Source organism: Amblyomma maculatum, chromosome 2, assembly GCF_055883805.1.
Source record: "Amblyomma maculatum isolate TAMU_Amacu chromosome 2, ASM5588380v1, whole genome shotgun sequence".
Taxonomy (NCBI): Eukaryota; Metazoa; Arthropoda; class Arachnida; order Ixodida; family Ixodidae; genus Amblyomma; species Amblyomma maculatum.
In genome coordinates, this window is record NC_139345.1 from 194,279,667 (window position 1) to 194,351,755 (window position 72,089).

The 72,089-nt window shown below is 44.9% G+C and overlaps 1 long non-coding RNA gene and 1 pseudogene across 1 annotated transcript; one reads left to right on the forward strand and one right to left on the reverse strand.

Moving 5' to 3' along the window:
* Nucleotides 1-7,392: 7,392 nt before the first annotated feature.
* Nucleotides 7,393-9,465, reverse strand: LOC146200811 (uncharacterized). Its single transcript, XR_014704851.1, has 3 exons — nt 9,427-9,465; nt 7,949-8,121; nt 7,393-7,474 (listed from the first exon to the last, which is right to left on the reverse strand). It is a non-coding gene; the product is annotated as an uncharacterized LOC146200811 (long non-coding RNA).
* Nucleotides 9,466-25,510: 16,045 nt separating this feature from the next.
* Nucleotides 25,511-47,226, forward strand: LOC146200812 (uncharacterized; annotated as a pseudogene).
* The last annotated feature ends 24,863 nt before the right edge of the window (nt 47,227-72,089 follow it).

Sequence of the window (72,089 nt, forward strand, 5' to 3'; positions counted from 1 at the left end):
CTTGCTCTTATGGCATATGTAGGCATTGCTCAGCTTTCAATCTTATACCGGAGTGAGTCTCCCGTGCGCTATGAGATCTGCAAAGCTTTGTAGGGTGAATTCTTCATCTGAAATTTATGTATTATGTGCGTGACGAAGTGCCGACAGCAGCAGAGCTATGGAACGACGTATTAAATGACCCGACATGGATATGCATGCCTCTCCCTGCATTCGCCTTTGTCTTCGTGTTCGTAGCGCTTTTGTTTTCTCGGGATGAATGTACACAAACTTGCTCAATGGCGTGCCTTGATGCATGTGCCGAAGGTTGCAGATTTAGTTATTTATTTATGGTACCCTCAGGGCCAAAGGCATTACAGAGGGGAGTGGGTTAATTATTATACAGAACAATGAATATAATACAGTGAATACAAGTAGTACAAAATAAAATTTCTCCAGAATAAAACAACCAACATTCACAAAGCGTAAATAACAAAAAATCAATGTACACAACACAGTGGAAACAGACATAACAGATGATCCTAAAGGCTATCGGTTTCGTGATTAGGAAGGACAAACAGAACTCTTTACTTGTGGAAAGAGACGATATAGGCCACCTGTGGCGACCACCTTACCTCCGGTCAATTCGGGAAATGCGTAAGCAGCAGAAGCAACCACCCTCTTTAATAACGTATCCTGGAGGATGTCAGTGCAATCATAATATGAGAACGCAAGGATGGGACAGAAATGTTTTATTTTTTAACTTCGGTATTGTAAAACACATAATAAAAAAGCGCAGTGCAGTGTCGGGAGCGGTTGGAATGAATCTGGAGAGGCAGGCGCGTAATAGACGAGATGATGCGATCATACGCTTATGTGGAGTGTCTTGTGCTGGTGGCTTCGTCATGCCATGGGATCACGATCAAAACCTTCCTGATACTTCATCGCACGTACGCTGCGATCACTTTAGATTTAGAGCAAAGGGGTTGCTTCGACACCTGGTACGTCTCCTTGCTTGGGCGTCTGGATGGGAGCTGGATGTGTTGGTCTATGCTACCTACGCTCCTATTTTTAACCAATGTCCGCCGTAAATCGAAGAACCCGCATCAGAACCACTTTGAATTCATTCTTTTTGTTTCTTTATTTTAGCTCCCCGTCAGTAACGACTAATTAGAAGTCTGCGCGAGCCCTAGTCAAAAAAAAAAAAAAAGAAGATAGATTCCCAAAAGTAAGCTGTCAAATGCGCATTTCTATTGCCGCGGAACTGAAACTGCATTCAAAAGTATACTTCGTCTCAGAAGATGTTTGCAGCACTGCGAAAGGCAGAGGTACCCTGTGCAATCAAGATCACGCACACTACAATAGGCAATTGTGCTCCTACGCGCTTCACCCCAAAATCGGCGAGGGTGACAGTAGGAGCACATTTCTCTATTATAGTGCGCAGGGGCGAGATAATATTTTGAGTACAATTGCAAGTGCTCCTCTGCCTTTCCCAGAGCTACAAATATCTTGTAAGACGAAGTATAAACACCATGGAGGCCGGCCAACTGAACTGCGTGGTGGAGAGAGTAAGTTACAAATGCTTCGTCTACGTAGCTCTGCTCTCACTCAAGCAAAGTGTCGGGGAGTTCAGCTGCAGGCAGAGGACATTGTATAGTCAATACTTTCTAGCTATTGACGATGAAGACGCCGCCAAGGTAATTGCTTTCGATGGATACTGCCGTCCGTGCACGCTAACGCCCTGGCTTTTCCAGCGCTGCACATGCCCTGGCCGAAATGAAGAAGCGCGACTTGAGAGATCCTTCATAACATTCGCCTATAACTCTTCACGGCATGATGTCGCCGGATACTCTTTCTTTTATCTACTCTTCGGCCGCGACCCTCTAATTCAATTCGACACCTTCCTGCCTCTTGACGATTCATCCTGCAGTTACGTTTCTGATTGCATCACCCGCGCTGATGCCGCCCGTCATATTGCTCGAGACCGGCTTGATGCGTACCAGCGTTTTGAAAAGCACCGTTACGATCGGCAGCACCGTGACGCCTACTACCCTGCTGGCTCCCTCGTACTCCTCTGGCTCCCATCCCGACGTGTAGGCATGTGCGAGAAACGTCTGCCCCGCTACGTGGGCCCTTACCACGTCTTGCGGCAACTTACCGACGTTACGTACGAGATTATTCCTGTGAACCGCAGGTGTTCTACAAACCATCATCCAGAAATCGTGCTTGTCGCCCGTCTCAAACCTTATATTTCGCGCTCTCCTGTGCAGTCTACGCACCGGGACTATGCATCTCCCGCGGGGGCGCCGGGGAGGGGGGGGGGGGGGGATTGTTAAGGTACGCAGTCACTGACGACGACGAAGTGCTGGACTCGGTGAAGAACGAAGACGCTGAAGCTATGCTCTGGACAGTCATGCGAGTGTGTCCCTGACGGCGAACTGTTGTGGCTACGACCTTGTAACCTCATGTTGTGCCTCGTAACAATATTTATAACAGGCGATAGACTCAAGGCTACTATTGGTAAGATGGTATGAGGGTAATAAGGTCTTACGACGAGAAACACGCATATACTTGGATTTGTTAATGTTTAGCTCCATGTTCCACTTGTTAGTCCATTCGAGGGCATGATTGATAACCGATTGAAGGTGAGCTACATCAGAATCACTGTTAATTTCACAGTATATAATGCAATCATCTGCGTACAATTTATTATTGAACATAAGTTATCAGGTAAGTGATTGCTCGCCATATGCCACCACGCAACAATATATATATAAAAAAAAGCAGAGGCCCTAACACACAGCCTTGTGGGTACGCCAGATCCAACTGTAGAAGGGAAGGATGAAGTGTTATTAGCAGTGACAAACTGTGATTGATGTGTAAGAAAATACTGCAGCCACCTAAGAACGTTACTCAAGGTTAAGTTTACTTTGTTTCAGAAAAAGCAGATGATGAGATGTCAAACGCCTTCGAAACATCGAGGAATATGCAGTCAACAACGGAACCCCTGTCAAGAAATGAATTTAGATCATAAGTGAAGGTTAAAGCTGCGTTTCACAAGAAAACAACTTTCGAAACCCATGATGACTCAGTAAAAAAAAAGCATTTGATTCAAGGAATGATGCCAGATGAGAGTAAATAACATGCTCCATGATATTACACGGAATACTTGTTAGTGAAATTGGTCGATAATTATGTGGCGAATGTTTATCTCCGTACTTATGCAACGGAGTCACCTTTCCGACGTTCCAGTCATCCGGTATGAATGTGTGGTCGATGGTTTGCTGTCAGTGTTCGCGCGCGCAAGGTTTCCATCAGAGGTGCAGAATGATGAAGGTTCTGTATTCACCAGCGCATTAACAACCACATTTTTTAAACGATGCCGAACGGAGCGCATTCATAGCTTGGTGGGCAACGCAACAATCTAACAGTGTCGAGAGGAGCCACTCCACTATGAAACGTGTACTTCATGCTCTTTGCTATGAACACAACAAAGATTGGGGCGCTTGTATTCCAGCTAAATTGTTTGCACATCGAACAGTGTCTCACGAATCTACAGGGTTTGCTCCGGCCGCGATTGTTTATGGCAGGATTGTTAGCTAGCCGATGGTCATGCTGAGAGAGATATGGGAAGGCCGAGGCGAAGACTCAACAGTGGTGGAATACGCCTGACACCGTTGTAAAGGATTGACAACGCTAAGAATCTCGCGGAGAAAAAAATTGCGTCTATAGCAGACACAATTCTAAAGTATATTATGGCTGAAATGTGAGAGAGCGGTCGTTAAGTTCAAGTGACAAGGTCATGTTCCTCAGGCCCTCGAAAGGAAAATAGTAATCAAGTGGGAGGCCTGGGTAGTCTTTTTGTAAAGACTATCGGCCACATGTTATGCAGTCAAAACTCCAAGAAAGCGAGATATGTGCAAATTCTGTCACGCAGACCTTTTGAAACCCTACAGGGAACGTGAGGCAATCGTAAATATGACTGCGAACTTGTTCGAAGAGATTACAGAGGACATACCAGAGCTGGAGACCGCCACTCGGCATTTTTTCAGTTGACAATATCGAGAGGATGACTGCACATTCGGATCATCTGGATTCACATCAGTTGCATGACCTTCGAGAGGTGATCCAATAGTTCAAAAGTCTATTTTCAGAGCGACCAGGGAAAACAATCTTAGTGACGCATGACATGGAGCTAAATTTCTCAACCTTCAAAGCCTTACCAAATGTCGCCTGAGCAAGGGGGCCATTTTCGACAGCGCGGTAAGAAATATATATGTTGGAGATGGGGGTCATAAAGGAAGCTTAAAGTGATTATACACTGTAAAAACAAAAACACCTTATTAGGTATTTTCGCATGTCTATAACTAACACCCATGCACCCTTGAAAAAAAGTGGCTTCAGAGTGCCAGTACACCCTCAAAGATGGTGCTTCGGTTGGTCATAACACCCTTCTATGGGGCCAATGCACTGGGGTGTTTTCATCACCTTTACATCCTATTGCAGGGTGGAAGCAGTGGCATTGCACCCTTACACCCCTTGATAAAAATCAGTGCGGATAACGTCCATATATTGCCTTCCCTAATTAGGAATTACTTATGCCACTACACGTTCCTTAATGCTTTTCCTATGTGCACACTTGCAATCAAGCTTAATGGTATTCTTTTTAACCACCTGTAATGCCAAATGAGCATGTAAAAGAGATGATGCATGCCATTGTTTTGAAATCTCGAATGGCCCATGCCAGTATGATTGTTTTTTCAAATTCACAGAGCATGTTACAAAAAAATGTCACACAGAAGGAAACTGAAAGTCTTTTATTCGGCATAGAAGTGTCAGGGTTCGGGCTAGTGGGTGCTCGGGTGCTGGTGGAGGGGGGGGGGGCAGGGGGGCACTTGTGTTTTGTTTCTTCATTGATGCGCGCTATGGAACCTCATATATTTAACAATACTGCCAATCTCCACCGAGAGCCTAGCAGACGGGCAAAAACATACATGGCATGTACGTAAATACCTAAAAAAATGAAAGAAACAAAACAGTTCCAACAAATGCAGACAACAAAGTATACATTTTTTTTTTTCAAAAACAGAACCGAACAATGAACACAACAGCATGGTGACATTTCTTAAAAAACAACAACAAAACTTTTAGTCGTATGCCACAATAATCGCAGTACACAATATTAATCCTATGCTTTGTCAGTGTCAACGCGTGCGCTTGCATAAAATTCGGCCTTAAGCGATGAAATAAAGCGTCGTGCAGCGCATCTTGGCTTCGACACGCAGACGCCCAAAAAGAGGTGCTCTATAAAGCAGCACAAATTGTCGGACCCCTTGTCATATGTCAGATTGAACAGCCAAAATTGACCCATTATTGGAACAATACCCTAAGTAGAATCGATGACTCGAAAAAGCTTCCGCTGCTGAATGAAGAGGAAATGCTCTTCAGCTTCTTTGATGCTGCTCTCAGTATATTCGACGCACGGCGTGGCAGGCTTTTCTTCCTGTTCCTTGATAAAATTGTGAAAGAAGTATGTAACAGAGCAGCTGTATAAATATGCACTGCACCTGGCAAAGAGCAAATTCAACATAGTTTCTACTCTATATTTAGATTACGCCAATGCCCCTTTAGTGCACAGCAGTGTGCTGGAAAAGGGCCCTATCGGAAACCACTGGTGGTTATCTCACAGTTAACAATGCAGAGTATACTGTTATGGTTGGTTCAGGAGGCACAAAGCCAGCAGTCTGATCAAGTCATAAATGAGAACACATAAGGTCACCCCATTTTTATTCATGCAGCATGCTGCTGCATGGTAATTTTAGATCATGTAAGCTATTTTATCAAACAAAAATGGCTACACTCATCAAAAGCACCTGGGTTAGAGAACTTCTATGCTGCCCCACGAACTTTTCATTTCACATGAACTGGAATGCTTATTATGATAGTTAAAAATGTAAATAAACAATAAACAGCACTGGAGCACGGTGTTTACTACTGAAATAATAACAGCTGGCTCAATTGAAGGCTTCACACAAGGCCTACAGCATACCCTGCACTGGCCAAGTAGATACTGCAGAACCAAACGAAAAAAAAAACGTGGAAAGAGCATACTTAGTGATGGGGCACTACAAAAAAAAAAGTGCATGTAATACATAACACATAATGCATTTCTGAACTTTTGCACGTCTTCTTGTGCTAAGTATGAACCAGCCAAGCCCTAGGTCATCGCAATGCTTCCTGAAGTGTTTACATTTAAGGTTTAGTAACAAGGAAAAAGTGTTCTCGCTGCTCTATGTGGCAGTTCTGAAACTTCATCACACATTATTCATTGCAAGCGTACACTGGAGCTTTGAGTTGAGCGACAATTACATGTGCAACAGCAGAGCATTACCAAACAACCAAACAGCAGAAGCTCTAAAAAATGTCAACACTGAAGCATGGCATGTTAAACCATTTTCCACACATAGCACATTGTATGCATTGCATGCATGCATCAGTGGCGAGCCTCAAGAGGCGGCAGGAACCTCAAGTGTTCAAGAAATTGTAATCGTTATAGCGGCAGGCAGTCTGAGCACTTTGAAATAAAGGTTCGAATATTAAAAATATGTTGACTAACTTGAAATGCAAAAATAACAATTTGGATTTATTGAGAATGTTTACTATAAATGAGAATGTCTATGACAGTGCCACATGGTTAATGCATGAAATGTTAACATTTGTATTTGAAGGCATTATATTTATACAGCATGAACCTTGAAACACAGCAGTATCTTCTCCCAACCAATGTGGTAAATCTAATCTCAGAAGGATTAAAATTATTACATCATTTCAAACTTGGCTAGCAAATTGCAACATTTTTTTTTTAAAACAACTATTAAACTGCATTACCCACCTTCAGCAGCCTGTAGGATAAGACATTGGGGCAAATATTTCTTTTGAAGCAGTCTCAGATTATATATTCCAGACATTAGGAACATGTTAGGTACTAGCATGCATGAGCAGGTTGAGAGACCCCTTTCCAGCAAATGCTAAACCCCACCAAGCTGCCTGCAAGAGCCATCTGATAAAGCATTGCTGGTCCACTGCAGCACAGTGCTTAGTCAAATGGCACACTGCACCAATCTTGACATTACCAGTGTTTCATCAGGTGACTCTTGTATGCAATATGACGTGGTAAGCATGTGATGGCAGGAGTCTCTTCAAAGTGCTCTTGATTGTACTTACAGTGCAAATAATCCTTTCACAGCAAAGAATTCACAGTTGCGATGAAAACTTGTGTAGTATTTCTATTTGAATTAAAATCACTAATACATATTACAAGTTAGACTGTAAACCATTTTAGAAACAAAGAAAATCCGCAATGATGTCGGTTTCAAGTAGGCTTCCTGAATATTCAAATAACAAAGAGAAAACTTACAAATGATACAAACAACATCCAGAGCTCCCGGCTGGTTCCCAATGTTTGCCAAGAGTTGCAGAATGCATACTGTCTGTATATCTACAATAGAAATAAGCAACACAACAATAGCGTACCTCCTTGCAGGTAAAAAGAGACAGCCGAGTTTTGAGGTGATAATTTATTGTCTAATTTAGGAAGGCAAATAAACAAAATTGAAAACATGTAGAGGCACGCAAGCTGAAAGGCGAACTTCTGACAGCAAAAATTAGCAAAGCTTGTGAAGATTTGAATCAAGTATCACCTAATTCTCTGCTACTAGTTGAACAGATTGGAAAAGGCTGCACCATTACAATGGAGAAGAACAATAGGTAATTTAAATTTAGCTAATGCGAAAATTGTTACATATGAAGAAGTGCACAGGCTAGTTATGGTTTTATTATTCTTTCTGATGCTCAGCCATGTTTTTAGTATATCTATAAGGCAATGCAAAATGGCAAAAATGTAGGCATTTAGCGAATAACTGCCAATTAGATAACACATGCAGCAAACAGAAGGAAACAGCTTAATACTTACGCTTCTTTCTCCTTTCACGCATTCCCTCAGAACATACTTCGAGCAACCGGGCAATGTCCTTTTTTTCTTGCACGAATGGTGTCCTTCAAAACCAAGACAAGTGTCTTGTTAAGGCCAATTTCAACTGCCTCTTTGCCGTCCTTCTTGATCAGCATGTTGACGTCATGTAAGAACTACAAGTTTGTGTGAATGGTAGCCATAAAGAATTCATTTTACTCAATGTTTCAAGTAACTGAATATTAAAAATCATTGTACAAAAGCTAAGGCAATTGATGCCTTTGTACATATCTGAAAAAAAAAAAAAAAAGACTGGCATTACAACAAATACAAATATTTACTAAGGTTAGAAAACTGCAAAAACCATCAGTATTTTGCCACTAATCGCCAAACTGCAAGCAATATTAAGGAAAGTCTAATATAAAAAATAAGAAAACAAAAATTATGATCCTCCTTCCCTCAACTTGGCACACGGCTGAATGACAATAAAATATGTAATATATCTCTAAGCTAAGGGTCCCCGCGCAGCTTTAAAAAGTAGGCTTCAATTCTTAGAGACAATCTACAGACATGCATCGTTAGCATATGGAAGTCAAATTGTTTTCTGGGCCCTTTAAATCAGTAAACTGCTTTCAACACATCCATTACAAATTTTTTAAAACAGTAAGTCACAAGTTTGCCTACAATATGCGCACTGTGATGAGCAAAGAAGGTAAACATATGCGACTAAGGCTATGATAACCGCTTCATATGTACATTTAAGCAAAAGACAAAAAAAAAGTAAACATCTGGTCAGAATCAAACTCTGTAATAGCAACATCCGGTACAATCCGCGCTTAACGGCCGCCGAGAACGAACGTAGCCTCCTCGAACAAAAAGTTTAAACAGAAGTGCTGCGGGAGGACGCTCCCCGAGCAGCAAGACGGTGCGCGCCTATGCTCCGAGTAAATAAAAAAAAAAGGGGGGGGGGGGGGGTCGCACCGCTCCGAGTGAAAGAAGATGACGAAGCATGAAAGAGGTTTCAGGAGAGCGAGCGCGAAGTTTAAGAGATAAGGGAGGAGGGGGGAGAGGGGAGTCGAGAGTGCTAGGAGAATTAAGGTAGTACGCCAACATGACCTTGCCGCACGAACGGAAACAGTAGAACAAAACGGAGTCGTTGCGAACTGAGCGCAAGTATCAAACTGTCAAGAAACGAAAATCGTTTCGTGAACCTCCTGCGCGTACAAAATGCAAGGAAACGTAGCACATACATTATTTCTGTTCAAGAAAGTTGAGACTGATGTTGTTGCGCGAAATCTGCGTAACTCGCCGCGACATCTACCACATGTGCGATGTCATTTTGGCAGCCAGGTGAAAACAAGCGCGTCTCACGTTTTCATTTCAGCACATTCTGGAGCGTTCCGGCACAAAAAGACACAGAATGCAGCAATCCGGTAGGACACTGTTCCCACAAAGCGCAATATGCGTGAGAATAGGCTTACCTTTACAGACGATTGCGTCAGCCGCAAAGTACGCTGTCCACCTTCGTATCACCGGCACCGCACCAACCAGTGCGATTTCAGCGCGAGTGCAATGTAGTCGGCGCATATACCTCTTAATCACACAGAAAAAAATATCGTCCATGCCTTCTTCTTTCGAACATCTCAAACATAAAGCGGTGCAGCAGTCCTTCGGCCTGAGCAAAGCAAAAAGAAGCCCGGACACTTGCCGACACGATAAATGCCCGTTTGCGTTGAACACCACATGTAGAAGGCACTACACAAGCGTACACACTTCTGTAACACATATGCATGGGAAATGCAACACATTTCACGAGGGTACACAATCGAAGAAGCACATTCAGCATTCGCCGAAACGTGGTCGAAACGCACCCCACAATGCTAACGGCCATATTGTGAAATTTGAAAAGAGCGTTCGTAGCTACCGGCGGCCTCCTGGCGGTGAAATTTTGTTTCAGTTTCTGTTTCATTTTTAGAAAGCACTGGTGTGTAATTTTAATTTTAGCGTTACTTTTGGTGCTTTATTTAGGTGTTGGGTTATATTAGCAGCGCCGCTTGTGTATAAAAGGCTACGAAGTTACGCAGTCATATACCCCCAGCATGTTAGGTGATATTGCTTGCCCGTAACACCCTAAGGCATATTCTCCAACCAAAGCACCCCTTTGGCATGCAAGAGGTGATTTCCAATGGCTCGAACACCCTAGACTCAGGGTGTAAGGGTGTTCTGAATCAGACAAATGCCCAAAAAGGTGTTTTTGTTTTTACAGTGCTATAGCTCAGGAATGAATATTGTTCATGCCTCAGGAAGGGATCCTTGACTATGTATTCACTACATAAAGTTAAATGCCATCACAATACACCAAATCAAATATTTCTCCAGAAAGCTGGTAGCAATCACGAAAGATCAAATGTTTCCCATTCCCACCATTGAAGAAATGATTTGGAAGGTCAGTGCATCAAAATTCATCTCGACATTGGATCTAATTGTGCGAGGATAGTTGCAGATACCACTTTCGGAGAGAGCCCAGGGATACGCAACATTCGTTAGTCTTTTCGGAATGTTTTGCGGCGGTGCTGAGTTTCGGCTTCAGGCATGCGCCGGCGTTCTGTTTTTCCAGCCTAATGAGTAAGGTGTTTAAAAGTCGGGAAGCCTTTTGTGTGCCTTACCCAGACGATCTAGGATAGAACAAGAGAAAGAAGATGGTACACAGTATGAAAGAGCACTGAACGACGGTAGAGGGGGAGGTTCGAAAACCAAGACGTTTCAACAAGTGGACATGTCCTCGCCTGGGTAACGTGGTCATCACTGGCAGCCTGTGGCAGGGGTTTAAATACGCTTTTGCTTCCGAAGCAGAAGAGCCAGGAAGGGGGAGTAGAAAGAGTTAGGGTAGGAGGTAGCCATATTTTACGACAGCTGGGACGAGCACTTACATGTCACTTGAGTCAGGTGCTCATTAGAATACAAACCGCCGACGTGACAGTCATCATCATCATCACCATCATCATCATCAGCCTGACTATACCCACTGCAGGGCGAAGGCCTCTTCCATATTTCTCCACTTAACCCGGTTCTGTGCTAGCTGCATCTACTTGACCCCCGCGAACTTCTTTATCTCATCCGCCCACCTAACTTTCTGCCGCCCCCTGCTACGCTTTCCTTTCCTTGGAATCCAATTTGTTACCCCAAGCGACCATCGGTTATCCTCTCTTCGCACTACATGCCCTGCCCATGCCCATTTCTTCTTCTTAATTGCCACTAGAATGTCAGTAATTTGAGTTATTTCTCTGACCCACTTTGCGCGCTTCCTATCTCTTAATGTTAGCCCTACCATATTCCGTTCCATAGCCCTCTGGGTTGTCCTCAGCTTAAGTAGAAGGCGTGACAGTAAAACCCCGAAATGTTAAATTGGACGCACAGAACTTTGCTACCTATGCCCTGTCGATGAAAATGACATTGGTGAGACCGCGGTGGTAAAGCATCTCGCGATTTCAACAAAACAAAGGCGTGACGACTTTTCTCGGTCTTTCATATGGGTACTATCGACAACACATACCGCGTTACTTGGAAATTGCTAGCGCTCTTACCGACGCTCTGCGCAAAAGCGAACCTGAGCAGATCGAATATGAAACAACACGAATGAAAGATCCTTTCCAACACGGAACGAAACCCCAACGAATGATCCCGTGTTACAGTCGCAGGATTATAGCTCGCTTTTCACAATCCAATTCTATGCGAGCAACAGGGGAATAGGAGCTAGCTGTGCTGTGCCGGAGAGATGATCAAGGAAATGAATATCCAATACTATACGCAACCAGGAAGCTAATAGCGAGGGAGTATGCATACAGCCGTTTTGAAAAAGAGTGTCCGCACCTGGTGTGGGCGGTACAAAAACTAGCCTGTTACGTATGTGTGACCAAGTTCTTCATGAAAACAGGCCGCTATCCTCAGGGCCGCGCTCTGAGTGATACGTACCAAATTGAGTGCAATTTGTAAATAAATTCATAATAATCAGGAAATGCCAAGTGTGGTCGAGCTTCGTAGGAGAATGCCAGATGGGCGGAGGAAGGGACCTGCCTGATCTGACCTGGCTGGAGTGCACGTCAGGCAAAAATCGACACGTCCTGTGCTGGAGCCGTGCTCTGCAACAATTCTGTTTCAAGCTAATGTACAAAAAAAAGGAAGAGCACACACCAAGTTACCAGATAACGTAAGTCACTGCTTCTGAGCTGAAATAGGAACAAGCGGGAAATCTAGGGTGAAGACCACAAAATTCTTCTTTTCCCGAAAACCTTTCATGATGTTCGTGTGTGTGTGTGTATGTTTGTATAATGAACAATACTCTGTCGTGCGATAGGCGCTCGCGGTTGACCCACCAGCAGCTGCCAGTTCTCTTAGATATTTTTTTTTTTTTTTTTTTTTTTTTACACCAAGACCTGGAGACGTGGAACGCCACTGGCTGGTTGTGTCGTTTAGTCCAGATTGGCTATGTCCTGCCAGAAGCGTCGAGTTCCTGTGGGACCGCCACCAACTTACGAGCCAAGATGTTCGGCACCGCGAGAAGCGACTGCAGACCATTTTCATTTGTGCTCGGCTTTCCAAGCAGGGAGGAGTTGGCACGATCCTGCGCTCATCTCGTGTGCATTTTCGGCCAGGGCCTAAGCTTAGCAGACATCTAAGAGGGAACAGGGATTGCCGCCCACGAGGCAATCTTTCCACGACGGAGACCTCGATCCGTGAAATTCTATACCACAAACATAGACAGTGAGACGAGCGAGTGTCGGTGTTCGCAGCGTCTCCTTTATTATTGTCATGTATATATATATATATATACTTTCGCGGGATCTGCGGTGCAATCGAACCTCGGCGAACAGCGCGTGCTCCAGGCGGACAGCGAAACGACAGGGAAGCCCAGCGGGGAGAGGCCAGCCTTCGGGAGTCGGATAACACCTGGCACCTGTGTACACGCGTGATGCCGGCGGATGCGCGAGCGAACTCTGCACTGCAGCTCACCTCTGGCTTTCGGGATAAACAATAGAGTAGTTGGTTGGTTGGTTGGTTTGGTGGGGGTTAATGTCCCAAAGCAACTCAGGCTATAAGAGACGCCGTAGAGGAGGACTCCGGAAATATAGACCACCTGGGGGTTCTTTAACGTGCACTGATATCGCACAGCACACAGGCGCCTTGCTTTTCGCCTCCATCAAAAAGCTGCCGCCGATGCCGGGATAATAAATAGAGTAGTAAGAAAGGGAAGGCAAAGCCCCATCAACAAGGATTTCGTACTGAGAAGACAGCCAGCCAGGAAGTGCTCTGCTGATTGGAGAAAAAAAGGCGGTGCCCTGAGGAGAAAACCCTATTCAAGTGCGCAGGACTGCGTTGTTGTTGGTCTTAACACATTTGTTGCCGTCTATATATTACTGCACTCTGTAACCGTGTGAATAAAAATATTGTTGATTTTCCCTGAATGATCCTGTCTCCTTTTCTCCTGTGAAGAAACCACCACGAGACTGGGTCGGAACGGCGTTAAATACGAGAGTGAAAGAATTAAACACGGCGCTCTGTTAGATGTGGGACCCTCGGTTCGGCTTTCACTCTGGTCGATTTCCTCAGGTCCAGTCCCAAAGTGATGGTAAGCAGTAGGAGGTTTGGAGGAATGGGCATATGATTACGCCAGACAAGACATTTTACGATATTTATCTACATATTTACAGGATCACAAAAAAGTCAAATGAGAGACATATTGGGAGCGTAAAATAGTGCATATTGAAAACTGATTGTGGGCTGCTTAAGTACAGTCCGTCGCCCACAGATCTTGAGGACTTAATTCAGCTGCTTCCTGATAGCCCAATAGCCGGGTCCCAGCCACTTTTTTGGCTCCGCCGACCTCATGATTCATCACACACATTCTCGCAATCCGTTGGTCTAGAGTGCAGGCCTGTCCAGGAGTCTCATGTTCGACTCGGTCGATGACCTCGGAGAGAATGTTGTGGCTAGAGCACCTGCACGAGCCCTAATTATTTACCCGGGGCCGGCCCGGGTCCGGTAAAAGTTTTTGTTGCCCGCCCAAGCCCGCTCCGAGTTTTTTATATCTAGGCCCGCACCCGGCCCGGGCCCGAAGAAGCTCTGATCTGCCCGGCCAAGCCCGCAAGGTGGACAGGCCCTACTCAGGCCCAAACCCGAGTGCTAGGTCCACATTCGTAAAGTCAAAATCATTTGTTACTGCGAATCTCAATAAAAAACTTTATAACTTAAAAGAAAAATGGAAAAACACTACGCTAATTTAATTACTTTTTCTGGTAACTGGTGATGTAATAAATTTTCAGGTATATTTAGTAATGTAATGAATTACTTTAATTTAGTAATTTCGTAGCAAAAGTATCTAGTTCTTTTCGAAACTGCTTACACAAGTGCAGCTTTACTATTTATAAACAAAACAAGGTATGCCCGGCTGGGGCCTCGAAAGTACAAACGAAGCGCGGCAGTCTTGGGCCAGTGTAAAGGATCAGCTAGAAAGGGCGGAAATGAGGACTGACCTCCTCCAAAGGGTCACCGATGAGGCAGGTATAGCACACGACGGAGTTCTTCAGAGTTAGCACTGAGCAGCACTTTGTGGCACCCCTTAGGTTGAAACGGCTAGGGCAGCGTGGTGCCTGCCAATGTGACGCACAGTTGGAGGGAAGGCGAAAGAATGTGTGTGTCGGGGCATCTGGAGTCTATCTGCAGTTTTGTTCAAGCCGTTTCTTACTTTTTGTTTATGCATCAAGTCTAAAAAGTAATTCCAGAGTAAATGTATTAGTTTTCTCAAATACGTCTAATGCAATATCAATTTTTGGGATCAATAATTTCAACTGTAATTTAATTACTTTTGTGCTATTTCCTGGATTGTAATTGGTAATGTAGGTGAATTTATTTTCACCCCTCCGTGGTGGTGCAGTACGCAGTGATTCTATCACTACTGCGCCTACGGATGCGGGGACCGAATCCCGGCTGCGGCGGTCGCTTTTCGATGGCGGCGAAAAGGAAAGCACCTGTGTGCTGCGCGATATCAGTGCACATGAAAAAACCCTAGGTGGTGGAAATATCTGGTGCTCTTCACTACAGTGTCTCAAAGCCTTCGTCGCTTTTGATGTTAAACACCATAAACCAAACCGAAATCGTTTTCAAAAGTAATTATTCCATGTATTACACTGTCAACGTTTTTCCTGACTTCTTTTTGTCAAGAAGCACAAAATTCTGGCCTACTTTCCCGAACGTATTGCCCTAAAACCCAATGCAGCCTCGCAAAGTTGCTTTTAACTCATGGGAACGTGCAGCAAGGATGCTTGCGACTGGCAGTCGCCTCGCTGCAGGAAAGCAAGAGGCCATGATGGCCCGTAATTAAAGCACCGGCGAGACGAATGCTCTTTCCTTTCTTCCAGAATCAGTAGCCTGCTTCTCAAAGCTCCGTGTAATGTCTATCCATTCCAGCAACAACAAGGCGCAGCCACACGACTTGAACTAGGACAGTACCTAGCATTTCAAATTATTGATTTCAAATACGTCTTTTTGATATCTTACGAGATATTTCAGTGCGTCTGTGCAGGCGAGTTATACACTAAAAACATTATGTACAGCAATGAATATTTAGATTACCTATTCAAATTTGTGATTAGTGACTTTAAGGCGTAATATCATGCTGAAAAAGTATAAACATTAAATGTGAGCCATTTGTTGTCACTTTCCTAGTTAGAATATCGAACGTCCAAAATACGCTTCTGCAATCTGGCTGAGTTGGTTTCCACGCTTTATAGACATCTATTAAATGTCATAGGTTTCATTTTTTGTGAATCAAATAAAGACGCCATTTGCATATTGCTGTTGTAGAAGAAATTAACACGATTTTGGTGGAAATGACATCCTCGCATACGCCGTTATAAACGTGGAATCAGTGAAAACGAAATCAGCGAGCTATGAGATGCGCATTTGTGACACTAGACATTTTGAGCCTCACTGCTGATCAAGAAAATTTAATTGCCGTCAGTGTTGACGGCCTGCAATTTTGCAACATAATGCTAACCCCCCAAAAAATGAAAAAGCTGAATTCTCGATTTCAGTTATTGATATCTTTAATCGTTGAGCTATAAAACTAAATGATGTTCCCTTTGGCGTAACATCCACCTAAAAGAGCGCACCGTCGTATGATTTACAAGTTTGGAAAGATAGATTTCCAATAAATAGTTTGAAATACCAATGATGCTCACCAAGGATAGCAAATTTATTCAGGATCAATGCTTTGGTAAAACTGTTCAGTTTTGTTTCTAGAGTAAGAATTAAAATCCTTTTCGCTGCCCCTTTTGTTAACACCGATGAAATAGGGCATTCGAGGACACGGAACCCAGCGACCATTCTGTGCCCAGTCATGCCTGCCAGATACCACCTGGGGTAGGTATGCTCGTGATTTTTCTTTCAAAACACTGACGACTCCGGGTTTTCAAGAAAACGGGGCTTTTTAACGCAATCACGTTAAAATAACTGTCAGTCAGGAGGCCAGGTTTCTCCAGCGATAACACTGCGAATAAGTCGATGTACTTAGAAGATTGGGCTGGGAAGGAATGGGGGAAAATGCTAAAGACAAAGCCTCTGTAATATCCGATTCGCTCGTGACATTACATTTCTAAGACCTATGTATCTCGGGAGGCGGTCTGCCGCGTAGTTGTGATCAACTGAACACTGAAAGAATGATGGTGTGACAAAGAAATAATATCAAAGGTCCGTTCGTTTCACCTGCACTACGTGAACTGGTTCACGTGGTGTTGCACTTCACCATTCGTTTCAACGATGCAAGATGGCGCCCTCTGCACCACGCCGTTCGTTTCAAAAAGTGCAGACGTCGTGCAGGTCGAGTTCACGAAAAGTTCAGCAAAACTGTGCACCTCCTCAGCGGTCAGTGCCGAAATGGTGCAGCTGCAGCCGCCGCATGAAAGCAGACAACAGCTTGCGCGACGATGGATTGCGTGTTGTGATAAATAGTGAAGCGACCCTTATTCCACTCGTCAACGAGAACGGTACCCGTATTTGCCAAAGAAACGACGACGCGTACTTCAAACCATGTCTACCAAATAAGCACGTGATGCGTTATGGTTCATGCTCACTTCAATCATGATCGAAGTTTGTTATTTACGCTTCGTGCCAGCTGCCGCATGGTGCGCATACACATAGATCGATCGAGGCTGGTTCGCTTCATTGCGATGTGCTGTTTGAAAATTGATCTCATTTAGCATTTTGGCGCCGGTTGATGTGAGTGGCAATATAATTCACAGATAGCCGACCACATATGCGGTCGGCTTTTGTACATATATGCATCGCATATTCATGAATGAGTAAAGAAACATGAAGATTTTCAAGTATACCACATCGCATTAAGTACGTCTTGTGCAAATGCATATATATGCGCCTTTTGCGGCAGCCGGCGATCGAAACGCATATGGTCGTGATTGAATATATATCAGCATACATCACACCACATACGTGTGTCTACTTCTTGAGTATGCGTAACCGATACCCTGGCTAACTCGATCGTGTTCTCGTTGACAAGTGCCGTTTATTACAAAGTACAGGCCGAAAGCATCACGGCTGAATAATGTCAAAACTTCGTTGTCATGTGATATTTGAAAATTCATTAAGTTAACCGGAACGTTGGCATCCGCTGACGCGATATTGCACACAGCCGGCCGCAGCTTGCTGGCGACGCCAAGGCTAGCAGATGACCCGGCCTGCACTCTACCATTCGTTTGTAAGTAGATGGTGCCGATGCTGCACCTGAACTTCTAGAACAGGTGCTGAACGCTTGCGGCACAGCTGTAGAACTTTACGGAACTGGTGCAAAGAGTGCAGCTGAATCTATCAGACCTAAAAAGTAATGTCCCGAAACCTGTGGGATTTGGGCTTGCCACGGCTGCCCTTCTCGCGGCCGTCGCCCGCTCCCCTGTTGTTCTCCTCTTTCCTTTGAGATGTCCGGAAGTCGTTCGGCCACAGCTCCGCCCCTGCGTCCCGATGGCTTATCTCATTGGCGCCTTTCGGCGGGAACACGCCACTCCTTCAAAGGCTGCGCTCGCGCGACCGTCCGAGCGGGACCACAGGATAGACCCCTCCGATACATCGCAATATGCGTACGCTACGGTTCTTGTCTGCCGGCCTTTGTCGGCGCAGACCAGCGTGTACTCGAGTTCGCCTGCTCCGGGTCGTACCTGAGAGCGTAGCTCGAGCCTGTCGATCGTGACCCAACGATCCGCGACAAGTGTACCTTGCGGTGGTTTCCCACTCTCTATCAAAGGAACCCTTTGGTCACCGCAGCACGCCCTTACGTGCTTGCGGCGCGCAGGGGAGCCTTGCTCCTGTCGCGCTCCCGGGTCAGGGTGACTGAGTATATATATATACTAGTATATATATACGTGACGCTGGCGGTAACAAAGGACGTCCCACGTCCGCCGCTATGGCTGAGGGTGGCGCTGGTGAACACTCTCAAGGTTCGTATACAGACAACATAAATACCCAAGAAAGTAGCAGGGGGGACAGCGGCCGATGTAGCTCAGTTGGAAGAGCACCGGACGCGTTATTCGGAGGGCGTGGGTTCGGATCCCACCATCGGCACGTTGTTTTTTCTTCTACTTTCTGTCTAATTATCTTTCCCATAAACATAATACATTACTAATTTCTGCGATTATACAAGTAAACATTAAAAAAAAAAAAAGACAAAGTACCATCCCCAACGCTTTCCTTGGCCTCGCCGACTGTTGGCTTCTTTCCGTCATGTAATTTAACGAGCCCCCTCATTTCCCCTTGATTGATTTGCTTGTAGCTTACGGGGGTCTCGGTTCTGGCAGTCTTGAAGCCATAGGTAGCGTAAGAGGGTTCTAGCACAGCTTTCGCCCTCGCTCTTGATCACGTTCTACGTGACGCTGGCGGTAACAAAGGACGTCCCACGTCCGCCGCTATGGCTGAGGGTGGCGCTGGTGAACACTCTCAAGGTTCGTATACAGACAACATAAATACCCAAGAAAGTAGCAGGGGGGACAGCGGCCGATGTAGCTCAGTTGGAAGAGCACCGGACGCGTTATTCGGAGGGCGTGGGTTCGGATCCCACCATCGGCACGTTGTTTTTTCTTCTACTTTCTGTCTAATTATCTTTCCCATAAACATAATACATTACTAATTTCTGCGATTATACAAGTAAACATTAAAAAAAAAAAAAAAGACAAAGTACCATCCCCAACGCTTTCCTTGGCCTCGCCGACTGTTGGCTTCTTTCCGTCATATATATATATATATATATATATATATATATATATATATATATATATATATATATATATATATATATATATATATTGTAAAGAAGACAAAGAAGAGAAAAACGCTGCGGCATCGCCATCACCATCGCTGGTCTCCGGCGCCCATCTCGCTCGCGCTGAAGCTGTGCCCTGCGGCTGGTAATTCGACCCTGCTGTGCCCGAAGTACTGCCAGTGCTAGACGTTCCAGCCAACCATTAAATCCACATTTCACTTGGTGGAGGTCAATCTGAGGTTCCCTGTACCAATCTCGCCCTGGAACTTCGCAGCAGAACATTGACTACCCCAATGACGGAGCCGACTTCATTGCACCTACCTCCGCCAGTCACCTGCACAGGTGCCGTTCGTCAACGGGACCCGGCTACCTTCAGTGGAAGCAGCGATGACGACGTCGACGATTGGCTGACCACTTACGAACGGGTCAGCCGTCACAATAACTGGGACGACAACCGTAAGCTCAACAATGTCATCTTTTACTTGAGCGACGTCGCTAATCTGTGGTTTCGAAACCACGAGTCGGACTTTGGCACCTGGGCGAATTTCAAGACGAAATTTTCTGATGTCTTTGGCCGCCCCGCCGTCCGAAAACTCCGCGCGGAACAGCGTCTTCGGTCGCGACTGCAGCTGCCCGGTGAAACGTTCACCAGTTACATTGAGGACATTGTTGATATGTGTCGTCGCGTTGACCCGACCATGACCGAGGCCGCTAAAATACGTCATGTCCTCACAGGAATTGATGACGGCGCTTTTCACATGCTCATCGCGAAAGGCCCCACTACGGTCAAGGAAATCTATGACCTCTGTCAAAGCTACAACGAGCTCCGGAGGGAGCGTGCTTTGATTCGCCAGCCTCATACATCACTTGCTGGACTAGCCGCGGAGAGGGAGTCATCTAGCCTCTCTGAAGACATCAAGGCTTTTGTACGCCAGGAAGTCGCGCGACAACTGTCCCTGCAGCCCTATGTTAAGGAGTCGTCAACAACTGGCCTTGTTCCGGAGCTTCGCCATGCAATCCAACAGCATGTATCTGAAGTCCTCCCTAATCCTGTTCCTCAACCAGCTCCGGTCGCACCTTCAATGCCGTTACTCACGCCCACAGTTTCATCGTCCGGCGTTGCGCCTCTGAGCTACGCTCCAGCATTCGCGCCGGCTCCTCCTGAAGTATTGCGCCGCACGTATGCCGAAGTCACTTCAAGTCCAGCGCCTGAGCCAGCATATGCCTATGCTTCGCCCCCTATGCGGTCGGCACCAACAGCTTTTGCTCACCCCTTGCTTCCGACACGATCTCCATGGCGCACATCAGACAACAGGCCTATTTGCTACCACTGCGGCATCTCTGGGCACACTACACGCTACTGCAGGCGCCGAATAAATATGGCCTTTGCTGCAGAGCCTGCGCCACCTTATTTGGCCCCCCAGTTCCCAGTCCCATCTGCTCCTCCAACAGCACCCCCTGAACCTCCGGACTTCCGCCCTCGTCGTTCGCCATCACCACGCCGCCGCTCCATTTCGTCAATGCGCCGACGACCCGCTACCCAGCCGGAAAACTAACCGCCGCAGTTCGCGAGGCACGAACTGCGTATCCGACCGAATTTCAAAGTCCTCGTCTTAATCCCGCGAATGTTATTCCTGTCATCGTTGAAGGTGTTCATACTCTTGCGCTCGTCGACACCGGTGCCGCTGTATCAGTTATCAGCCAAAAACTCTGCCGCTCCATCCGAAAGGTGACTATGCCTCTCGAGGGACTATCGCTCCGTACCGCATCCGCTCACAGTATACAGCCGACAGCTATCTGCACTGCTCGCGTCGTCATTGCTGCAGCCTTGTACATCATCGAATTCGTCGTTCTCCACACATGTTCTCATGACGTCATTCTCGGCTGGGATTTCCTGTCCCAGCATCATGCTATCATTGACTGCGCCAGTCCTCAAGTAGAGCTCATTGAATCGAGTGATGCACCGTCTGATGCCCTGCTCCACGAGCCGTGTCCTTGTTTTGCGACCAAACTCCTCGTAGCACATGACGCAACCATCCCACCCGTTAGCGCTGTACTGGTTCCCCTCACTGCCTCTTTTACCACCGCCGCGACAGTCCTCTTTGTGCCCTCTAACGTTGTCTGCCGCCGCCGCCACGTACCGCTGCCGTTTGCCGTCCTTGACATTAAAAACGGCGCTAGCACACTTCTGGTAGCCAATCCTCTTCCGTCTCCCGCTATGTTGATCGAAGGGGAGTGCCTCGGCCGCATCGAGCCCGTGGACCTTCTGTTCACCTTTGATGATGTGTCATTCCCTGTTTGCCAAGTTGACGCCCTGACTCCAACTCGTGTGGCTTCAGATCCGCTACAGCGGGACCTTTTTGACCATTCCGTGGACAGCGCTCTAGAACCGCGCCACCACGAGCAACTTCTTGACCTTCTACACCGATTCCGCGCCTCCTTCGACATTCCGCAATCTTCCTTGGGCCGCACGACGACCGTTTCCCACCTCATTGACACTGGCGTTCACCCACCTCTCCATCAGCGGCCGTATCGGGTGTCCCCGACTGAGCGCCGTGTTATTGCCCAACAAGTCGATGACATGCTGCAACGCGGAGTAATTAGAGAATCCTGTAGCCCACGGTCGTCTCCTGTGGTCCTAGTTAAAAAGAAGGATGGCTCCATACGATTTTGTGTTGATTATCGCCGCCTCAACAAAATCACTCGTCGTGATGTGTACCCCCTCCCACGAATCGACGATGCCCTAGACTGTTTGCAAGGCGCAGAATTCTTTTCCTCACTCGATTTACGCTCCGGGTATTGGCAGGTGCCCATGGCAGAGGCGGATCGTCCTAAGACCGCCTTTATTACTCCAGACGGACTATACGAATTTAATGTTATGCCATTCGGACTCTGTAACGCCCCAGCCACATTTGAAAGAATGATGGACACTGTACTGCGCGGCCTGAAATGGAACATCTGTTTATGCTACCTCGATGATATCGTCGTCTTTTCAACCGACTTCCCGACCCACCTGACTCGACTTCGCCAGGTCTTCACCTGCCTAACCCGCGCCGGTCTTCAACTGAACCTCAAAAAGTGCCGCTTTGGTGCCCGCCAGCTCACAATACTCGGACATGTTGTGTGTAAAGATGGCGTTCTGCCTGATCCTGAGAAGCTGCGCGCCGTCGCTGACTTTCCGAAACCGACCACTTTGAAACAACTGCGAAGCTTCGTGGGCCTCTGCTCGTACTTTCGTCGTTTTGTTCGGAATTTCGCAACCATCATAGCCCCCCTTACACAGCTCTTGAAAGGCACCCCTAACCTCTCCTCTTGGTCGCCAGCCTGCGATGATGCATTCGCGACACTGCGCAATGTTCTGACGTCACCACCAATCCTTCGCCATTACGACCCTACTGCACCTACAGAACTTCACACCGATGCCAGTGGTGTCGGCCTCGGCGCCGTCCTCGCCCAGCGCAAGCCTGGCTTCTCCGAATACGTTGTCGCCTACGCAAGCCGTGCTCTCACCAAAGCCGAGTCCAACTACTCCGTTACCGAAAAGGAGTGCTAAGCAATCGTGTGGGCTGTAACGAAGTTCCGCCCTTACTTATACGGCCACTCCTTCGAGGTAGTTACAGATCATCACGCTCTCTGCTGGCTCGCGTCTCTCAAGGATCCGTCTGGCCGTCTCGGGCGCTGGGCTCTCAGGCTTCAGGAATACGACATCCGTGTAGTGTACCGCTCTGGCCGCAAGCACTCTGACGCCGACGCTCTTTCCCGGTCACCGGTGCGCTCGCCTAACTCATCGTCCCCTCCTCAAGCATTCTTGTCAGCACTCACCATTGAGGATATGCCTTTCGAGCAACGACAAGGTCCTTGGGTTTCTAACCTGCTGGATATCCTTGGCACTACTTCCGCGGCTACGCATCCTCGGGCACTCCGCCGACAGGCCTCCCATTTCGCCATTCGGGACGGCCTTCTCTACCGCAGGAACTACAACTCAGACGGCAGAACGTGGCTTCTTGTCATTCCGCGCCACCTCCGCTCCGAGGTTTGTGCCCACCATCACATTGACCCTCAAAGCGCTCATGCCGGCGTCCTCAAAACCTATGATCGAATTCGTCAGAGGTACTACTGGCGGGGAATGTACAATTTCGTACGGCGCTACATTCGCTCTTGTACCGCCTGTCAACAACGCAAGATTCCTCGCCACCCCGCTGGCCCTCTCCAGCCTTTACCTTGTCCAGCTCGCCCGTTTCATCGCGTGGGAATCGACCTTTATGGTCCGCTACCATGCACTGCCGCTGGTAATCGATGGGTCATCGTCGCAGTCGATCACCTGACCCGTTACGCCGAGACTGCTGCACTTTCCGCGGCGACAGCCCGAGAGGTAGTCCATTTTCCTCTACACCACTTCATTCTTCGACACGGCGCCCCTCGCGAGCTATTGAGTGACAGAGGTCGTGTCTTTCTTTCCGAAGTAGTTCAAGAGCTCCTGTCGTCTTGCAAATCGAGACATCGGGCTACAACCGCCTATCACCCGCAAACAAACGGCCTCACGGAGCGCTTCAACCGTACGCTTGGGGACATGCTCGCAATGTATGTTACATCTGAATCGGGAAGCTCCAACTGGGACCAGGTACTGCCATTCGTAACGTTCGCGTACAACACTGCCACCCAAGCAACAACTGGGTTTTCGCCCTTCTTTCTCTTATATGGCCGTGGACCATCTTGTACTCTGGACACAATTTTGCCATACCATCCAGATGCCTCTGAGTACAGTGCTTTGTCAGATATTGCACAGAAGGCCGAGGAATGCCGTCAGCTTGCTCGCACGTTTACCTCCAACACTCAAGGCTATCGCAAAGATCAGCATGATACCGATACCCCTGCTCCCACGTTCCTGGCCGACAGCTTCGTTTGGCTATGCGTTCCTGCCACCAACAAACTAGACACCAAATACCACGGACCTTATCGCGTCTTGGAACGCACATCCCCTGTGAACTACGTCATCGAGCCAGTCACCCCTTCTTCCGACCACCGCCGTCGCGGCCGCGAGGTTGTCCACGTTAGCCGCCTCAAGCCATATTACAACCACCTGGTCGTCTCTTCTCCCTGAGTAGCCAGGATGGCGACTTCTTCACGCGGGGCAAATGTAAAGAAGACAAAGAACAGAAAAACGCTGCGGCATCGCCATCACCATCGCTGGTCTCCGGCGCCCATCTCACTCGCGCTGAAGCTGTGCCCTGCGGCTGGTAATTCGACCCTGCTGTGCCAGAAGTACTGCCAGTGCTAGACGTTACAGCCAACCATTAAATCCACATTTCAATATATATATATATATATATAAATATATATATATATATATATATATATATATATATATATATATATATATATATATATATATATATATATATATATATATATATATAAGAAGGAAAGAAGCCAACAGTCGGCGATGCCAAGGAAAGCGTTGGGGATGGTACTTTGTCTTTTTTTTTTAATGTTTACTTGGATAATCACAGAAATTAGTAATGTAATCTTTTTAGTGGAAAGATAATTAGACACAAAGTAGAAGAAAAAACAACGTGCCGATGGTGGGATCCGAACACACGATCTCCGAATAACGCGTCCGGTGCTCTTCCAACTGAGCTGTTACATCGGCCGCTGTCCCCCCTGCTACTTTCTTGGCTATTTATGTTGTCTGTATACGAGCCTTGAGAGTGTTCACCAGCGCCACCCTCAGCCATAGCGGCGGACGTGGGACGTCCTTTGTTACCGCCAGCGTCACGTAGAACGTGATCAAGAGCGAGGGCGAAAGCTGTGCTAGAACCCTCTTACGCTACCTATGGCTTCAAGACTGCCAGAACCGAGACCCCCGTAAGCTACAAGCAGATCAATCAAGGGGAAATGAGGGTGCCCGTTATAATACAAGAAGGAAAGAAGCCAACAGTCGGCATATATATATATATATATAGGGGAAATGAGGGTGCTCGTTATATTAAATGAAGGAAAGAAGCCAACAGTCGGCGAGGCCAAGGTAAGCGTTGGGGATGGTACTTCATGTCTTTTTTTTTTTAATGTTTACTTGGATAATCGCAGAATTGTGCGTCGGAATGGCCTTCGACGGAAGGTAGGTCCACAGATATGCAATGTCCTTGCACGGAGACAGTGACTCTTCAGTGACGTTTTGAAATCGTGTATCCCACTGTTTGGCGAAGGAGTAGTAACCCGAGTGTGCCCAGCAAGCGGTGCCGTCGATGCCGCCGCAGCGAGGCGACGTCGTGGACTCGTGGCGCCATCGGCCTGCACCTGTGGCCGCGAAGGCCACACCCTTCGTCGGGGTTTCGTTCTCCGTCCGCACAACCACAACGCCATCCGAGACGGATATCCAAGGTCGGCCGATGCGTGCTGCTGCGGTGGAAGCGGTAGACCGCATCCCCCCCGCCCCCTCCCCTTCCCGCCGTTTATTCGCCACATGCTTTCTGCTTTTCTTTTTTTTCCTTAACAGTGCGAAAAGAATAGTGCCAGGCAAGGTGGCCTGCGTAGAATGCGTGGTTTCGAACTGCACACTTGCTTCCTTTAGTGAGGTATGGCCTACACTTTCCGCGGCGGCAGCGGAGGGAGCGCTAAAGACATGACTGCTTCTCTGCGCAGCGCGTTAGGGCGGCCGCTTTTGCACCTTAAGATGCGCCTTTATGACACAACTACAGTGACGGAAAATTGTCTGTCCATAACCTAAGCAACATCTTGTATAAGTTATTTGCTTAAATCCAAACGTCAACGTTTACGCGCCCTTTGCTTACACTGCAAAACTACAAGTGTGTGGGCACGCGTGGTGCGTATGCGTGCTCGTGTGTATTGAATATATTTGCAGCCTTGCATGCGGTTAGTACACTTACACGTTTTCTTTACAATGAGGAAAGCAAAGGTACGATTCCTGCAGCGCGCTGCGAAGACACAGACTAATAACTCATGATTCCGAGTCCCTGCGTCCTTTCGCATACCACCTGTCCTTACAAACCACTCGAAGAGAAAGAACGAAATCAAATAATTCCGGGCGCATAGAATCAGTGCTCATTCTAAATTCCTGCGCATTGTAGATTTTAACTTAGCAAGCGCGCCCATTTCTAAAGGAAAACAAAAAAAATCCACGAGACGCGTGTATGGCCTATAGGCTGTGTCACCCGTGTCACGTGATTGCGTACCCTCTAGCCCTAGACCTGCATAAATGTTCTCCCTTCATCAGCAGAGCAATGTTAGAAGCAAGCGCGCTTAACATGTCACTTACGGCGTCCCACATTGTGGCCCATGGGCTTAAGAAAACGGGTTTTCGATCAGATTCTGTAGCGGCGTCTCACAGTGGGCAACATTAAAAAAAAAAGAAAACTCCAGCATTTTTAAAATAGGTTGTCGTAGATTTCTTATTTATTTATTTATTTATTTATTTATTTATTTATTTATTTATTTATTTATTTATTTATTTATTTATTAGTTTATTTATCTATTTATTTATTGAGCCTTACAGGCCCTGATGGGCATTGTGTAAGGGGGGTTACAATAAGAAAATTATGGGCGAAACAACAAGCAATACATGATGGAAAATCATAACACACATCCAAGAAATTGCGGTATAAAAGCATTCTTACACAGAACAAAATACATGAAATGCATACAGTATATAACAACAAAGCTACAGATATTCCGATGGGGTTATCTAACAATACAAGTCGAGCACGTGTTTACGGAATGCAACAAGATCAGTTAATGAAACAACTGATTCGGGGAGATCATTCCAGAGTGATATGGCGCGAGGTAATGCTGATGAATTGAAGGATTTTGTGTGTCCAAAGATGCGCGAGAAACTGACATGGTTGTATAAGTGCCTAGATGTACGCAGTGGAGTGTTAAGTGGAAGCGGCGAAGGCCTATCGCTGTAAACATAACCTGTGCAATAGGCACAGAAGTGCAACTGCGCGCCGGTTGACTAAGGGTGGAAGAAGATGTTCTTTTTTCATTTCAGATACACTGGATTGGCGACTGTAATTGTTTGAAATAAACCTGGCAGCTCTGTTTTGTATTGACTCCAGCTTAATCTGCAGGTAATTCTGGTATGGTGACCATATTGCAGATGCAAATTCCAGTTGAGGTCGTACATATGTTATGTACGCAAGTTTACGGACATGAGCAGGTGTTTTGTTGAGGTTTCGGCGGAGGTACCCAAGTGAACGGGATGCTTTAGCACAGACGGACGTAATGTGTTCGGACCAGGAAAGGCTTGATGTTAATTGAATACCTAGGTACTTGTAGGACGAAATATTAGTGACGGGTACTTTATTTATGAGGTAGGAGAAATTTGAGTTAGTTCGCTTACGGCTGAGAGTCATTACTTTACATTTGGTGGGATTAGGCATCATTAGCCAGTTTTCACACCACCTGTGAACTCAATTGACGTCCTGCTGAAGAGCGAGGTGATCATCGGTAGATTGTATTTTACAGCAAATTATGCAGTCATCAGCAAACAAGCGCACACAGGAAGAAGTATTGGTTGGTAGATCATATATATATATAAGAAACAACGATGGTCCGAGAACACTGCCCTGTGGAACACCTGAGGTGACATAAGCTGTTGGTGAGGAGTAATCATTAACTAACGTAAACTGCTAACGAAGAGTAAGGAAATTTCGAATCCATGATAAGGTTAGAGAATCAAGGCGAATGGCTGAGAGTTTGGATATTAGGCGGCAATGGGCTACACGATCGAAGGGCTTTTGAAAAGTCAAGGAAGATGCAGGCAGTCTGTTCGTTATCATCCATATTGTAATTCAGATCAGTTGTTAGTTCGAGTAGTTGTGTATCGCAGGAGTAACCTTCCCTGAAGCCATGCTGGTTAGGAAGGAAAAAGCGGTTAAATTCAAGATGACGACGGACATTAGATGAGATAACATGCTGGAGCAATTTACAACATATGCATGTGAGCGAGATTGGCCTGTAGCTATCAGGAGAGCTTTTATCACCGCTTTTAAAAACAGGAATTACTTTAGCCATTTTCTAATCTGCAGGCAATTGACTAGTCTCTAGCGATTGTTGAAAGATACGTGAAAGAATTTCACTCGATATAGGATTTGTATTTTTCAGTATTTTGGAGTTGATGTTATCGACTCCACAAGAGATAGAAGGGTTTAGGTTATCTATCAAAAGTGATATCCCCTCAGTAGTTATAGTAATCAGTTCCATGAAAGTCCAGTCATGTTCGGGAACAAACGGTACACTGGAATAGTCTTGCTTTGTGAAGACAGACGAAAAGAATTCGTTGAATTTTGATGGGCAGTCTTCATCGGGAACAGGTAAATGTGTTTCGTCTTGTAATGAAATGTGATAGTGACCTTTCTGCGGTGCAATCACCTGCCAAAACTTCTTGGGCGTTGATTTTAGTAAAGCGGGAAGGTCGTGGCAAAAGTACTTATTTTTAGAATCGCTTATGGCAGCACAGTATGTTTTCACACACTCTTTATACTTGTTCCAATCGGACTGATCACCAGTAAACAAAGCTTTCTTTTACAGACGTTTCTTTCTGTTCCTTAATTTTCTGAGGGATTTATTAAACTAAGGATTAGACCTCTCGTTGCTCACTCGAACTGATGGGACATAAAAGTTGACCAACTGACAGATCGTACCTCTAAAAAGTACCCAGTTTTGATCTACTGATCTGGAATTAAATGGTGGTAAGAATGGGTGGTGATAAAATGCATCAAATTCTGCATTCATTTGTGAATAGTCGGCCTTATTGTAGTCTCTTATGATCTTGATTTCGCGACCGGAGTGCTTATGAGGGAATAGGATTGGCAACTGCATTAGTTTGTGATCACTGAATTAATCGAAATACGTAATGTCGCCTACGGTGTCAGGAGCGCTACTGAAAATAAGATCCAGTGTATTGGAGCCACGTGTGGGACTGTTTATGTTTTGAGACAGATTGAAATCCAAAGTCATGTTTAGGAAGTCACGGGATGTAGTGCTAGCGGCGGATAAAGAAGACCAGTCGATATCTGGAAAATTAAAATCACCGAACAGGTAGATGTGCTCGCAAGGATATTGCAAAACAGCAACTTTGATGCTGTTGCGGAGATTGCCGACAAAGCAGTAACTGTAGTCGGGTGGTCGATAAGAGGCACCTATCAGCATCTTTGTTTGGAACAACGTACAGGCTGTCCAGACAATTTCAAGTGGTGAAGATGTGTCAATAGCAAACGATTTGAGTGTTTGTTTGATGGCTACCAAAACACCTCCACCCTTTCTTTCTGAACGGTCATGTCGATAAAGAGAATAAGTATTTCTTCCAGGCAGTACTTCACTGTTGACTATATCGGGGTACAGCCAGGTTTCAGTTAATATAAGAATATCAGTATTATTGTCATCAATGAAAGAGCATAATTCGTTACGTTTCGGAAGCAAGCTGCGAATATTGGCATAAGTTACTGATAAATGTAGTGTGAAAGCGCTCAAAGCAGTAATCGCGCGTGTAGCGGGGCCTGATTTCCTTGCTAGCTAGCTGTAAAGAACGACAGAGCCTTTTTCTTTGTCGTAAATGTATGTCTTGCCGCCCATGCGCATTTTATCCACAGATAACCTGAACTTCTTATCCTAAGCCTTAGCATATTCTATTAGTATTTTACGTGCGAGTCGTGTGGCAGGCGAAATGTCCTCGCTGATAGAATAGCCTGAATCTTTTAGTTTGTGAGCAGCAGATAAGATTGTCTGTTTATCCTTAAAATGAGCCATCTTAGCAATTATTGGTCGATGCTTGTCAGCAGAAAACTTTCCTATACGATGCGAGCGTTCGATTTGAGATCCGGTAATTGTTATATTGAGGAGCTCAGTGCAAAAGTCTAACTTTCGCTCTGAGGATAGCCAGTCCTCCTTGGCGTCATCTGAAATGCCGAAAAAAAGCAAATTTGACCGTCTAGATCTATACTCAGCGTCATCGCATCTGGAATGAATAGACTGCAGTTGTTTTGAAATATCGGACGTTGCATCATTGCCAGAAGCAACAGCTGAACTAACGCTGAGGGAAGCAATAGCGGTTTCAAGGGCGGATACCCTCTCCATTAGATGCTGAATTTGATTATAAGTAGCTATTTGTTTTTCTTTGAGGCCTCTCAATTCGCCTAATATTTCCGCTTGCCCCAACTCTACCCTTTTTATTGCATCAAGGGCAGATGTGGGGGCACTGTCATCATGACAAGGGTTCTTTTCAATGTCACCACAAAGAAGAAGTAGCAGATCTACCAATGATGCGCGGACGACAGCAATTTTTGACCACACCCCACAGTTTCACTGGGCACGACACCGCTACCAAACAATTGTTACTGCTTTTTATACAAGTGCAATGGTTCACGTAACTAACCTGAAAAAGCAGGATGCGTGAGCGCCCCATTCCAGCAGTCGAGGCCGGTGAAAGCGGGCGTTTGTATGCCACGCCGATAGTGCTGATAGCGGGTGCAGTTGTAGAATGCCGATGTTGCCAGATAAAGTTTCCGTTGTAATCCAGGCTTGACCGTGAGATGTTGATCATCCAGGCTTGAGCGTGAAATGGCTTGTTTGAGCACAAGCCATGCTCTTCGAAGAAAGTGGGTCTGGTATGATGATCTTCCGAGAGCCAGGCTGACGCGCTACACAGTAGCGGGACCTGGAAAAGCAGGATGCGTGAGTGCCCCGCTTACGATCGGAGCCTCGTCTTCCCATAAAGTATATTGTGACTATTGAGAAAATAGTGTGAAAGTCATGAAGACGGAATGAAAGCAACTTGAAGAAAGGTACATTGCGTGAAAAATGGAAGTGCGATGCGTAATAACTCAAAACTTGACAAAATGCAAGAACAGGATACCAATTGCTGCTGAATTTAGGCTAGCTAATAATAATAACTTATGACCTGTGTGACTCCTGTACATATGTATATGACGTATGCACAGAGTGACGATGCCGTTTAACAAAATGGTAGTTTCTATTACACACTCCCTGCTTCAGAAGCTAAAACGTTTCCTAGAAGCAGCAATAAAAGTATGGAAAAGGCTAGAGTATATAAGATGTGTGCTTTCTAGTAGGGGTGTGCGAATAGTACTTTTTCCAAACCGAATCGAATACGAATAGTGCACTCTTGCTATCGAATCGAATACAAATAATGTAGCTAAAAAGCCAATCGAATACGAATCGAATAGGGAAAGCAGCGAATCGAATACGAATCGAATACTCTGCAAGTTATGTTCATATCATTTGTACGTTGATTACAAAACATTAAAAAGTGTCTCAAATTCAATTTTATTCAGAATGCTGTTTGATATATAGTTCACAACAATGTACAGCTGCATCAACCTTGACTACAGGCGAGTAAAGTCTAAATATTTAAAAGCAAAATGATTGCACAGAGCCGTAAGCAAAAGAAAATAGCACTCAGTAAAGTCAAGTGGAGTTGGTAGGAGTTAATAAAATTACTAGATGCAATTTGGCTAGAAGTACAGCCTGGCACTACTAGAATGCACAACTAGAAATTGAGTACTGTCAACATGGCATCAGTCAAACAACATCACATGAACTAAGACAAGACTTTCTCAAACTAGTCATCAAAAATTTTAAAAATGCTTGACTAGATTAAGGCTCTAACACTGCGGGGAAATCACACAGAAAATGCATACATGTCTAGATTAGTCTGCAGTTTTTATTTGAGCTTTTGAGCATGAGCTGACAACATTCATGCAACTCTCATGTCATGCGCCACTCGCATAATAAACTTAACCTCAACTATTGATGATGAAAGTGAATGACATTTTCAGGGAATAAATATGTAGCGTTACTTCTCGGCAGATTAGAGACGTGTGAACTATGACACGACTACGAGAAGTTGCGTCCGCGATTCGTGATATGTCCAATCTTTACGAATGTTTCCATGCGAATGGACCGTGTCGCGGCCATTCATGTAGCATGTAGGCTCCCTAAAACGGTGATCTCTGCTTCTCGCGTAGGTTTATTGCGACAGCAAGCTATGCCTGCTCGGAGCTGACGCTGCCTTCGCGAGAATGGTCGGAAGTAACCGAGACGTTAGTTCGTGCCAGTTATTCGAAAAGTATTCGAAAATTATTCGAAAATTTGCGAATATATTCGAACAGTTTCGAATAATTTTCAATTTCCACTATTTGATTCGTTTAACGAATCGAATATTATCATATTCGATTCGATATTCGAAAATTTCGAATATTCGCACACCCCTAATTTCTAGTCTTTTTTTTTTTTTTTTTTTGCTTATAACGCTTTTCCAATCCCAACAATTAACGTAGCATTACTGTACCTAACGAAGATCACAGTCTGGAAATTGTTCAAAATTGGCACCGTCCCCTCAGCTGCCACTTCTTAATTACGGGCCCAAGCCCGGCCCAGGCCCGTAGACACAAAGACCCGAGCCCGGCCCAGGCCCCCCTTAGTTTTGCTTTACCCGACCTGGCCCGGACGTTTGGGTAAGCCCGAGCCCGTGCAGTGCTCTGGCTTCTTGCAGGAACGGACCGCTTCAGAATTGGCGCCGGCTGGGCGCATCGCATACACAGTCCCAGGTCTCGACCGTGAAAACGCGAGTCCGGACAAACACTACCTTGGTTTGCAACACAACACGAGTGGATTTCTTCGACCGGACGTCGAGTCGGCATTTTCACCGCACAACCATGCAGCTCCCTCACGCAACCTTCGCTGAGCCGATCACGCCATACGTGTTCATCATCAGCCTCCGGCTTTGATGCAAGCAGTGAGAACCAGGGCACCGACCGGCAGTCGCGTAGAAGTGATTGTCTGGCGCGCGGCGAATAACCGATGTGTTGTCTTACAGAGCCGCGTTTTACCCACAGGGGTTTTACCGACAAAGGATCTAGCCGTGCACGCAGCCACCACCGCCGCCTCCGCTCCAGCCGCGCCGTCACCTTTCGAGTTGAACATCCGGCCGCGTGGAAGGGAGCCGATCCATCGATCTTAACCGCTCCGAGCGCATGCTTCATGCATTCAATGCCCTTTAAGCGGTGCTTGTTTAGAGTCACATCTCTAAATATTTTGTCCTTTTACCTAGGCGATTAAGCTCTACTTACGACGGTCGTAAGCGTTCGCTTTAACGCGTTTCATCCATTTCCGATTTTATACGCTATGAAACGTATCATCAACGCGATCTAGTCCATCGTTACGCCTAAGTCCGTGGGGTATGCTTTAAACATTGGGGCGCTTATTTAAGCATCGCCAATTAGGATAAGAATGCGATTGCGTTGTCGGACCCCGGTCGCATCGCGATTTGAGCACGTTTACCTTTATACGACTTAAGCCAGCGAGCCTTCGCTGCCTATGATCATGCATGTGTCTCGCAACAAGGAAGTGCAGGGTTTGACTTCGACCCCCTCTGGAAGTTGACTCCGTTTCGATTTCCAATCAATTACCTTGCTTTAGTTACGGATCTTCGTTGAGAAATTTAGTGTCAATCAGAACATTTCAAAGCAGCTCCTGAATTTTCTATCAAGATTTTTTGTTCACGGTTAACAGCGACGCTGAATTTCTCCTCGGCTGAGGAAACGATATGCCTACAAGAGAGCGGTGCTGACACGACGTAATGGTGTGTTTGCGCAGAATTTTCCATTCAATCGAGTCGTGCCACCGTGAGCATGTATTACAAGAGCTTCCAAAGCAAAGGCAGGGTGAATGAAAAAAAAAAACAACAATTATTATTTTGAAGTAATTGACCTGTCGATGCAGCGTACCCACAGTAAATCAAAAAATGCAGCTGATTATTTCGCGCTAGGCTGTAGCAGGCATCAGGCACGTGTACACATTAGTTTGTCCCAGATGGCTGCAGCTTCGTAATTTTTTTTTTTTTTTGCTTCTACACAAAGGTGAATCTTAATTTTATGTCCAGGCCACCGTAGCAAAACTCGGCACGCACTGAAAAAAAAAAAAAATTATCGGCGCGAACATCCGCGATCCTTGCCGCAACGCATGAGCAGTTGCAACTCGTACTATCCCGGAATGACATTTTTTTTTTTAAAGACCGTTCGCGGCTCTCAGTGACGTAGAGCCCGCCATTTCACCGACGCACCGTAGGTGAAAATTTGTACCGCGTCTCAGTGCTTAGGCTACAGTGTCTCAAGCTCTGCTTTGAGCCGCTTTTATACGCCTAAACACAGAGATAACGCTGCGATCGGAGTTTGCGCTACGCCGGCCACTCTCCGACGCAGAAAGGTACCGACGCTGAAGCATCTGCGCAAAATTCTACGCCGTTTTTCTTTTTTATTTTGTTTTGCGAATTGGCCGTCCCAGTCCCAATATAGCTCAAGCGTGAAAGGAGCCGTATGGTACGGCTTTTCTTGGCCGCGCGGAGAAAGCTACGGGGCCGTAACGCCTTATCTTCCAACATAGCTGAATTATTTCCCAGGCTAACATTATCGGCTGCGCCTTAAAACAAACGGAAATAATAAAGCTTCCTATTGTGACCACGTTTCTATCATGACTGCAATTATTACAGCTTCAGAACGTGAACGTGAACGGTTTTCCTTTCCCGGGTTTTTCGGGTTCCCGTCTTCCTGTGGACAGTCTTCCAGACACCCACCACTCTGAAAGAAGGTGGCATCTACTATTCGCTTCCCACCGTGTACTTCCGAAACCGTACCTTTTTCTATCGCAATGAAGATCAAAGTGAGATTGAAGAACCAATGGTTTTCAAAGCAGGCTATCGGTTTGCGATTAGGAAGGACAAACAGAACTGTTTACTTGTGGAAAGAGACGATATAGGCCACCTGTGGCGACCACCTTACCTCCGGTCAATTCGGGAAATGCGAAAGCAGCAGAAGCAACCACCCTCTTTAATAACGTATTCTGGAGGATGTCAGTGCAATCATAGTATGAGAACGCAAGGGTGGGACAGGAATGTTTTATTTTTTAACTTCGGGATTGTAAGACGCATAATAAAAAAGCGCAGTGCAGTGTTGGGAGCGGTTGGAATGAATCTGGAGAGGCAGGCGCGTAATAGACGAGATGATGCCATACGCTTATGTGAAGTGTCTTGTGCTGGTGGCTTCGTCATGCCATGGGATCACGATCAAAACCTTCCTGATACTTCATCGCACGTACGCTGCGATCACTTTAGATTTAGAGCAAAGGGGTTGCTTCGACACCTGGTACGTCTCCTTGCTTGGGCGTCTGGATGGGAGCTGGATGTGTCGGTCTATGCTACCTACGCTCCAATTTTTAACCGATGTCCGCCGTAAATCGAAGATCCCGCTTCAGAGCCACTTTGAATTCATTCTTATTGCTTCTTTATTTTAGCTCCCCGTCAGTAACGACTAATTAGAAGTCTGCGCGAGCCCTAGTAAAAAAAGAAAAAAAAGGAAAAAAGATAGATTCCCAAAAGTAAGCTGTAAAATGCGCATTTCTATTGCCGCGGAACCGAAACTGCATTCAAAAGTATACTTCGTCTCAGAAGATGTTTGCAGCACTGCGAAAGGCAGAGGTACCCTGGGCAATCAAGATCACGCACACTACAATAGGCAATTGTGCTCCTACGCGCCTCACCCCAAAATCGGCGGTGGTGACAGTAGGAGGACATTTCTCTATTATAGTGCACAGCGGCGAGAGAATATTTTGAGCACAATTGCAAGTGCTCCTCTGCCTTTCCCAGAGCTACAAATATCTTGTAAGACGAAGTATAAACACCATGGAGGCCGGCCAACTGAACTGCGTGGTGGAGAGAGTAAGTTACAAATGCTTCGTCTACGTAGCTCTGCTCTCACTCAACCAAAGTGTTGGGGAGTTTAGCTGCAGGCAGTGGGCATTGTATAGTCAACACTTTCTAGATGTTGACGATGAAGACACCTCCAAAGTAATCGTATTCCATGGATACTGCCGTCCATGTACGCTAACGCCCTGGTATTTCCAGCGCTACACATGCCCTGGCCGAAATGAAGAAGCGCGACTTGAGAGGCCCTTCATAACATTCGCCTATAACTCTTCACGGCATGATGTCGCCGGATACTCTTTCTTTTATCTACTCTTCGGCCGCGACCCTCTAATTCAATTCGACACCTTACTGCCTCTTGACGATTCATCCTGCAGTTACGTTTCTGATTCCATCACCCGCGCTGATGCCGCCCGTCATATTGCTAGAGACCGGCTTGATGCGTATCAGCGTTTTGAAAAGCACCGTTACGATCGGCAGCACCGTGACGCCTACTAGTCTGCTGGCTCCCTCGTACTCCTCTGGCTCCCATCCCGACGTGTAGACATGTGCGAGAAACCTCTGCCCCGCTACGTAGGCCCTTACCGCGTCTTGCGGCAACTTACCGACGTTACGTACGAGATTATGCCTGTCAACCGCAAGTCTCTTACAAACCATCATCCAGACGTCGTGCCGTGTCGCCCGTCTAAAACCTTGTATTTTGCGCTCACCTGTGTAGTCTACGCACCGGGAATGTGCTTCACCCGCGGGGGGGGGGGGGGGGGGGGGGTACTTTTAAGGTACGCAGTCACTGACGACGACGAAGTGCTGGACCCGGTGAAGAACGAAGACGCTGAAGCTAGGCTCTGGACAGTCCTGCGAGTGTGTCCCTGACGGCGAACTGTTGCGGCTACGACCTTGTAACCTCGTGTTGTACATCGTAACAATATTTATAACAGGCGATAGACTCGAGGCTACTATTGGTAAGATGGTATGAGGGTAATAAGGTCTTACGACGAGAAACACGCATATAATTGGATTTGTTAATGTTTAGCTCCATGTTCCACTTGTTAGTCCATTCAAGCGCATGATTGATAACGGACTGAAGGTGAGCTACATCAGAATCACTGTTAATTTCACAGTATATAATGCAATCATCTGCGATACAATTTATTATTGAACATAAGTTATCAGGTAAGTGATTGCTCGTTATTTGCCACCACGCAACAATATATATAAGAAAAAGCAAAGGCCCTAGCACAGAGCCTTGTGGGTACGCCAGATCCCACTGGAGAAGGGAAGGATGAAGTGTTATTAGCAGTGACAAACTGTGATTGATGTGTAAGAAAATACTGCAGCCACCTAAGAACGTTAGTCAAGGTTAAGTTTACTTTGTTTCAGAAAAAGCAGATGATGAGATGTCAAACGCCTTCGAAACATCGAGGAATATGCAGTCAACAACGGAACCCCTGTCATGAAATGAATTTAGATCATAAGTGAAGGTTAAAGCTGCGTTTCACAAGAAAACAACTTTCGAAACCCATGATGACTCAGTAAAAAAAAAGCATTTGAATCAAGGAATGATGCCAGGTGAGAGTAAATAACATGCTCCATGATATTACACGGAATACTTGTTAGTGAAATTGGTCGATAATTATGCGGCGAATGTTTATCTCCGGACTTATGCAACGGAATCACCTTCGCGACCTTCCAGTCATCCGGTATGAATGTGTGGTCGATGCTTGGCTGTCAGTGTTCGCGCGCGCAGGGTTTCCATCAGAGGTGCAGAATGATGAGGGTTCTGTATTCACCAGCGCATTGAAAACCACATTTTTTCAACGATGCCGAACCGAGCGCATTCATAGCTTGGTGGGCAACCCAACAATCTAACAGTGTCGAGAGGAGCCACTCCACTATGAAACGTGTACTTCATGCTCTTTGCTATGAACACAACAAAGATTGGGGCGCCTGTATTCCAGCTAAATTCTTTGCACTTCGAACAGTGCCTCACGAATCTACAGGGTTTGCTTCGGCCGCGATTATTTATGACATGATTGTTAGCTAGCCGATGGTATGCTGAGAGAGATATGGGAAAGCCGAGGCGAAGACTTAACAGTGGTGGAATACGTCTGACCCCGTTGGAAAGGATTAACAACGCTAAGAATCTCGCGGAGAAAAAAATTGCGTCTATAGCAGACACAATTCTAAAGTATATTATGGCTGAAATGTGAGAGAGCGGTCATTAAGTTCAAGTGACAAGGTCATGTTCCTCAGGCCTTCGGAAGGAAAATAGTAATCCATTGGGAGGCCTGGGTAGTCATTTTGTAAAGACTATCGGCCACAAGTTATGCAGCCAGAACTTCAAGAAAGTGAGGTATGTGCAAATTCTATCACGCAGACCTTTTGAAACCCTACAGGGAGCGTGAGGCAATCGTAAATATGACTGCGAGCTTGCTCGAAGAGATTACAGAGGACATATCAGAGCTGGAGACCGCCACTCGGAATTTTTTCAGTTGACGATATCGAGAGGATGACTGTACACTCGGATCATCTAGATTCACAGCAGTTGCATGGCCTTCGAGAGGTGATCCAATAGTTCAAAAGTCTATTTTCAGAGCGACTAGGGAAAACAATCTTAGTGACGCATGACATGGAGCTAAATTTTTCATCCTTCAAAGCCTTACCAAATGTCGCCTGAGCAAGGGGGCCATTTTCGACAGCGAGGTAAGAAATATATATGTTGGAGATGGGGGCCATAAAGGAAGCTTAAAGTGATTATAGCTCAGCAATGAATATTTTTCATGCCTCAGGAAGGGATCCTTGACTATGTATTCACTACATAAAGTTAAATGCCATCACAATACACCAAATCAAATATTTCTACAGAAAGCTGGTAGCAATTACAAAAGATCAAATGTTTCCCATTCCCATCATTAAAGAAATGATTTGGTAGGTCAGTGCATCAAAATTCATCCTACTTTGGATCTAATTGTGCGAGGATAGTGGCAGGTACCACTTTCGGAGAGAGCCCAGGGATACGCAACATTCGTTAAGCTTTTCGGAATGTTCTGCGGCGGTGCTGAGTTTCGGCTTCAGGCATGCGCCGGCGTTCGGTTTTTCCAGCCTAATGAGTAAGGTGTTTAAAAGTCGGGAAGCCTTTTGTGTGCCTTACCCAGACGATCGAGGATAGAACAAGAGAAAGAAGATGGTACACAGTATGAAAGAGCACTGAACGAGGGTAGAGGGGGAGGTTCGAAAACCAAGACGTTTCAACAAGTGGACATGTCCTCGCCTGGGTAACGTGGTCATCACTGGCAGCCTGTGGCCGGGGTTTAAATACGTTTTTGCTTCCGAAGCAGAAGAGCCAGGAAAGGGGAGTAGAAAGAGTTAGGGCAGGAGGTAGCCATATTTTACGACAGCTGGGACGAGCACTTATATGTCACTTGAGTCAGGTGCTCATTAGAATACAAAGCGCCGACGTGACAGTCATCATCATCAACACCATCATCATCATCAGCCTGACTATACCCACTGCAGGGCGAAGGCCTCTTCCATATTTCTCCACTTAACCCGGTTCTGTGCTAGCTGCATCCACTTGACCCCCGCGAACTTCTTTATCTCATCCGCCCACCTAACTTTCTGCCGCCCCCTGCTACGCTTTCCTTTCCTTGGAATCCAATTTGTTACCCCAAGCGACCATCGGTTATCCTCTCTTCGCACTACATGCCCTGCCCATGCCCATTTCTTCTTCTTAATTGCCACTAGAATGTCAGTAATTTGAGTTATTTCTCTGACCCACTTTGCACGCTTCCTATCTCTTAATGTTAGCCCTACCATATTCCGTTCCATAGCCCTCTGGGTTGTCCTCAGCTTAAGTAGAAGGCGTGACAGTAAAACCCCGAAATGTTAAATTGGACGCACAGAACTTTGCTACCTATGCCCTGTCGATGAAAATGACATTGGTGAGACCGCGGTGGTAAAGCATCTCGCGATTTCAACAAAACAAAGGCGTGACGACTTTTCTCGGTCTTTCATATGGGTACTATCGACAACACATACCGCGTTACTTGGAAATTGCTAGCGCTCTTACCGACGCTCTGCGCAAGAGCGAACCTGAGCAGGTCGAATATGAAACAACACGAATGAAAGATCCTTTCCAACACGGAACGAAACCCCAACGAATGATCCCGTGTTACAGTCGCCGGATTATAGCTCGCTTTTCACAATCCAAATTATTTGATCACCGCGAAAAAGTGAGCATATTTAAGAATTGCCACAAATTCAGAGAAGAGAGCATCTCTGTATCTGAAACTTCTCCACTGCTACAAGAACTATTCGAAATCACCTTTGGGATAGTACAGCTCAGGAAATTAAAGAAGGCATGAAAGTAAAACTTATATATGATAAGGTTAAAATAAATGATGTCGTCTTTCAGTGGGACAGTACTCTGAAGAAAAGGGTTCCTGTAACTGAAGAACGCCGCAGTCCAAAAAGGTCACAATGAATAGATGACTGCTCTAAAAAGACCTTCCGTTGTATCAACGTCAATGCCCAAAGCATACTGAATAAAGTAACTGATTTAGAGAGCATGGTCCTTGTGCATAATCCCCACATTGTGGTCGTGACGGAAACGTGGCTACTCCCCGATATTGGCGACTGTGAAATAACACCATGTGGTTATAATATTTTCCGGAGAGACAGAAATGGCCGCGGTGGTGGCGTCGTCATTATGTACAAAGAGTCACTGCGGGTGTCAAGGCTGCCAAACATTGACGGGATAGCAAGTGTTATACTCAAAGTATTCCTTGAGAAATTTCATTTAATTATTGCGGGATTCTACCGCCCCCCGAATTCTAATAACATATTCCCAGAAAAGCTTAATGATTTCTTATGCCGGAACGAAATCCGCTCAGCCAATTTGTTGTTGACAGGTGATTTCAAATTTCAATCAATAAATTGGTTGCCTGATACTCCAGTGGCTCTTACTGGTGCCGCCCAACTGTTTCTTGGCGTAGTTTTTTTTTCATAAGTTGACTCAGCTAGTCGCCGAGCCTACCCGTGTACAAGATGACTCACAGTCAATTCTGGATCTTTTTCTTGTTTCTGGCAACCTGCTACGCCGAACGCCTCGTGTGACTGTCTTTGAGGGGATATCAGACTACAAAATGCTATATCTAACTTTGGAACTACACCCTACATCAAAGCTTCTGCAGAGAGAAGTAATTATCCCGATATTATCACGTGCAAGCGATGTCGATATCCTAGATCTACTAGACAGCTCATTCTCTTCTTTTTCCCGCTTGTACGGACTACAGAGCACCTCAGTTGAGCACATGTGGCGTTTCTTCAAAAACTTAGTTCACTAATGTATACGTGAGTTTGTACCAAGAAAACGGAAAATTTTTCGCAGTAGCAATCCATGGATGACAAAAGATATCGCGCGTCGTCGACGTAAAATAAAGAAAGCGAGACAGCAACACTCAAAACGTCCTTCTTCGCGAACTGCCGATAAGATTTCCGTGCTACGCCTGTCGTTGCGGAACGCTATCAGTAAGGCTAAACACCATTTCTACACTGTTCGTTTGAAAAACTTCCTTGTTTCTTCTCCAAGCAAGTTTTGACGATATCTTGCGCCACGCAAGAAATCGATTGTTGGTCTTTCTGCAGATACTGCAAATATGGACGATAAGTTAGAAAGAGCACAGGCGCTGAACCAGTACTTCTGCTCCGTATTTACGCACGATGACAGCTGCATCCCACAATGTTCTTCTTTTGACGATTTGTCTCCAATCAGTGACATTTGTATAACAGAGAAACTTGCTCTTGCTTAAATTAGACGTAAAAACAGGGATTGACGAAATACCCAACACCTTTCCAGTACAATACGCGGAATGGTGCGCCAAATACGTAACTTTAATGTTTAGAAAATCACTAGAACGCTCTGAATTGCCGTGTCATTGGAAACTTGCAAAAGTCACTCCGATTCCTAAAGAACAAAACAAATCAGCACCTTCTTCCTTCCGGCCGATTTCCCTCTTGTGCACTTCAGTAAAACTTCTTGAACATATCATCAGCAAGCACTTGACTAACTTTCTCGAGGAGAACCACGTTCTTCATAATAATCAGCTCGGGTTCCGCCGCGGTCTCTCCACAATAACACAGCTTATTGCAACAGTTCACGATTTAGCGGCAGCACTAGATAGGCATAATCAAGTTGATATTGTTTTTCTTGATTTTTAGAAGGCGTTTGACCGTGTGTCTCCTCAGAAATTATTGCAGAAGTTAAAACCTATACTCAAACACGATTGTCTTCTCTCATGGCTTGAAGCCTATTTTTCTGATGCTGTTCCAGTAGAATCCGGTATTCCGCAGGGCTCAGTCTTTGGGCCCCTTTTCTTTTTAGTATTTATTACTGACATAGTTCAAAACATGCATGTTAAAATGCGACTATTCGCAGATGATTGCATAATTTATCAAGAAATTAGTAGTCCTGACGACCAACTCCTCTTAAACGATTCTTTATCTGCAATAGAAAAATGGTGCTCCACGTGGCAAATGACTCTAAATTCCAAGAAGACTGTAGCAATGACTGTGAGACGTAAAAAGAATCATTTAAGTTTTACATACCGCATAGCCAATGAACCCCTTTTAGTTACAAGCACTTTTAAGTAGTTAGGAATCCACATAACCTCTGATCTTTGATGAAACGAGCACATATCGTATATAGAAAAAAGAAGCTTTAAGACAACTACACTACCTGAGAAGAACGCTGGCACAATCCACACAAGAAATAAAGCTTTTAGCTTATAAAACACTTGTTAGGCCAATATTGGAATATGCTGCAGCAGTGTGGGACCCTTGGATCGAAACTAACAAACTTAAATTAGAAAATGTCCAACGCAAAGCAGGCAGGTTTATATTAAATTGTTACAGTTGGACAGTTTCTCCAACAGCCCTACTGAAAACCGCAGGTGTTGAAGAACTGGCCTTGTGTCGTCATCGCGAAAAATTAAAGTTGTTCTACTTATTTTATTTCAGTAAAATAAAAATAGAGGAAGGAATTTTAGTTGAGCACACATCTCGTCGCTCTACACGCTCCTACCATACTAAAAGAGTCGCCACGTTTTCGTGTAAAACAAATGTTTTTAAATACTCCTTCTTTACCCATACCATCACTAAATGGAATGGTTTAACCGCAGACAATGTCAATTGCGAATCCGTAAATCTATTTTTACAAGCTCTTCATGAAGCATAGGGCTCTTATGTTTCCCCATTTTGGGCCAAGTTGACTGCCTTTGTTCGTTGTCAACTTAGACATCGTTTGTCAACTCTCTGCCTCTGCACTTGGTTTTGTGTTGCATGCTCTGGTTTTGATTCTGATTGTTTCCTGCTTCTGCTGTAATGCTCATCTTGTTTTTACCAGGATGTTTGTACCCCACTCCTGCCTAAGGCCTCTGACACTGGCCGGCAGTATTTGCTAAATAAATAAATAAATGAAAAGGCTAAGCAGGCTATTGACAAGAATTTTATTCCCCTGAAGCTCTCTGGCAAAAAAGTAAAAGCAGAGGCATTGAAACTGTGCGAACAGATCAATTGACAGGACTACATAAGTCGGTAAAATCAGCGTGTTTGCTGGGGCTGAACACTTTCTTTTTGGCAAAAACCCACAAAGAAGGCATGCCTCTCAGAGCTATCGTATCAGAAAAAGAAGCTTGGCAAGGCCTGTTATCGGAATATTTACAAAGGCATTTAAGCCAACGAGATGTGGAGGACCCGTTTCACGTGAGCAATTCGAAGGATGTGATCGAGTGTTTGAAGAGGCAGGATGGTGCCTTAGGAGCTAACTTTGCTTTCTCAGTTGATGTTGAGGAGCTATTTTCTATTTCTCAAGCAAAGCTGTTAGACGCAGTAAAAGAGCGGATTGAAGGTGGGGATGCTGGCAAATTTCAAAATAGTAGCGGCGTTTCAGTAAATGACTTTGTAACCTTAGTTAAATATTACCTTTCATCCACTTACATTTGTTTTAACGATAAGTTGTTCGTACAGAAGGATGGTGTTTGTATAGGCTCGTGCATAGCTCCCATACTCAGTGAAATATTTTTAGGTCAATTTGACAAGCGTGTCGCAGCGTTCTTGGAAAAAGAAAAAGATGTCAGGTGTTTTAGGTATGTTGATGATTTTATTGTGTTTGTGAACATTGGTAATGAGTGCGAAAAGCCACAAATTGTAAAACGAGTTTTAGATATTTTCAGTGGATGTTCAGACAAACTTAGGTTCAAACATGAAATTGCTATCAATGGGTGTCTCCAGTTCCTTGAACTATGTTTGTACTTTGGCACGGAGCACATCTGCTATTCATACCAGCCACGCACAAAAAAGAAAATTTTGGCGTATAATTTTGCACATTCCAAATTGGTTAAACGGGGCATTGCAAAAAGTTACCTGCGTGGTGCTCATGAAAGGTCATGTGAGCATAGAATTGAGGGCAGTTTACAGATGCAAGTGCACCGGTTGCAGAAGGCCGGTTTTCCTGAGGATACAGTGACGGTTGTGGCGGAATGCCTCCTGAAAGAAGTCAGGGCAGGTGGTCGCCCTGTGATTGCATGAGACAAAACACTCAAAACGCTGAGGCGTGCAGCCATTCCTTGCGTATATCAGTTATCGCACCGGCTGAAAAAGGTTGGAGAGAAGTGCGTTGTGGACGTTTTGTTCAACTCCCCCGAAAAGCTGGTGCGCATGTGCATAGCCGTTAATGAGGACAGGAAGCCGATTTGCACCAAAAAACTCGAGCGCAAGTTTGTATCGTGCATTGTCGGCGTCGTTTACAGCATACCTCTCTCTCCTGCGGTAGATGTTACGTGAGGCAGTCTGGTCGCTGCCTTAATGATCGATTACGAGAGCACTGTTCGTTGGTGGATTCATTGGCGGGGGACGGCCATTTGGCCAATCATTGTAAGCGTTGCGGGTGCGTGCCAACGTTTGATGCCACGTGTGTGCTTGGTAGGGGAGGCACATGGTTAGGGCGCGATATGTGAAACATATCACATTAGCAGGGAAGGCGATAAGTGTGTCAGTGCGCCTTCAATCACCCTTTCAGAAAAAGAAAAAGTGTACCTAAGGAACCGTTTGCCCCCTTTTGATTAGTTTTTGATCGTTGGTTTTGACTAGAGTGCGCATGTGCCACCAAGTGCTTTTGTGTTCCCTTTATTGCAAGTAAATCCTCAGTTGATGTTTAGCGCTCGTCCTGTCTTCTCCTATGTCTGTGTTATTTGCGCTAGTCTTTTTATTTATGATAGTAGAACACACTGCAGGGTTTCGCGCATTCTCTTTTTAACTTTTTCGCTTGTGTTGTTGAATGCCGAGAGGCTTGCGCACCCAATTTTACTTGAAAAAACCACTGAGTGCAGCTGATTAAACTGTCTACAACTGAGCTTTCTGTCATTCGGCTTTAAGAAATGCACTATTATTAGTTTATTCATAAACCACTTCAATGATTTTATCGCCGCGATTTCTTCATTTCTGAACGGAAGTGGCCGTACACAGTTAGCCCCAGCCCGGCCTGGGCCCGCCACTTCAGGCCCATACCCGGCCCAGGCCTGTAGCTTCAAGCCCGAGCCCGACCCGGCCCCGTCAAATCAGCAATGTGCAGGGCCAGCCCAGCCCGCGGGCCAGGCTGGGCCCGGGCTTTCGGGCCGGCCGGAGCCCGTGCAATGCTTAAGTTGTTACACACATTCCCAGTATCATACAGAAAGGATCGTTGGGGGTAGAAGCGCATGCAACTGTACCACTGTTTCCTTTGATGCCCTCAGAGTGGAACAGCAAGAGAAACGTCTAAAATACACAAATAACAGCCACCATATGTGGCACACCATGTAAGTGGAGAGAAGGGGAAAATCTTGCAGTCTTCTTTGTCTGTGAGATAAGATTTTTCATGCTGTTACTTTGCAACTAACGTCATGCATACTGCAGTAAATAGTTTAGTTGCAACTGGCTGCAAAAACGCTCTTTAAGGAGCAATGTTCACATCTGATGAACAAATTTTCAGCCCCTTTCGGGTTTGTTCTATAGGAATTACGTGTCCAGGGTCTACCCCGAAAAGCAAAGAATAGTACTCATATTTATCCTCGTGAATGGCACCGCAGTTCTTTAAAGGTTATTTTATGGTCTTGTGAACAAAAGCATTAGCACGTGCCACTTCAGTATTATTGTGTGTAAAGTAAGAATTGTACAACATTTATTTTTATTTAATGCGGCACTTATTTTGTTACTCCCCTAAGATGTGTGGCTTGTGTCTCTTGCATTCACAGAGAAAGAGTTCAAGAACTTGCAAGAACAACTGCAGGCATCTCGCAAACAGAATGAAAAACTGAAAAGGGATGTCGAAATTCTCAAGAAGGCACAACACAAGGGAAGTGGCAGATGTACAGCAGCAGAACTGGACAACAGGTCTGCTAAGTTCTACACCGGTCTGAACAGCTTGCAGCTGTTTCAGTTTGTGATGCAGTTGGTGCAGCCTGCCAATATTTATGTGCCTGAAGCGTTATCGCTTGCTGATGTTGTGCTTGTCGTGCTTATGAAGCTAAGGCTCGCGCTTTTGAACGCAGATTTAGCATATAGATTTGGACTCTGAAACTGTAGTAGGGAAAGTCATGCAAAAAGATAACTCAAACGATTCATTATTTGGCCATCCAGACCAGAAAACAGCTGTCACCTGCCTAGTGTAGTGTATCGGACCTTCCCCAATTGCAGTTGCATCATTGACTGTTCCGAGTGTTGAATAGAAAGGCCATTGTCTTACACAGCAAGATCACAAACCTACTCTCACTACAAAGGAACTAACACTATAAAATTTCGAATAGCAATCACACCGCGGGGTGCAGTCAGCTTCGTTTCAAAATGTTGGGGAGGCAGAGCATCTGATATAATCTTAATTCTTTCCTCTAGCCTACTAGAAAAACTTAATCCTGGAGATCAAGTTCTTGCTGAGAGGGGCTTCTTGGTGCATTTTGCTGGGAGAGGTGTCTCTCTGTGCCAGCCCTCACGCGCAACAAAAAACGGTTGTCCGCCGAAGAAGCTGAACAAGCTCGACGCATGTCCCGAGTAAGAGCGCATGTGGAACGCGCTATTGGTCGGATAAAAAATTTCCTCATTCTGAGAGGTAGGCTCCCAGTGACCCTTTTCCGCTATGCCACAAGCGTTGTTACAATTGCGGCTGCACTGACAAATTTCACAGAAAAACTCGTTTAATCAATTTGTGTACATATTCCAATGCATTGAGAAGTAAAGGAGTCTATGCCACAGGGCAAGGGCACCAAGAGATCAATAATGTAATAGAGAATGTGCGTATAGATATTCTCCAGGGGCAGTTCGTTTGCAAGTTGTCTTGCAGAGGAAGGTTTGCAATTATTTTGAATGTGTCTGTTCTACTGCATGCATCAAGAATGGTGACCTAATGTTTGTAATATAGAAATAGAAAAATCGGATAAAGGGGACAAATTAAATTCATGCATGCATGCTGCCTCGGCACTTTTGGTGTGGGCTGACACCTTTTTATTGGATTGGACAATATTTAGAGCGTCAGCTGCAATCCCTCATGACTTCTTGCTATTGCAACCTATGGAAGTGAACACATAACATGCACATGTTGCCCGAAACATGCGGCTGAACAGCTAGCCAAGTTAAAAGACTGAAAGCCAGAGGTGAATTCCAATAGGGGCAGCAGCCCATCCATGTAGAGCCTTCTTTGAAGGAAATAGTTTGTAAACGTTTCTCGCCCTCAGGGTACCTGCCAATACACAATGACAAAGTGTATTGTTTCGTTTTTGCAAACCTTGTAATTCAATGCTGGTAAATGTATGACTTTCAGTTAGTTTCAGCATTTCTATGCTCCTGACCTCTCAAAATGAAAGGTCTGGCCCCTGTGGTAGCACTTGAAATAATTTGTTTTCTGCCGCCGCTTGTCAGGAACCCTTAACGGGGCAGTTTGTTTCAATACATTTGAGGTTATTTTTGTGCCGTAATGTGTACATAGCTGTATATATTACATGACAGTGGTAGATAACCGATTGTGAATATTCATGTTTCGCATCCGTTTTTTTCTGATCCATAAACATGCTTCTTGCTGACTATGCTACCTTTAAGCTTATAATTGTCAAACAGTGCCGCTGTTTTGGATACCTGTACCTCATTGCTTGCTTCTAGTGATGTTCAGTGTTTTATGCACCTCTTGCTGTGTTGAAAATCTCACGCACCCACTCTTGCACCATAAACGCACATGCGAATCCATGCATAGGTTTAGATTTTTAGTCCCATTTCTTTCACTTATATTCCCAAATGTTGAAACATTTTCGCATTTCTTACATAATAGCCCCTGTGGACAACAGCTACAGAATAGCATATAATAACGCTACTTTATTGCGTGTCATCGATGTCGATCATAACAGTACCTGATTTTTGAAGTGCACTATATAGCATTTATTTTAGTTCACTCCCGTTACATTTCAGAAACACTCCTTGAATTGCCAGCAATTTCATTTCACCTTTGCTCTATTGATAAGTGTTGCCTGCACTGCTCGAATTCTGTTAGGAAATTTATATTTTCCCGCCTCATTTGTGCTATTGTATTAAATCGATACTTCGTGAAAGCTGTGTGGAACTCAAGGCAGTAGAGTTTTGATAACTAAGTTTGAAAAAAACTACTACCGCTCACTCATGCGACAACAATTTCAGTTCCACCTAGCGGTGTACACAAAGAAGTACTCAAGAACGTTCTTGATGCCCTACAAGTCAAGTGATGCCTCTAGACAATAACAGCTGTCTTCTAAGGTGTGAATGGTAGCATTGGTTTGCAGCTGCAACATGATGCTGCACAGCTTCTCTTAGCTGTTGCTTTCAATGCAACAGTGGCTCACTGTGACTTAAATTGAGATGTATGAAAAACATTTTCAAAGAAATGGGAAAATTTTGCAGATATGGAGACTAGGTCTAACTACAGTAATGTTTTAGAAGTGAAGCAGTTGATTTTACTCCAGTAGCCAGCTACTAAAAGTGCATCCTTTGTTTGCTCATATACCTCTCTTCCCTTGACGTGGCTGATCTACTGCTAGATGTTAATCTTTCCCAGCAGTGTGTGTTGCTTGCTGGATTTTTGTACAGAGCACCATTATATATATTGGTTTCCTTTTCACCCTCACCATTAAAATAACGTTTACTGCAATCCTTTGCCTGTCATGCTTTCAAACTCTGTCCCATTATAACTTTCTTTACACAACACTTGGGGAATTAACATAAAATAAACACAATTTATAAAGACAGATTGACAGTATCACCTGGAAAATTTGAAAGAGCACTTCTAACAAAATAGTGACCTTAAACAGCAAATGGTAAAGCTGCATTGAAGAGCACCTGAACAAACCACACTCCATTACTTGTACTATAATAAACCCTCATTTGTACAATTTTTGTTTTCAGAGCAAGCAGGAAACACGGAAAATACAAAACTCAGACGGCCAGAGAATACAATCACAGCCTTGGCTCGACAGCCCAATGCAGTGGTAGAACTAAGTAGGCGATGGTATCTTCATCCACGTCAGGCAAGCCATTCGACTATATTTGCATTTTTTTTTTACAACTGGAAAATAATGCTCCTCTCATTAATATCCTTACTGCTTTGTAGTCTGTATCGCCATTGCAACGCCTCACTTTGCCAGCCAAGACAACGTTTCGACAAGCGCTCATATGAAGACAGTGTCTCCTTGTCGAAACTGTGGCTTGACTTACAAGCTGACGCTCTCCCTCAACTCTCTCTCAGTCGTATTTCATACTGTGTAGCCGTCTTTTAATCATTCTACCCTGGATCTAGAATAAACTTGAAATTCCTGTTAACAATGGCGTACACAATGATTTCTGGTTGTGACAGTCTTCATCTAGCAGTCAACAAATGGAAGCATAGAAACATGCACGAAGAGATCTGTATAAATAATCTGAAATTCCAAACCTGCGTCGTCTTTACCTAACATTCAGTCTGCCAAAGAGAAAATAAAAACGTTGTGCGAAAAATGGCAGCATCGGTTAAGTCCAAACCACATTGATGGTGTCCACCAAAAATAGAAGCAATAATTTAAACAAGATACGTCTTTTTTTTTTCCTACGACGGTACAGCACAGAGAATGTTGTCTTCCATGAGGAGAATACTATGCGCGAAGTGCTCAAGTAACGGAAACAGCTTGAAAATTTATTTTTTGTTTTCTGTTCACGAAATATGATTGTGTGGGAATTACGCTCGCAAGTTGGTATATGTCCTCAGAGTCTTAGTGAACAAAGTTATCTGCGGATCCAAGTGAATGAAGTAAATTCCAGTGTATGGTAAGCTCGGCATGGTTTCTTTGCGAAAAGCATTTCAGTTTGCAATCAATGTTTGTTTACACGTTCTTTATCAGCTTCTTAAGTAGAATAACACATCAAAAATGTTTGTTGCACCCTGAAAAAAATTGAGATTTAAAGAAATATGGAAAAGATAGGAACTGATTTCTGCAGTGCCATTTCATGTTTCCACCTATGCGTACAGTACACAGGGGCAGTTGGAGTCTGTTTCTCATCACGTAATGCTACAAGTTACCGTGTTAACATTCCTCTATATGCATCATTGCATACCGTTCATTACTGGCTGCTCTTATTTCAGGAGCTCGGGAGCTATAAATTTTGACAAAAATGACGTGCCTTTCCTAATACGGCATCAAAGAATTCCTTGTCATACACAATATCTTGCACAAGAAATGCATGAGGACTTCACACAACAAAGTGGGCAATTTTTTTTGGCACACATGTAACTGCGTCTGCACTTGGGTGTAGCAGCAGTGTGTCGCTTTCAATTCGTAGCCACTGTCAAGCCAATCTACATCTTCCAATGATGCGTCGGGCTCACGCAGAGACCAGGGGCACTTGACTTTCAATATGCCTGCTCCATGACAGCTGCACTCCCAAAGACAATCAGGAGATGCTCCAAGGAAAGGGCTCTGTAATAAAAAATCCCAAGCATTAGTACAGTGCTGTTGTAATATTTCATATTTCCTGATGTGATACAACGTACTAGGTAAATTGTGATGTTAAGGAAATTTATTTACAATTGAACATAAAATTCACCACTTTTTGCCTGCTTAACACAGACGTGCGCACAGGGAGGTCACTGCACACTGGGAGAACACGGGGGGAGGGGGGAGGGGGGGCTCCTAATCGTATCAGGGGGGCGCCAATTCGGCCCGTACCTTACTCTGTCGCACCTGCGCCGTCCTTTTTAAATGTGAAAGATTATGTCCAAGCAGGTTTTTATAATATACTGGCAGCCAAGGACCCGTGCTGTTAACTTACACGGGCTGCTTACTTTAACCCCCGGAAAGCCGGCAGCACACAGGGAAAACACGGGGGGGCTCCTAATCGTCCCAGGGGGGCGCCAAGTCGGCCCGCACCTTACTCTGTCGCACCTGCGCCGTCCTTTTTAAAGGTGCAAGATTATGTCCAAGCAAGTTTCTTTTAATATACTGGCAGCCGTTGTGAGAAGTACGTTGTTGCGCCATTTTCAATTTCGAATACATGGCGAAGCTTGTTTTGTTATATAAGCACACAATATCTTGTATTGGAAGGGGAAAAACAAGCGCTCTGAAAGCCACATAATCAGGAAAGAAAATGATAGGAAAAGCACTAACTCTTATTAGAGTTAGCGCTTGTCTTGTCGTTTTCTTCCCTGCACGTGCACTTCTCAGTGCATTTTTTTTCTCTCTTCCACATTAAGCTATGTACCATCTGGTGCAGTTACAAGTTTTGTCAGTACTTTGTTTATGTTGCAATTTCATCGAATCAAATAAAAATATTTCTTACAGTAATTCCTCGCCTTTGCACGGCGCTTTGGCCGTAGGGGCCTTACCGGGGATAAAGTTCAGAAGGGGAGGGGGGGGGGGTGCTGCGGTGAAACTTGGCTCCCCCTAATGCAAAACCCTGCACACACATATGCTGCTTAAGACTCATATATGCGTGCAAGTGGTACTTGGTGCAGCCTCGGATACAGAGTGCTTGCCCAGAACATTATTTGCTAAAAATGTGATATTGTGTCACTTTCCCATGGTGCAATGGCTTCTTTAGGTTCTATAATAACTAGCCCCTGATTTCCCATGGTACATGTTTCACCCTTGAAGGATATCATCCTCTTGCTCCTAGCCATCTAGCCACTTTTTTCCACATGACACCTGAATTCTCATTCACAAAGCTGCTGCGCATTGTGCTAGAAAAATTTCATTGTCACAGTAGGAAAGGGCAAAGGAAAGGGCAAAAAAGATGGGTATGCAACAGCATATGATGGGCATATGCGCAATGCTGATTTCATTTCTAACTTTGTGCCTATGACGAACCCAATGTCGTGTAATTTGAAGTCCTTGTGATTTGACATCATGTAATCTGAGTAATTCTTTTTCGCTGCAGCCTCATGTTGCTTCCCCCACTGAATTGCTTCGGTACTCACAGAGTAGTTCTCTTGCAGGACAGCATTTATAATATTCTTCGGATCTGTTGATGACTGGTGTGTCTTGATCTGTAATGTTTAATGAAAAAAACACACACAGACCACACTAATGTCCACAGTAGAGAAAGAGGAAGATGATGGCTATACAGCATGCAACAGAACCAAACAATGGTTGAGGGGGAGCCACGGGTTCTAGTCAATGCAATGCAAAGTTTTGTTAAGCAGACTTTTCTTCATCGGCTAGACAAGTCCTCTTGTCAAAGCATTGCCTTGGTTTGCGAAATGAAGTACTCCCTCAACCTTTGTTCATTTTTTTTGCACTTATATGTGCACTGCCTTATGTTGCGTGACTTTATCTTGGCATCGCAGCAGGTCGCCATGTGTGCAGGGCCTACTGGAAGGAGAGTTGCGCAATATGATCACACCTTGCCAGGATAATTTGGAACACAGCTTTCTTGTTTATCTTTTAGGTTACATTGCAACTTTGCATGAAACATATTCGTAGTAGTAGAAAGACAGGCAATGGCACTCTTTTCGAATGCAGCAGAACACTGATTATACCAACACTGTCCTGAAACATCTTACTAGTCCTAGTGTAAGATATATTAACAAGTTATTACAACTTTGTCCATTTAAAGACATAATGCTTTAGGAATATGTGGGATTTACCCATACTGCAGTTGTATTCACTATTTAAGACTGTTATATAATACAAGTTTCGAGATTTTTGATACCGCCGCAAACATTGCTTAGTAGGATGTCTCACTTTCCAAACTGACATTGTCACTTACCTACACTTTCAGGTTTCAGATTTTAACTCAGGATGGTTCATTGCAGTACAGTACCACCCTTTCATGGATCACTGCCTTGTCGTGGCGGAAGGGCTTGCGAAACTCGATGAAATCGTGAGCTCTGCTGGGTAGAGCCACCCAAGATAGACAGGTCATGGCAGAGAGTTCTGACAAAATGTGATTCACTGGAGAAGGTAATGGCAACCCACTCCAGTATTTCCTGCCAAGAAAACCCTATGACCAGTCACAATAGCATTAATGATATGGCGCCGGAAGATGAGCCTCCCCCCCCCCCCCCCCCCAGGTTGGAATGCGTCCCACATGTTACTGGGGATGAACAAAAGGCGATTCCAAGTAGCTCCAGACGAATGAAGCGGCTGGGCTAAAGCCAAAAGGACGCTCAGTTGTGGATGTGTCGGGAAGCGACCGGAAAGTCCGATGTTGCAAGGAGATATATCACATAGCAACATGGAATGTAAGATCTATGACGCAAGGTAAACTGGATGTCGTCAAGCGAGAAATGGACAGATTGAACATTGATATCTTGGGTATCAGCGAGCTCAAGTGGACCGGAATGGGAAAATGTAATTCCGGCGACCATTATGTCTTTTATTGTGGGCACGAATCCAGGAGAAGAAATGGGGTCGCTCTCATAGTAAAGAGAAGAATGAGCAAAGCAGTGCTAGGGTACAACCCCAAAAACGACGGAATGATTTTAGTTCGGATCCAAGGTCATCCGTTCAACATAACAGTTATCCAAGTCTATGAACCAACCACTACTGCTGAAGAATCTGACGTTGAGAGATTGTATGCTGACCTGCAATGCCTTTTAGACCGCACTCCATCATCAGACATCCTTTTTCTCATAGAAGACTGGAATGCTAAGGTGGGGAGTGAAGAAATATCCGTAATTACAGGCAAGTTCGGTCTTGGTGAACCAAATGAAGCTGGGCAGAGGCTAGTAGAGTTTTGTCAAGAAAACAACCTGACCATAGCGAATACTCATTTTCAACAGCACAAGAGGCGCCTGTACACATGGACTTCACCGGACGGTCTGTACAGGAGCCAGATTGATTATATTCTTTGCCGGCTGAGATGGAGAAGCGCTATACAAGCAGTAAAAACAAGGCCTAGGGCCGATTGTGTCACCGATCATCAGCTTCTTGTTGCCAAATTTAAGCTTCGATTGAGAAAAACGCAGAAAACTAGAATGCCTTTCAGGTATGATCTGGATCAAATTCTATCAGAATATGCTGTGGAAGTGAGGAATCGATTTCAAGAATTAGATCTAGAAGACAGAGAGCCTGAAGAGATGTCGACTGACGTTCGTGATATCATACAAGTTGCTACTAAGGTAGTTCCAAAGCAAAAGAAATGCAAGAAAGCAAACTGGTTACATGAAGAAGCTTTGCAAATCAAATAGCTAAGGAAAGGAGGGTGGCAAAACTTATGGGGGAAAGAGAGATACATGGTTCTAAATGTGGATTTCCAGAAAATAGCAAGAAGAGATAGGAATGCCTTCCTGAACATACAGTGCCAAGCAGTTGAGGACAACAGCCAATTGAGGAACACAAGAGCTCTGTACAAGACAAAGATATCAAAGGAAGCTTCTGTGCTAAGATGGGCATGATAAAGGACAAACGAGGCCGGGACCTCACTGAAGCCTCAGAGATAAAGAAGAGGTGGCAGGAATACACAAAACAACTGTACAAGAAGGACCCGGATGTGCAAACCCAACATAAGACGGTTGTGATTGCTGATCTCGAGCCGGGCATCCTGAAGAATGAAGTTGAATAGGCCTTAGGCAGCCTTGCTAAGAACAAAGCTAGCGGAATTTATGGCATTCCAGCTGAGTTGCTTCAAACCCTCAACCATGACGACGCTGTTAACGTTCTGTATACATTATGTCAGCAAATTTGGACAACCCTGCAGTGGCCACAGGTTTGGAGCAGGTCAGTTCACATCCTCATCCCAAAGAAAGGCAGTGCATAAGATTGTTCCAACTACCGCACGATCGCGCTTATTTCGCATGCTAGCAAGGTGATGTTGAAAATCACCCAAGGTAGGCTGCAGCAGTATGTGGATCGGGAGCTTCCGGACGTGCAAGCTGGGTTTCGCAAGGGCAGAGGAACTAGAGACTAGATTGCCAACCTTTGCTGGATCATGGAAAAAGCAAGACAGTTCCAGAAACCTATCTACTTCTGCTTTATTGATTATGCGAAAGCGTTTGACTGCGTAGATTACAGCAGATTGTGGCAAGCTCTCCAAGAAATGGGAGTTCCAATTCACCTCATCTGTCTCCTCGGGAACCTGTATGAAGGGCAAGAGGCCACAGTCAGAACTGGACATGGTCTTGCTGATTGGTTTCCGATTGAGAAAGGAGTGAGGCAAGGTTGCATACTGTCGCCCTGCCTATTTAACCTATATTCTGAGGGCATCATGAAGAAGGCCGGTCTGGACGAGTTTTCAGCTAGAGTGAAGATTGCTGGGAAACGTATCAACAACCTTAGATATGCGGATGATACCACTTTAATGGCCGAAAGTGAAGTGGAACTCAAGAGACTTCTGATGCGTTTACAAGAAGAGAGTGAGAAGTTTGGGCTTAAACTGAACATTAAAAAGACAAAGATCATGGCGTCTTGCTCTATCAAGTCCTGGAGCATCAAGGGACAAGAAGTGGAAGCTGTGACAGATTTTCTCTTCTTGGACTCCAAGATTGCCCCGGAAGGAGACTGCAGCTATGAAATTAGGAGACGCCTGCTTCTGGGAAAGAGAGCCATGGCTAGCCTTGACCGCCTTGTAATGAGCAGAGACTTTACACTGCCAACCAAGATCCGTATAACTCGTGCTATGCTCTTTTTCCAGTTGTGATGCATGGATGCGAGAGTTGGACTGTGAAGAACGCAGACCGCCGAAGAATTGACGCCTTTGAATTTTGGTGCTGGCGGAGACTGCTCAGAGTTCCTTGGACGGCCGGAAGATCAAATCAGTCGATATTGTCGACCCTAAACCCTGACTGCTCATTGGAGGGTGAAATTGTAAAGGTAAAGCTCAGCTACTTTGGTTATTTGATGAGAAGAGAGGAGTCGCTCTAGAAAGGCTTGATGCTGGGAAAGGTTGAGGGTTACCGGAGAAGGGGTAGGAAGCGAACGCGATGGTTAGATGGCATCCTCGAGGCGCTGCAGATGAAGTTATTTGATGTTAGGAAGATAGTGAGAGACCGGAAAGCGTGGCGTGATATGGTCCATAGGGTCACGAAGAGTCGGACACGGCTCAACTGACCACATTTAAAAAACAATTTACAATTGGAGCTATCAAAGCTCAAAAGCAGGGGCTAATAACGTACAGCCGCCCTGATTTTTAATATAGCGTGAGCGTCGACTGAACTGCTGGTCAGCGCCTTATAACGGCGATAAGCGTTCAACAAGGCGAGAGTTCGCGCACGCGCGCGAAGGCACAGCGTCGTCTGCTACGCTGTTCCGAGCACCAGGACACACGCCCTGCCACAATATCAGTCCGCACGTTTCCTCCAAGCCGTAGAGCGCATGCGCATGATTAATATGTGAGACTGCATGGTACGTGATTTCTTTATCTCTCTCTCTCTCTCTTTTGCCTATTACGGGAGGCCAGCCTGACGTTACAAAGTTGTGATAGGAAAAGTAAAGGGAACGAAATATAGCAGCACATTGAAACCATTGCCTGGATCGCGATAAACAGGGTTCCAACCACCTCTTTAATCAGCCTTGCAATGTCTCGACGGTATAAAAAGGCGCCTCAACTTTCAAACGCCTTCTTCGGCTTAGAGTGCCTCCACGCGTACCACTAGAACAACGCCACCGCGCCATCGCAATGTCGCTTTGCGGCAAGTCTCACAATGAAATCGCCAAGAGGGTTAGAGTCACTCAGGCTACTGTAGCAGAACAGTTGGGGCTTATCGCGACAAAGGGCGCATTTATAACGCTCCTCGACATTTGAAGCGCAAGACAACCAAAGAAGAGGACCATGCCATTGCTGCTGCGGCTTGTACAGCGCCCTTCATGACTGCTGGTTAAATGGGTGTAGGTAAAAACGTTCTGGGGACGTTTCTTCTGGGGACATTTGCTTCGGGGACGTTTTTTCCGGGGACGGAAAAAAGGTTCCCGGAAGATACGTTCCCAGAAAAAACGTCCCCGGAAGAAACGTCCCCTGAAGAAGCGGCAACTAGAAAAAAAACGTCCCCAAGGCCAAAACCGGCCCTAAAAAGATTTCTTCCATAACTCACATGAACAAAAAAAAAAAGAAACACATTTTATGCCATTCTTTCTTGGCTTTGAGTTAAATGTAATCATTATTTGGAACCTGCGTCCTCTGGGGGCCAGAAATGTTTACAAGAACTGCGTAAAATCATGGTGAAAGAGCCATCTGGCTTTTTATACGTTGCGAGGTTCCGAGCTCCGCAGCTCGTTAAGCAATCATATATGGAAAGTCTAATAAGTTTGGTAACACTGCAAACTTAGAAAGATACAAACAGATCGGCATATGGTAGTCTCGGGGAACCACTCAAAGCAGAAGACGTCACTAGAATTACTTTCCAGGCCTTCTGGCGACGAGGTTCAATCGTTCTTCTGATGCTGGTGTAGAATTGCGATAAGGGTGATGATGGTATAAGTAGGACTAAGCTTAACCGGCCGTGCATCGCGGATATATTAAAGCATAGCTCCAAGCTTCTCCGGTGAAGCCGGTGGTCAGCTCCTCTTTTCCCCGCAAACAAAGTGAAGACGAGGCGCTGTCACGGGGGGGGGGGGGGGGGGGGGGGGGGTATTACCATGTTCGCGGTCAATTTCAAGCTGACAGGTGAAACCGCTGTAATAAAGTTAACATGCATAATTCATCATTGCAGCTCGCCACGGGGAAACGCAGTCTACGTCCTATAGCGCAAGACTTCAGCCCCGTTCGGGGACATTTTTTCCTCCTTCGCCAGTAGGGACATTTTTTCCGGGGACGTTATTACCGGATCCCGGTCAAATGTAGCAGGTTGCTGGAGTGGACGTGAGCGACAATTTGGTGCGTGTCCGACTTCGAGAAGCAGGTCTTCGCAATGAAGCTGCGGCCCAGAAGCCAAAGCCTTCGACGACAAACAAGGAGAAAAGGCTATAGTTTGCCAGCGATCATATTGAATCGACCTTGGAGGACTGGGAAATTGTCTTCACAGACGAGTCCACGGTTTGCACGAAATGGAACCACCAACTGAAAGTTTACCGGCTGTACCTCATGAGGTAGGTGATTTAGAATTGTTAATTTTTTATTTGGTTATGTTTGGCAATTGCTTCGCGGGGTGGCGTATGATTATCAGTTGCAGCTGTCACTGTTAGGAAATAGATGATGCAACACAGGCGGGTAAAACGGTTCCTAAATAGAATTAGTTATACTTGGTTAAATTTGAAAGATGTTTGCTGAGATTGTGGATGGATTATATTTCCATGTAAAGAGGAGGTGTATTGTCGCTGCAATATTTTCTTTACGTGTCGTTTATTATTGTCTAGTAGCCATTCACACAATTTATGTTGTTTATAAGATTTTCCACTGTTGCAGGTTTGATCCACACTATGTTCAGAAGGTCAAGTCTAGTGGCCGGACGGGTGTAAACATTTGGGGTGTAATAACTAAGGACGGCCTTAGCTCACTACGTCGTATATCGGACAATTTCTGCGCAGAAGCACACCTGGAGATTATTAATGAGGAGCTTCCTCCCCATCTTCTGTATAGCCCTTTCACGGACGATTGCTTTTACCTGCAGCATGACCTGTCACCAGGGCATGCTGCACGCGCCGTGAAAGAACATCTGGAACAACTACGCATCATGATGTAGTCTTGACCTCCCCAGGGAGCGGACTTCAATGTAATTGAAGATGTTTGGGGCATGCTCAAGTTCAACTTCTCAAAAATGAGTGTGCACGATGCATCGCCAGACGACTTGTGGGAAACCGTGAAGAGTAGATGGGATGCCCTCAAGGACGACATGGACCACGTACCCGCACTCTTCGACTACCTGTCCACGCGCATCGCGGGTGTTGCTCAGTCTGGAGGAGAACTTACGCGTTATTGACTTCTAAGTCTGATGTGTGAGAGCCTTGAGTGAAGGCCTTGTTTCAGTTCTAAAGTGCACCATGCAAATAAAAGGTATTTGGTGAAAATACACACAAGTATTCAACTTTCGCGGATACATGCAGCTATGCCCTAATACCTCCTCCTCTCCTAACAAAACAAAAACTTGCCTATACACCCCACGCTTCTCAATGCATTCGTCGCTCCTAACCTGGCGACTATACGATTTCCAGTCAGGTGACGCATGCAGGAAGCGGCAATCTTCTTGCAGAAAAAAAGGATAGCCCAACCATTCGTGGCTCCGTGTCTTTGCTCTCCAAGTAGTTCAGGAATGAGCCATAAACTTTACTGAATTCAAAAAAAAAAGAAAGACAGCATAAGTGGGCCTTGGTCCAGAGCCACAAAAACCGAAAAATGATAACTCGCAAGGATGCACTTTCCTCGTAAGGGCACGTTTGAAAGCTGCGGTGAAATTTTAATACCCTTTAGACACCGAAATACCGATTAAACAGCTGGCCGGTGCGTATTTTATTGTGATCCAGCCAATCGTTTCCATCTACTGCTGCGTTTCCTTCTTTTTATTTTTTCTTATCTCCACTCTGCGTCGCCAATGCGGCCAACGTGCTAGCAGAAAAGAGACGGCATCACGTCTCACTGTCGCATTTTATTCATGCGCACGTGCTCTACTGCCAGGCGTGTTTTTGCGAAGTGGCATTGTTGCAGGGAGTGTGTCTTCATGATCGGAACAGCGTAGCAGACAACGCCCTTTCTTCCTGCGCGTGCGCGAACTCTTGCCGTGTTGCGCGCTTATCGCCGTTATAAGGCGCTGACCAGCAGCTTGGAAGACGCTCGCGCTATATTCACCTCAAGCTTCATCATCATCCGCCTGACTATACCCACTGCAGGGCGAAGGCCTCTCCCATATTTCTCCACTTAACCCGGTTCTGTGCTAGCTGCATCCACTTGATCCCTGTGAGCTTCTTAATCTCATCCGGCCACCTAACTTTCTGCCGCCCCCTGCTATGCTTTCCTTCCCTTGGAATCGAGTTTGTTACCCTAGGCGATCATCGGTTATCCTCTCTTCGCACTACATGTCCTGCCCATGTCCATTTCTTCTTCTTAATTTCCACTAGAATGTTGGTAACTTGAGTTATCTCTCTGACCCACTCTGCACGCTTTCTATCTCTTAATGTTACCCCTACCAGTTTTCGTTCCATAGCCCTCTGGGTTGTCCTCAACTTAAGTAGAACTCTCTTGGTTAGCCTCCACGTTTCAGCGCCATAGGTGAGTACAGGTACGATGCAACTGTTATATACTTTCCTCTTTAGCGATACCGCTAAGCTGCTAGTCATAATCTGCGAGTGCTTGCCAAATGCGGTCCATCCCAATCTTATTCTTCTTGTTATTTCCTTTTCATGGTCCGGATCTGCGGTTACTACCTGTCCTAAGCAGACATATTTGCCTACTACTTCCAGTACTTCGCTACCTAATGTAAACTGCTGTCCGTTCCCGAGGCTGTTGAACATTACCTTAGTCTTCTTCATATTGATTTTCAAGCCTACCTTTTTTACTTTTCCTGTCTAGGTCATCAATCATTATTTGCAGTTCATCCCCCGAGTTGCTTAGCAAGGCAATGTCATCAGCAAATCGTAGATTACTGAAGTATTCTCCATCTACCCTTATCCCTAACTGCTCCCATTCCAAGTCTCTGAATACTTCCTCTGAGCACGCTGTGAATGGTACTGGGGAGATTGTGTCTCCTTGCCTACCACCTGTCTTTAAGGAAATTTTGTTGCTTTCTTTATGCAGAACTATGGTTGCTGTGCAGCCACTATATATATCTTCCAGCGCTTTCACGTACAGGCTCGTCTACCCCCTGATTTCGCAATGCCTGCATCACCGCCAAGGTTTCAACTGAGTGAAATGCTTTTTCGTAATCAATGAATGCTATGTATAAGGGCTGGTTATATTCGCATTTTTCTATCACCTGATTGATGGTATTGATATGATCGATAGTAGAGTACCGTTTCCGAAAACCTGCTTGATCCTTTGCTTGATTGAAGTCTAAGGTTGTCCTGATTCTATTAGCGATTACTTTTGTAAATACCTTATACGTAACAGACAGTAAGCTGATTGATCTGTAATTTTTAAGGTCCTTAGTGTCCCCTTTCTTATGAATGAGGATGATGTTTGCATTCTTCCATGGTTCCGGTACCGTCGATGACACCAGGCACTGCGTATACAAGGTGGCCAGTTTTTCTAGCACGATATCCCCCGTCCTTTAGCAAATCTGTAGTTATCTGATCCTGTCCAGATGATTTCCCCCTTTTCATAGTTTCTAATGCTTTCTTGACCTCGTCCTTCGTAACTGGTGGAACGTCTGACTGTTTTTCCCTACCGCTAATCTCATTATGGTCCTGATAACTTTGGCTACTGTAGAGTTCTGTACAGAACTCCTCGGCTACTTTGACTATCTTATCCATATTCATGATGACGTTGCCCGCCTTGTCCCTTATCGCATACATCTGGTTTTTGCCTATGCCCAATTTCTTCTTTACCGCTTTTAGGCTTCCTCCGTTCTCTACAGAATGCTCAAGCTTAACCAGATAGAATTTTACAAAATATTTAGGATGTATACTAACTATATTTATTCTTGTTTCAGTTTTGTGGTAAGCATCTATTGCTTTTTCTGCATTTCTGAGGTGCATGCTTTGCAAAATCACTCAACAACAAAAGTAGAATTGTTACGCTTCACTCTCAATATATGCATGGCATGCAAGCCACAATACATTTCTTGAATTCTCACCCTGTGAACGAGAGAAGCAGTGATTCTGCCAAAGCGGGCTTCAAATCACATAGAAGTGTTGCTTTGTTGCCTTGTTGCTCTTTCAACTTTTTGTATCTGACACAGGGGCACAAACAGGTCCTCTAGAAGATAATCCTTTGTTGAAGCCGTTCTCTTGCAATGTCTGCATAATGTACAGATTGTTTAAGGCGAAATTCAGCCGCATACAGATTAAAAAAAAAACTATATTGAGCACTGAGCAGCATTGCACCCACTCAATGCCTTTTCTACACCAAAATGCGCTTTATTTCCTCGGTTGAATATGCCCATGACAGCACAGCATGCGACGATACGAAGATCATATTTTGAGATTTCCTATACGTGCAGAAAACATGCACTTTGAAGGAAATGATATGAAATCTCATGCGTATGGCATGGGGCGTTTCTGTTTGTTTCAATAGCTACATTTCCTTCCCAAAGTAAGCTGCTGCTGTGAGGCAAAAGCATTATAGAGGTGGCCCTTTTGTGCATGACAGCGACATAATAAATGCACGTGTGTCGTGATGAAATAGCCAGAAATACCAAAAAATAATGTATCTTTGCAGCACATAATTAGCAATTGTTTTAATAGAAAACATAAGACTGCCTGTCGTTGAGCTGACTGCTGCCCTTTTTTCCATCGTGCAGTGGGCAAAGAGATATATTAATTATTAATTTTGTTGCTCGGTCAACCTGAATCTCCTCAACCGTACCAAGCTTCATTCTGTGATAATTTGACCATTTCCTCATGTTTTGCACGTAAGCAGCCGTTTCAAAACAGGTAGGTAGCCTCGGGAAAAACTGTAACGAAATTAAACGCAATATCATGTTGGGTTGTGCTGCTCTGCTGCAAGCTCATAACTGAACGCACCTGCCGTATGAATGCGGGACCTGTTGTCGGCTTTACATGGTTTAAAAATAATATTTGAAACTCTCAGGAAGTGGTGCTGTGATCAACTATCTGCACAGCATAGCAGAGAAGCTACGTGACTGCACAATTCTGTCAGTCTGAAATGCATTGCAGAGGTACACATGTCAATGTGAGCAATTCATTTTTGGAAGTGCTAAAAATTCTGCGCATATTTCTCCTGGTAGAGCCACTGATTATATTCGAGGTTAATTTCTTGACGTGAATTTCCATCCTCATCTTTTTAAAGTTTTGTACTCTTTGGCTATGTATTATCAGGAAAGAAATGCAATAATGAAGGTCTCGCTGTTATTGCTAAAGGGGAGGAAGTATATGCGCTGTTGCACAGCTGAAAAATGAAGTGAATTAATGACTGAAATAAAAATTCTTTTTCTCTTAAATGTCTTACCTTGGGCTCTCCCTCTATCACCTCCAATAATAATACTTATTTTTCATTATGTTTAGTGCCAGTTATAACTGCATAAATTGCTTGAAGTGCTTACCAGTTGCTTAAAATAAAGGTGCTTATAGGCTCTGCTGCGGCACCCTTTTTCACAATAAACAAAACAATATGACTTATAAATCATACATGAAATTATATTATGAAACCTATACAGCCGAGGTTCACTATTTTCTCATGGCAAAGGTACCCCTGTAGTGGGGTTGGAGTGTCTATGTAATAAATGATTATGATTGGTCATCGAAGCTTCCCACGACTAAAATTCCCGACCACGCAAGTTTGTGTCAAATGGATCGCAGACTTCAATCTGTTCACAATTTTGTGCGACCTGATCTTTCAGCCATTGAACATAACTATAATAACCAGCACATACTTATATATGAACCCTTCATATTCATCTTTGTAATAAATATTTCACCTCACTCTGGACAATGTTTGTAGGTATGTTTTTCTACAATGTGCTTTAAGAACCGTGTTGCTTTAGAAATGAAAATAATATTTGTGCACTGGTAACATACCTACATTCTTCATCTTCCGATGCTGAGTCTGTCTCCTCAAGATCCCGTTTTGGCATATATTTAAAGATTACAGCTTCTGGCTTGACTTCTTTAAGGCGTTCAAGCATAGCCCTGTCTGTTTCATGAAATGTCTCGCTTATGCTGTCCGGTTCCTTAGGCAACAGACGCTTCTCTTTGCCTGGCTTGCTGAAGCTAATGCTGTCAACAGGGACCATTTGCACCTGCATGTTTGACAATACACTACTATGAGTCTTCCTGTCCCCATTGCAACATTTGAAAACACTTCACCAGCTTTGAAACCATTGAGGACCACGCACAGGGATTTGATGTGCATGCACCTTTTTCAGCTGCCATCCGCACTGTATATTCCACGGCATACAGCAGAACAGCTACGTGATTGCAGACTTCTGTCAATCTGAAATGCATTGCAGTAGTACACATGTCATTGTGAGCAATTCACGTTTGGAAGTGCTAAAATTTCACATATTTCTCCTGGCAGAACCACTGATCCTTTTCGAAGTTAAATCCTTCACCTCCATATTTTTCCATAAATTTTGACAATTTTGTACTCTTTGGCTATGCATTACCAGGCAAAAAGTGCGAATATGAATGTATCACTTAATTTATTTTGTTCTTGCGCTGCTCATGTGTCCATTAGACCTTTGATGATTGAGGTGTATTGCATGGCGTCAATGTACGATCGTCACACGTGAAATATATGTGCTTTTTTGAACCTTCACTAACGAAAATACGTTGTAGCAATTATTCAACAAAGCAGCTTTGCTCGCAACAGTTCACTATACTGTACAATTAGGTGTTACCATTATTCCTGCTATTTTTGCTGAATGACTTTATTTATTTGCTCCTACACTGTCCGGCTACCCTGAAATTTCACTGACTGATATGCCACATAAGGTGAAAATAATTACTATGCTTCAGGCATTTCTATGCTTGGATAACAGTGCTTTCAGTCGTCAAACAAATAATGTTGAAGCAGTGCTCGGAAGCCATGGTTGAAACCGATTGCCTTTTGGCATGTCACAAGCTTGAGGCAATTTTTCGGGCGTAAATAAGAATGAGGCATGCAAGATTCAAAAGTTCCTTTCTTCCAAGCCGACCAAGTAGTGCGTGCTACGTGTCTTCAAATTTCACTCACAATTGTAACCTATTTTGAGCTTTCTGGTTGATATTTTTCATGATACGAGAGCTGCTGAAATTTCAAATCGCTCCATCCATATATTTTACGTATGCAATTTCTGCCATATGAGGGATATACGTGTCACTGCATCCTTCAATTGTTTTAAACTTGAACCTACGGCAAACAATGGATGCATGTTTACGTTTTCTGCATTTCTTGTGCAAGTGAGCAGGAGCAGAACAGAAAGAATATGGCAAGACTTATCTCTCATGCAAGTGTACACCCAGTCCGATACTGAATACTGCATTAAACGACGGTTTCTTATTATTGTGCAACGTTGACTGTAAATGCAGGTACCCAGCTTTGCATCTGCAGTGGTTGGTTCGCACCTGGCCCGTCATGCTACACAGTGCGCAGTGCGGGATTCCAGTGGGCTGTTTGATGGAAGAATTTTCGCGCATATGATATGGACATTGCTGCTGGATGACTTCCATATTTTGCAGTCCCGAACAAGGCCTTCAGAGAAGAAATATTTTTCACAATCTGGCGAAAAGCATGCAACTTGCAAGGGTGGAAGAACGGGCTAGTTGGTAATTCATGTTGAAAATCAAACTAGCGCACTTCAAAACAAGGACACAGAGAGAGACGACAACACAGCGCTGACTTCAACTGTTGAAGTCAACGCTGTTGAAGTCAGCGCTGTGTTGTCGTTCTCTCTCTGTGTCCTTGTTTTGAAGTGCGCTAGTTTGATTTTCAACATGAAAAGCATGCATGCCCTTAAATGACCTTGCGTGCACCCACCTGATTTAAAATAATTGTATGGCTCTAGGGACTTGTATGCTTGGACGGTCTCTGCAGTGAAGTGACTCGGAGAAAAAATTAAATACACTGCAATTTTTGTCATGCCCAATGGTGGCACAGCGCCCGCGTCAGTTCGGAGGACTTTCCAACTTGTTTCCGGCAAATCAAATGGGTCCGGGTGCACAACGCCGTCAATGCACAGCTTTTCACTATAGCGCTGTTTATCCGCTTCTGATAAGCCTTTCACGCACTCCGGCATCGAACACTACGTTCCCTTGCAAGTACTGCAAGTCTGACGATTTTCGGGACTGCGAACACAGCACAGTAAACTGACCGCACACAGTTGCAGACGACCATGCACCACGGCGCCGTCGCTAGCAGGCGGTCCGGAGCTGGAGGCGGGCGTGTTGGGTATCGCCAGCTGCGCCGTCGTCTACAGCAATGGGCGATTCTCGTTTGGTCCATATTATCGTGTGGCGTTTGACAACTGCTTTTTAAATGTAATTTTGCCTAGGATCTATAGCTTGAGCGGCAGTATTATCAAGCTAATTTACACCATGCGGCAGCGTATCGGCATATCTGGTGCGCGTGAACCGCGTCGTCTACTCCATCTCAGTTTCGTTTTCACTCCCGCATTGTTTCCGGTCAGCAAATACGATTCGCTTTAACACGTACATGGGTGAACACAGCAATTGATCGCTTTAGGGAACATACTGCTTCAAGAACGCTGAAATTGAACTTTTTCTAAGTTTTTTTTTTTGTCTTTTTTTCCGGCCGCAAGGGGCGAGTTGGCTAAAGCGGCTCGACCAATGAGCAGCAGGAGGTACGTTCGGTTGAAAAAAGTTGTGTCATAACGGTCGTTACGGTTAGCATGAAATGGTGTGCGGTACGTCCTTCGAACCCGCAATGGCACCTGACAGCCCAGACAGGAACCGTACTAGCGATACATATGTGTCATAGCAGTTCTGTACGTGCTACGCACTTCTAGTTTTGAATTTTGGATGCATCTGGAGCGGATTTGCTTTCACCTGCTACACCGTCGCTGCCCTCGTCGCTCATTTGAGTGCTGCGCGGCCCATGGAAGTCCCGTTGACGCATCATAAGCTACGTGTTCGCGAGTGTTTTTGCGGTTTTATGACATTCAGAAGTCAACGATCGCGGCCCGTTTTCGGCTGGAGTGCAGAGGAGTGATTTGTGCAGTGCGCGTGTCTACGGTATGGTGATCGATCATCTCATGGATATATCTGCAGACGGTAAGTTTGATAAAGTTGTGATGCAGATGTGTACTCTTGTGTAATTACTTTCAGGTGCAAACCCGCAGTTTACGGTGCCACACATTTCAGCGTTTATTTGCTTTTTCCCCGGGGTATCGCTGTGGCTCTCGTACATCGTTCTGCGCTTTCTCTGCGGTCTCCTCGTCTTTCTTTTTTCCTTCCGTACGGCGCAGACCATGCCTGCACGGACGTCGGTTTATAAAGCCTCAAAATGTTTTCTTATTACGGCATGCATGTATCACCATCGCAAATACATATGGGCTCATTTTAATACTTACCGCGCCACTTAGCCACGGTCGATGTTTTCAGAACGGGACGACATCGTCCCTCGATGTCTCGACGGCATCATTACTGGCTTACGCGGCTCCTTCACGTCGCCAGCACTTGGAATGTTTCTTTTTATTTTTTACTTCTTGCATGAAATATGACGTCGGAGAATTGTACAAGACGATCACAAAAAAAAAAAAGCTTCTTGCGCGACTCCATTCCTCCATGTGCGACTTCCCTCGTAGACGTGGGGGTTCGTCTGCAAAGGCGCCGCACATATTTATTTATAAATATGCTTCACAGAGGTGTCAGACGCGCATTTTTGTTGCATACGTGCATTCATGGCCTTAAAATAATCCATCAGCTCTTAACAAACGACTGCGTTCGTAGCAGCAAAGTCAGCTTCTTTGAGAATATTTCTTTACATATGTTTTCTATGGGCCGCGTTACCGCAATGCATTTCCAACAGATTCTAGACAACGAGCGGTTTCAAACGTAGATTGCCTCCGCAATGACGCAGCATACCTTGTAAAACACTTCTTCAAAGCTCTCGCCATTGTTTAACGACCGGCCACCACTTCTGCTGCTCTGAAAAACGAGAAAAATGTTGCGGTAAGTTGTGTTTACATGTGTTTCTATGGGTCGCCCTCCCAACTCGTACCCCCATACGTTTCGCGGTGTTTTAAAAATACTTCGCCTCGGCAATAAAATTTCATACTTTCGTGATCTGTTTGAGAATGTTCATGGTTGCTCTGTATTGAATAATGACATCATAGGTGCCCCGTGAAATGCGAAATCTTCTTCGGAATATTTCGGTTCCATGTATTCCTATGGGCTCTAAGCCTACTTTTCACTCCCAGTCGTCTGCGACGCCGCGAGCGCCCCCTTTTTTTGTAAACACGGTGTGGTCTATAGCCTCCTCTAGTCTTTCACCCTTGCTAGACCGAGTGTTCTTCGTAGGCCCCAGCCGGGATGCTTCACGTTGGAACTTTTTTGGGTCCACTTGTGGAGAAATTCTGTCCACAAAAAGGTGCAAGGTTCTCCCCTCTCAACTTGAAGACTGTAAACAGATACCACTCTAATCCTCATTTTCTATTAGCGCCCATGCACATACCTAGAAAGGGCAAGACTACTGGAAAGTGAAGGTGGTATAATTTAGGAAATGATATTACAGCATTCTTTCAGCTGAAAACAAAGCCTACGTTTTGTAAGTAAGAAACTGTATTCTGCTGCACACATTATGTGAGAAACTAAAATAACCACGATAATATTGTCGACTCTTTCACCTAGTTTATGTCCATAGGCTCCTCCAGAATTTCAAGAATCGGTCTGCTAGGTCTGCTAACTTATCACACTGAGATGTAACTGCAAGCACAACTCCACAAGTACATGACATATCAGATGTGTGCGAAAGTACTTCAAAAGGTGAGCCAATTGCTTAACACAGGCACAATTTGGCCTTTCAGCAGGACTTGGGAATGTCATATTGGACATCAAAGCTACATATCACCTATAAGGTTTAGTGACGAGGAAGGCCTTGCACTGATTTGAGCCACACGGATATTTTCAGTGCATTGCAGCACCTGACTCAGATGCATTCTTCCACTATATCTGTAAATTTTAGCCGCTGAAACCAGGAACCTAATGCGAGCTCTTATGCTAAGTGTTTTTTTTTTATAATTTGTTTTCAATACTTCAGCGCCTGGCTGCATGACTGAAATGGGCAGAGGAACAGATAAAATTGTTCATAGCTTCTAAGAGTTTATACAGCTAGAAATTGTTTCGGCCTCTGAAACAAGGTTCTATTTAAGATGTGGATATAAAAAAATTATGTAACCGCAAGCTCTAAACAATGCCACACTATCAAACGATGTCTAGAGAAGGGTGAGGATATGCTGCCTTAAGATACAACTGTCCTTCATTAAAGAGTTAGAGTGACGGGCTCAGTTAAACAATGTTAGACTAAAGCACAGGCAAATCAAAACAAGTAAATGAAGCTTGAGGCCTTTAATTTCAGATTTCGCTTGCATGGTACGAGTAGTTTTGCAGCAAAAAATGAGTAGCCCCATTTCACACTGACTCAAGAATTCTAGGAAGTTATCTGCATGGTTTCCTAGGCATAGCAAGGGTACTTATAATAGCTTTATGAAACAGCAGTTTTATGGGAACAGGTACACGAGAAAAGAAATGGTGTAGATAGTCTAGCACGCAATGAGCTTTTTACCATACAATACAATAGTCAGACAGTTTTCTGTCTGTTTTCTGTCAGACTGTTTTCTACTACAGCTCAAGCCAGGTAGGGACAAAATAAAAAAGGCAAGGCATGTGCGAAAATTTGAAGAATATTTAAGAATGGATTGTTTTGACTGGTGACAAGTGCAGCTGGACCAGACTCAAAATCAACACGGCCTTTATACAAAGAGAAGTAGCCGCTTCCCTGTACATGATATTAGCGTCCACGTAAAGTGCTTTATCACCTGTCAAAGGACTGAAGCCCGTTTTGTTTCTGTAAAGGAATTCATTGGCTGCAGGTACGCCCACGAGGAAGTTAGATGCACTGTGCCATTCTTACACAGCATGAATTATCTTTTTGTTAAGAGGCAGTACCCCCTGGAAACACTGTGCCCAAGTATTACTGTGCAAGTAAAGTAAAATGTGAGCCAACTCTACATGTGACTACCACATCCATATCTTTATAAGAATACTGCTACCCATCCATTACAATACACCGCTTACAAGACAGCGCAAAGCAAACAGGTTATATGTATCAACTAGCCCAGCATTTATTATGCTGTTAAATGTATTAGCTGAGTACTTTGGAAGCATGGCTGCTACCCAGGAAACAAGTGCTCTTGTGGTGGCCTCAAATAAAGTTGTATTGGTCCCTCCTTTCCTTTTTTGCTGTGTCATTATCACTATATGTCCTGAAACCATAATTACAAGGTGCCAACAGGAAGACCACAATGTAAGCATGTTAAATTTTAGCATATTGACACGAAATACTATAGGAAGGCGGAACACTGCTGGTCTCATGAGCGCTGCACATTAAGAGACGCGATAAGTGTGGCACTGTACCGTGTTGAACACCGGGAACTGCTGCAACAACAGCGCAGTAAGGTCTGTAGGGATCAGAGGGGCATAGCTGAGAGTATATTTCTTATGATCACCACTAAAACGCCCATTGTCACCGGACTGATTTTCTTTCGCGTCTTCTGTGCTTCCTGCATTTTTAATGTTGCCTGTTTTAACAATCCCGCACGAACAATCAGATTGACCAATTGGTCAATCTGATTTCCTTTCGCTCATTTAGAGCTTTGGGCGTAACCTTACGCATTAACTTGTGCCATACATCTTTACTGTCGCGCATTTAAAAATTTTACCGCATGAACTCTGGGTCCTTTGCGGTGACCCTGTGCGTGGAGCTTGTAGAATGCGGTAAATTTATCTGACTATACTTTACTGGTCCATCAGCGCATAATACAAGCTTGAGACCGAGGGACCGACGATTGCGGGCCTGCATTTTGTACCAGTAATATGTTGTCTAACTTACTATGAGACGAAAAGAAAGGGAGGGAAAAACCTTACACGAGACAAAACGCAAGCTTCGACCGCAGTTTCACTCCAGAGCAGGCAGCGGTTGAGGCGACGGATGAAGTTTCCAAAGCCGCTAGACAAGGATGCTCGTATCTGCGACTTTCACCCAGTACACTCCTGAAATACGTATTCTGCACTATGTTGAGCCTGGTGGATAATACTTAGCAGCGCGCGTTGTCGCTATATGTCGCCTTGGCGTGCTTGGTAATTGCGGTACACGTGTCGTAATCCTGTCGATGCGTACGCGAACTTCGTTGTTGCATGGTAAATAAAGAAACAAAGCGCACTAAAGCCACCAGAATCGCGGCTGTCACGGCGGCAGGCGATCCTTCGAGAACCTGGTGAAGGCCGTCTGGGCGCCTGCGCAAGACGAAGTGCAAAATAAAAATAATTTGGCGTTGCTTTATCGCTATTTAATCCTCGTTGTAACGAGCAAGTTAAAGCATCTCTCGCAGTGGCAATGTTTAACCCTCCGATAGTGAGTTGGAGTATACCTCTGTTCGAACCCGACCGCGTTGGTTGCTTTTCAATGAAGGTGAATTGCAAATGCAGTCATGTACTCTGCGATATTAGTGCCCGTTAACAATTTCCAATGTGGTCGAACTTATTCCCTACCCGCCACTACGCCACCTCTTGTTCGTCTTTGAATTCCACCTTGCTACTTCCAGGAGTCCGCGAAGAAGTGCGACAGTTAATGCACATTTCCATTCCCAATTTACATCTACACATGGATAATTTTCCCCCAAGCTGTGTGCATAGTTCATGGCATGGTTTTACATTGGCCTTGTTCATTTATTTATTCAAATAACTCACAGGCTCCTTGTGCATAGGAGTATTATTTGAGTGGGGCATACGCATGAACAAAATGTAAGAGCAAACACAACAAACGAAAGGAAACATTACACTATGGTTACTTGGAAGTATTGAACACCGAACACTAAA